Source organism: Peromyscus eremicus, chromosome 5, assembly GCF_949786415.1.
Source record: "Peromyscus eremicus chromosome 5, PerEre_H2_v1, whole genome shotgun sequence".
Lineage (NCBI taxonomy): Eukaryota > Metazoa > Chordata > Mammalia > Rodentia > Cricetidae > Peromyscus > Peromyscus eremicus.
The window spans coordinates 39,035,295-39,088,477 of NC_081420.1; the positions used below are offsets into that span (position 1 = coordinate 39,035,295).

The 53,183-nt window shown below is 43.7% G+C and overlaps 7 protein-coding genes across 8 annotated transcripts; 2 read left to right on the plus strand and 5 right to left on the minus strand.

Annotated features, from left to right (window-relative positions):
* Positions 1-18,595: 18,595 nt before the first annotated feature.
* On the minus strand, positions 18,596-19,384 carry H1-1 (H1.1 linker histone, cluster member). Its single transcript, XM_059262371.1, has one exon. It carries the CDS (start codon positions 19,352-19,354, stop codon positions 18,713-18,715), a length of 642 nt encoding a protein of 213 aa, XP_059118354.1. The 5' UTR covers positions 19,355-19,384; the 3' UTR covers positions 18,596-18,712.
* Positions 19,385-19,515: 131 nt separating this feature from the next.
* On the plus strand, positions 19,516-22,400 carry LOC131911338 (histone H3.1-like). The gene is made up of 3 exons (XM_059263320.1): positions 19,516-21,092; positions 21,407-21,418; positions 21,921-22,400. The coding sequence occupies exons 1-3, from the start codon at positions 20,762-20,764 to the stop codon at positions 22,232-22,234; spliced, it is 657 nt and encodes a 218-aa protein (XP_059119303.1). The 5' UTR covers positions 19,516-20,761; the 3' UTR covers positions 22,235-22,400.
* A 4,288-nt stretch (positions 22,401-26,688) lies between these two features.
* Positions 26,689-33,040, minus strand: LOC131911337 (histone H3-like). The gene is made up of 3 exons (XM_059263319.1): positions 32,685-33,040; positions 31,100-31,108; positions 26,689-27,184 (listed from the first exon to the last, which is right to left on the minus strand). Exons 1-3 carry the CDS (start codon positions 33,011-33,013, stop codon positions 26,866-26,868), a joined length of 657 nt encoding a protein of 218 aa, XP_059119302.1. The 5' UTR covers positions 33,014-33,040; the 3' UTR covers positions 26,689-26,865.
* Positions 33,041-33,682: 642 nt separating this feature from the next.
* Positions 33,683-34,310, minus strand: LOC131911315 (histone H2A type 1-B). The gene has a single exon (XM_059263298.1). It carries the CDS (start codon positions 34,274-34,276, stop codon positions 33,884-33,886), a length of 393 nt encoding a protein of 130 aa, XP_059119281.1. The 5' UTR covers positions 34,277-34,310; the 3' UTR covers positions 33,683-33,883.
* A 4,044-nt stretch (positions 34,311-38,354) lies between these two features.
* LOC131911324 (histone H2B type 1-B) lies at positions 38,355-38,819 on the minus strand. Its single transcript, XM_059263305.1, has one exon. It carries the CDS (start codon positions 38,795-38,797, stop codon positions 38,417-38,419), a length of 381 nt encoding a protein of 126 aa, XP_059119288.1. The 5' UTR covers positions 38,798-38,819; the 3' UTR covers positions 38,355-38,416.
* Positions 38,820-39,559: 740 nt separating this feature from the next.
* On the plus strand, positions 39,560-40,160 carry LOC131911004 (histone H3-like). Its single transcript, XM_059262993.1, has 2 exons — positions 39,560-39,689; positions 39,748-40,160. The coding sequence occupies exons 1-2, from the start codon at positions 39,560-39,562 to the stop codon at positions 40,158-40,160; spliced, it is 543 nt and encodes a 180-aa protein (XP_059118976.1).
* A 7,150-nt stretch (positions 40,161-47,310) lies between these two features.
* H1-2 (H1.2 linker histone, cluster member) lies at positions 47,311-48,915 on the minus strand. 2 transcript variants are annotated; one of them, XR_009379325.1, is made up of 2 exons: positions 47,616-48,915; positions 47,311-47,519 (listed from the first exon to the last, which is right to left on the minus strand). XR_009379325.1 is itself a non-coding variant. In XM_059263283.1 (2 exons), exons 1-2 carry the CDS (start codon positions 48,888-48,890, stop codon positions 47,458-47,460), a joined length of 684 nt encoding a protein of 227 aa, XP_059119266.1. In that variant the 5' UTR covers positions 48,891-48,915; the 3' UTR covers positions 47,311-47,457. The 2 variants fall into 2 exon arrangements, 1 of the variants encoding a protein (XP_059119266.1); XM_059263283.1 differs by having other exon boundaries at positions 47,311-47,506; positions 48,256-48,915.
* Positions 48,916-53,183: the final 4,268 nt, after the last annotated feature.

Sequence of the window (53,183 nt, forward strand, 5' to 3'; positions counted from 1 at the left end):
TACTCCAGGAGATGCACCCCCATATGAAGATCCGGTTGCTCACTTAGCTTTGTGGAGCTGTCATCTCTTGTTTTTTTAATATTTAGCATGCTTTGCATACTAAGCGCATAGCTCTCTGCACAGTCCCTTCTAGGTCCTGCTTTTCCATTATTAGCCATCTCTCTGTAGGCAACACCAGTCTCTCAGTGTCTCCATATGAAAAACAAAAAGGTAAGTATATGCAAGGTCCCCCCTCCATTGAATTGTCATGGAAATTAACTATATGAACAGTGTGGACCCATAGCATAGTAGCTCATACATGCTCAGGGAACAGTGTGGTCTTAGAGATGATTACAGAATATGATAGTTAATTTTGTCAACTTGATTAGATTAATAAATTCCTGTGGTGTTAATGAAGCACACCTTTGCTCATGTTGTAAAGATGTTTTTAGAAAGGTTTAGCTGAAGAAGGAGGGTCCACTCTGAATGTGGGCAGCATCATGCCATGGGCTGGAGTCTTGGGAACAAGGAAAAGACAAAGAGGAGAAGCTAAGCCTAGCACAGGCCTTCCTTTATCTGTATCTGTTTCCTGGTCCATGCAGGTGCCAGACCACCCCTGCAGACACGCCTTCCCTCCGTGATGAACTGCATTCTTCGGAAATGTGGACGAGGACATAAACCCCCACCCCAAGCTGCTTTTTGTCACAGTAAGAAAATAGTAACTGACACCCAGTGTTTCTTGTGAATTGTTCTGACTCTTGGAGCAATGTTAGCAAGGCAGATGTCTTAGCTACTTTATCTATTGCCTTAATAAGACACCATGGCCAGGGCAAACAAATAAAAGAAGGCAATTAATTTGGGGCTTAGGCTTCCACAGGGTTAGAGCCAGCGATGGCAGAGTACAGGTATGGTGGCAGGCGAAGCTGAGACTCAAGAAGCTGTACTTCTTGAGCTGCAAGCAGGCGGTAGAGAGGGATACTGGGCATTGCTAGTCTTTTGAAACTTCAAAACTGTCACCAGTGTCAGAGCTCCACCAATAAGGCCACCCAGCCTAATCTTCCCAAAGATTTCCACCAACTGAGGACCAAACATTCCAATATATGAGTCTATGGGGACCATTCTCATTAAAAACACTACTGTAGTTGAGCAGTATGTAGTATGATGGAAATCATTTTAGGGTCTCTTCTCAGACAATGAATGAACATGTTAGATACAAAAATGAAATGCTACTGATCCCAATGAATAAGCTTCCTGCTCTGTTCTGTTACACAGTGCTTGCTACATCCTATAGCTTCTTGTCCATGATTACAAAATTCAAAAGCTTCCAGTCAATAAAAGTTTGGGGAAGTTCTTTGTTTCTCTTTTTGGTTGGTGATTTGTGTATTTGTGTGTGTGTGTGAAATTTCTGTTTATTTATGTTTTGGTGTTGTCTTTGTTTTTTGAGATAGTGTTTGCATAAGATATGAACAGAGTTGGGAAGGGCTCCTTTTGCTCCATGATCAATGTCACCAATCCTAAAAGTTCTGAATTCAGGAGGGTTTGGGGCAGAGCAGAACCAGAGTAACTCCAAAGAGTTCTGATCCTTGGCATCTCTGATTGACTCAAGATGCTGGTGATACAGATGAGGGGGTTGACTCATTGTTGCCACTGCTGATTAGGCATGTGCCATGTCCCAGGCACACATGAACTCACTTAACTCTCCTCACTGGTGTCTGCACTAGGCTCGATGATTTCCCCTTCCAAGGCACTTCATACATAGTTCGCATAGCTAGGGTTTCAATGTCAAATCATGACCAGATTTGAACACAGAGGGTTTGTATTGTTGTTTGTTTGTTTGTTTTGAAATTATCATGTTTCCAGCTCCCCAAAGACTGGTTGTGGTTGTTTTACAGTCAGTGTGACTCTGGACCCAAGCACAGCCCATCCTGACCTAATTCTGTCTAAAGATCGAAGACAAGTGACTTACAAACGATGCCACGAGAATCTTGAGGCTTCTACCGAGAGATTTTATGTTTTGCCCTGTGTCCTGGGCTGTAAGGACTTTACTTCAGGAAGATACTACTTCGAAGTGTCTGTTGAGAATGCAACCACTTGGGATGTGGGAGTCTGTATAAAGGATGTGCCGAGGGGCTTTGACATGAAGAAGGAGCCTGAGTTTGGATTCTGGACCATCAGGATGTGTAAAAAGGATGGCCTTGGAGCTCTCACTTCTACCCCTACTTCCCTTCATCTGAGTGAGAAGCCCCAGCTGGTGGGAATTTTTCTAGACTGTGAAGCTGGAGTTGTATCCTTCTACGATGTGACCTCTGGCTCCCACATCTTCACCTTCCCCAAGGCTTCCTTCCGGGATACTCTGATGTTGTGGGATATTTGTACACTGTGTAAAAATGTATTGCTGTGATTGATGTAAGAGCTGAGTGGCCAATAGCTAGGCAGGAAGAGGTTAGGTGGGACTTCCTGGGACAGAGAGGGCTCTGGGAAAAAGAAAGATTGGAGTCATCAGCCAGGCAGAGAGGAAACAAGAGGTACTATATTAAAGAGAGGTAAAATGCCACATAACAGAATGTAGATTAATGTAAATGGGATAATTTAAGTTATAAGAGCTAGTTGAGACAAACGTAAGCTATAGTTCCAGCTTTCATAGTTAATAAGAAGTCTCTGTGTGGTTATTTGGGAGCTGACTGGCAGGACAAGAAAGACTCGTAACACTTGAGGCCCTTTTTCCAGGTTTATAAAGATTCTCCTTTGTTCCTACCTGCCAGAAATGATCAAGGGAAGAGATAAAAGTCCCCAAGGTAGCATGGAAAAACGCATAAGTCTCATAAGGCAGAAACTTGAATGTTTTCCTTCACTGTTGTTCCAATGCTTTTAATGAACCTTCAATAAATGTGCACTGATTTGATTGATAGAAAGGCTAAAAATATCATACATGGTCAGCTTCAGGGAAAGGAAAACAAAATAATAGCGACAATTATATCTTTTTTCTCCTTCCCTTTGTGGGTTTAGGATTTTGATTTTCAGTCCTCTTTAGGGTGATGATAAAGTGACCCCAAGGTCAAAGTTTTTGTTTCTCAATTGTATTTGTTGCCCATCAACCTCCTGTGTGAAGGATGAATAAATGACAGTGTCTGTTAACTGAATAAAAGAATAAGTACTCAAAACAGCATTAACTCAACCATTGTTCTTGCTGTTGCCCTGGCTTATTTTTTTCCTTCCAGACAACATAGTCAAAGTTATGTGTAAGACCATTTGGTATACTCCAACTACACTAACGTTTCAAAGAAGTAGATTTCAACATATTAAAATAAGGTCTTTCAAGGTGCATTGAAATACTGAATAATTCTGTACATACTACACAGCCTCTGTGTTCAGAGGAAGAATCTTAAGGTAACTGTTATTTTCTGTTCACACTGACAGGATTAGAAATATACTATGGTTCATATTTTGTCTACCTCAAGGAGCAGGGGCATGAACTTGACTAACACAACTTTGTATGAATTCTGAGTAGAATTCAGGAAATACTTACTAGAAGGCTGTGGCAGGAGCTCTTTCCCACTCCATCCCACCCGAGCTTCTCATCTATCCAGTCTGGGAACCCATCATCGGCATGCAGAATTAGTGGATATTGTTTGGGACACATTTAGCTAAACAGAAAAGGAGAATCTTCCCTTTGAACTTCTGTCCTTTGTTAACTGTTTGGCAGGTCAGGCATGGGTGGGGCAGGGAGAAGACCAGCTGTAGAGGCAGGGCATAGCAGGAGTTTTAGACAGGGGGCCGCTGGAGAAACATAAACAAGATACTACACAGAAGGTCTGTTATCAGGTCAGCCTGCTCTCCCCTGCACAGTTCCGGTCCCACAGACCTCAGTCTTAAATTCTAGTAACATCAACGGTAGGAACTTCCCGTGAATATTTTAAATAATTATGTTCTTTAATCAAGTTATGGTGTTCATCCTTTTTGATATGATTCCCCAGTTGATAGCTGTTAGCCACTTTCCAGGTGCCCCTGTAAGATCCACTCCTGGGTACTTACTTTAGTGTGCTGCACATTCTGGGTCCCTTGTAAGTAGTAAGTGAAAGCTAGACATACCCCTCACACCTTTCCATGGGATCCCTCTGGTCTCTGCTGGAGCTGTGATCCTGGGTTCTAGTTAAGAAGTGCACGAACGCCGGGCAGTGGTGGCGCACGCCTTTAATCCCAGCACTCGGGAGGCAGAGGCAGGCGGATCTCTGTGAGTTCGAGGCCAGCCTGGTCTCCAAAGCGAGTTCCAGGAAAGGCGCAAAGCTACACAGAGAAACCCAGTCTCGAAAAACCAAAAAAAAAAAAATAAAAAAAAAATAAAAAAAAAATAAAAAAAAATAAAGAAGTGCAGGAACAAAGTGCTGGATATTTTAATGAAATTAATGAACTTCACCATCAAATGATTGAATTATTGGAAAACATACATCCTCTTCCCCTCTCTCTTAACCACTCCCCCATGCTAAGTAGCTGAGCATGACCTTAAACATCCGATCCTTCTGCTCCACCTCCCAAGTGCTGCATACCATCATGGCTAGCTAAAATAAAGCCACTCCCAAACAATAAGGAAAAGATTTGAACCGCCAGCCTTCCCATCATAAGTCAGAGTCACTAAGCAGCTCCCTCTCATGGTCTCTCTTCTGATTTTGTTCTGAAGTGGCCAAAGCTCTATGGTCAACCTCTTGTCGGGAGGTTGATGGGCGGCAGTGCCACAGTTGGTAGAGGGAGAGGCCCAGGGCCTGTGGGCACCCTGAATCTGTGTCTCCCCATTGGCTGTATCAGCAGAAAAGGGCCAAGTCTAATTATCCAGAGAACCCTCAACTCAGGACCTGACCAATGAGCTACAAAGAAATTAAAGATATTTTTGCTGTCAATTCACAATTTAAAACAATAAGTTCTGCAAGGACATGATCATGAGTTTATTTCTTGTGAAGATGCTTGGAGCCAGAATGCTAACCCAAAGAAAATGGACACGGAGAAAAATAGTTCATGTTTTCTCATATATGAAAACTAGATTTAAATTTGTATGTGGTGGTGGGGATGGTCATGAAACTAGAAACCAGATTTGGTAATGAAAGGAGAGGCCTTAAGAGTAGAGAGGCAGGAAAGAGAGGGGCAGTGATAGCTGTGACCAGAAGGCAGAAGGGGGATCCTTGGGGGAGAAGAAAAGAACCAGCACAGGGTGACCAGGAAAGATGTGAGAAGGAGATGGATTAGAAAGAAGTATAATGTCTAGAAGTGCCATAAAGAAATCCATCGCTTTGTTAACAAGTGTGTAAATAACTAAAAAAGGAGTTTGCCATGTTTTGTTCTGTTAAAAAAAATGTTCTCATGTGATATTTCGCAGCAGAACTTCGGCTATTTATGAGATGTACTCCTGAGCAGCCAGGCAGGCCCCCTGGGGAACATGCCTTCAGACTCAGCTAGGCCTGAGACCTGGTGTGGCAGGCTTAGCCCTGGGACTCCTTTGGCACAGCGCTGCCAGCAAAGCTTGATTTTTGATGCTTCTGATCAGCACGCTCTCATCAGACCTAGCGTCCTATCAGCCTAGGTCACTGTGAACAAAGCGCCTGAGGCTAGATTGTGGCATCCCTGATTCTCTAGGTTGAGAGGTCCAGATGGGAGCTGCAGGCTGGGGGTGATGATGGCGATAGAGTGAGACAAGACCCAGTGGGCGGTGGGGGATGGGGATGGGCGGAGCCTAAATGTGATCCACCCTTTCTGGCTTGGTAGACTGGATCTGCAGTTAACTGACCTTCCTTGTGAAAGACTGAGTGGGATTCAATTCTATTCCCCCAAATAATGGAACTTTGCGGACTGAACCCTACTTTTAAATACATGTGACTGTATTTGCTTTAAGGTGTTTATAAAGAAATAAAAGGTGAAGTGAAATAAAAGGAAGAACTCGCCCATATCCCCCAAACAGCCACACTTTAAAGACAGGCTGTGTTCTCTTGTGCCTGTTTGTATTAAAAAGATGTTTAAAAGTTGGGCTTGGAGGTGCAGGCCTTCTTGTTGCTAGAGAGGCTGAGGCAGCAGGGTCATAAATTCAAGTCTTGTGTGGTTGATATATTGTGCACCCCAATAAACTTATCTGTGGGTCAGAGAGCAGAACAGCCACTATATTAAACATAGAGGTTAGGCAGTGGTAGCACACACCTTTAATCCTAGCATTCCAGAGGCAGAGATCCATTCGGATCTCGGATCTCTGTGAGTTCAAAGCCACACTGAAAACAGCCAGGCATGGTGACACACGCCTTTAATCCCAGGAAGTGATGACAGGAAGCAGAAAGGTATATAAGGCGTGAGGACCAGGAACTAGAGGCCTGGTTAAGCTTTTAGGCTTTTAGCAGCAGTTCCGCTGAGATCCATTTGAATGAGGACTCAGAGGCTTCCAGTCTGAGGAAACAGGATCCGCTGAGGAATTGGCAAGGTGAGGTGGCTGTGGCTTGTTCTGTTTCTCTGATCTTTCAACATCAACCCTTATACCTGGCTCCGGGTTTATTTTTATTAAGACTTTTTAAGATTCATGCTATAGTCTTGCCTAAGCAGTTTAGGGGATCCTGTCTCAAAATACAGACACAGATACAATTTTTTTGTCACCACTGCTGCTTTTGGAGTGTACTAATACATACAAAAATAATAATAAAAATAAAAACTGGGACTATAGCTCAACAGTGAATGCTGAGCACAGGGCTCTGGGTTCAATGCCCAGTACCGTACAGAAAGTACTGTATATTAAAGTTTTCCAAATGTCAGTTTCCATACCACATTATTTAAGTGGCTTTAAAAAGGGAAAGCAAATTAGTGTGTATTAACTGCTCTCTTCTACCGACCTTCCTGTCTTACCTTTAGTCACTTGCTTTTCCACTGCGTTGATATTGATTGTACTTCAGCTATGTAGATAATATACATTTGAGTCCAAAGACTAGGTCATACTCTGTTATTTTGTTCTTCCATTGGTGGACACGTCTATGTATATCACCACCATGTGGATTTGGGAGTGTCTCAGTCTCTGCTACTGTGATGTTAGGCTGTTTCATATTCCTGTGATTCAGAATGCTCTTTAGATATGGAGGCAGGGTAGCTACTTAGGAGACAGAGTGGTATGAGAAGTCAAGGGTTCCTGTTGTGATTCCCATACTCTCTGGTTGACATCCAAGAATTTCAACTTAACTGACCAGACCACCTGCAGAAAATGGTACTCCCTTGTCTGAGAAACAGCTCAAAAGAGATTGTTAAAGAGTAACCAATGCTTCTTCCTATTCTAGCGGCGCCCCCCCCACCCCATTTTTACCTGCAAGCTGCAAATATACCTAAGGAGTCTCCAGAACAGGATTCTTTGGCTAAATGAAAGCATACCAGCACACACAGCCTTTCTACTGCCTAAACTTAGTCACAGATTAGATAGCTTCAATCCCACCCCCACCTCTCTGCCGCCAGCACATTTATTGCTACTGCTGGGGCACTGGTGGGGCTCGTCACCTAATGTCCACACCTCACTCTTCAAGTGTGTCTTGTCTTTCTGTTTAATCAAGAAACTCAACAACTTTTGTCTCACTTTACTGTGCACTGAAATTCTTTCTTGTGGATGTCAAGGGTCTGGGTGCACCTGAGCACCCTGAGAGGAATTCCTCAGGCTGCATTGCTCAGGGCAAAAACTGACTCACTTCCAATGACTAGGCCCTTCCCTGGTGCATGTGGAGTGTATCCCAGTTCCAGTAACTTCAGGCTGAGCATCTCTACAGTACACAGCCGCTGCCCTCCATCATCACCCCTTCAACGAAGGCCTTCATGCAAACAGGTACTGAGGACTAGCACGCGTTCTTGTATCAGACCCTGAGAGTATTCTGAATTTCAGTCGTCCCCCTTCCGGTCATCCATGACACTTTCTAACATGTTGCGTCATACCGCTCTGGTAGGAGTAAAGTGGTATCTGTGTTAACAGTGTAAATCTTAACAGAGAGCCTTAACTTTACTGTAGTCAAAATTATTGAAACTCACCTCATAACTTCTGCTTAGATTTGAGAAATTCTTCCCTACAGCTTGTTTCCAGAAGGGCCATTTGCTTTCTGTTAACAAAACTTAGAATCCGTTTTGTTCTCTTCAGCACTTAGCACACTGGATTGCCGCTTGGGTAACTGAGTGGTGGAGTTTCCTGGCACCATCCGCAGTCCGGCCTTTCCTGTTACAAGTGCTGCCCCGTGGAGTCTGGCCCTGAGCTCAGTCATTGTCCACATTCTCCTTGTTCTCTCATTTCCATGCTATTGACCTCGGGGAGCTAAATCATCTTTGGCTCCTTTTTAATCTGTATACATTTCAAAAAGTGTTTATTAAACCAACCAACCAAACAAACCAAAAAACCACAAAGTCAACCAGGTGTGGCAGCACATGCTTGTCATCCCAGCACTTGGGAGGTAGAGGCAAGAGGATCAGGAGCTCGGGTCACCCTTGGGCACATAGCAAGTTTAATGCCACCCTGGGCTACATGAAATTTTGTCTTCAACCAAAGCAAGCCACACACTTCCACTGAGACTTTGCTCCAGGTAAGCAACAAATGTATTTTTGTCTCAGTGTTTAAATTTCATCCTCCTCTTCTATTTCTCTTGGTTTCTTATGGGCCGGGGAGGCAGATTCCTTACTATGCAGGCTGGCCTGGAATTTGTGTTCCAGCTGTTTCCAGAGTTCTTAGGGCAAGATCTGGGTTCCCCAAACCTCAATAATCTAGGCTCAGCCACCTGAGCTCATTATACCAATTACTGAAATAGGGGAAAGGAGACTTATTCATTGCTACCACAGTGGGAAGAAGAGTAAAGGGTCCAGTAGCCTTCAAGCCTGTCTTCATGGGCACTGACATAAGGCTTAGGTTTAAATAGAGGGCAAGGGGCTAATTAGTACATATAGTTAAACGATCCAGGTGTAGGTATGGTCCTACCATGGTCTAAGCTCTGCTCTCTCTGTGTGGTCTGATAAGTTCTCAGAACTGTTTGAAGTCTCCTCCTGGAAGGCAGATTCCTCCTCTGGCTGGCATTAGGGCTTTAGTTTTTCCCTTCCCCGAGTTTGGGACTTCTGGGGGTGTTTTTATTCTCTGGGGTCCATCATTTCAGCTGTCTGATAGGCTAAGGAGATGCACATCTCTCTTTAGAACATCTCTCCTGCCTTAACCTCTGCAGTGCTAGGGGTTTGCTACCACATTGGGCTTAATTTTTTGACAAAGATCTATCTTGCTGACTTCAAAAGAAGAGGCTTTTATATTGTTTCAACTCTTGCAGATACATGACTTGTATCGTTACTGATTTGTACTTAAACATGATCCTTCCTTCCTCCTGCTGCTGCTTTCTGAATCATCTTAAACTGAATCATTAGCCTCAGCCCTTCTGTCTCAGTTACGTTGCTGTGAAGAGACCACGACCAAGGTAACTTGTACCAGAAAGAGTTTACTGGGGACTTACAGTTTCAAAGGGTTAGAGTCCATGATCATCAGGACAGGGAGCATGGCAGCAGGCAGGCATGAGAACATTTGGCACAAGTTTGTAAGAGAAACATGTAGGGATGTGGAGATCAGTGCCTCTACCCTCGAAAGGTTCTGTAACCCAGTCTATGAAATAAACGGACATCAGGCATGTTACAGGGGAACGGTTACTTAAAATTTGTTCACGTGCAAAGAATATTACATGAAAGAGAAGAGACTATCCTAAAACTCAGTGAGATCGACACGCTTATACCATCTTCAGAAGGAGGGAAGAGACAGGGAGATACAGGTCACTTCAGGAAGAGAAGCGGAAATGATTACAAGTATGGCCATAGACCTTTTTGTGTCTAGGTGTTAAGAAGTGAACTTGGGCCCTCACCTTTTCAAGTCAAGCATTTTACCAACTGAGCCATCTCCCCAGGTCCCTTATACATTATCATTGGCATGATTATCTCAATATGCCAAGGCTCCAGTCTAGGAATAAATGCTAGACCTCGTATCATGGCAGGAAAGGACAACAGCGCTTGCCAGGCAAAGTGATAGCGACATATTTGTTCTGATGTCATTACATGTTTGGCACTGCACCTTTCTTTTTCCTTCTTGTCTCAGGGTTGCTTTGCTGCAACAAAACACCATGACTAAAAAGCAAGTTGGGAAAAAAGGGTTTATTTGGCTTACCCTTCCACATTGTTGTTCATCATTGAAGGAAGTCAGGACAGGAACTGAAACAGGACAGGAACTGAAACAGGGCAGGAACCTGGAGGCAGGAGCTGATGCAGAGGCCATGGAGGGGTGCCGTTTATTGGCTTGCTACTCCTGGCTTGTTCAGCCTGCTTTCTTATAGAACCCAGGACCACCAGCCCAGGGGTGACACCACTCACAATGAGCTGGGCCCTCCCACATCAATCACCAATTAGAAAAATGCCTTATGGCCGGGTCTTACGGAGGCATTTTCTCGGTTGAGGTTTCCTCCTTTCAGATAACTCTAGTTTGTGTGTCAAACTGACATAAAACGAACCAGCATGCTTCTGAACTCAAAGCTGATTCCTCTTAAGCCCTGCTTGCTTTACATAGCCATCTGGCTGAGTTAGGAGCAGCTAGTGGGAAGAGTTGTAAGGTCATCCAGAGTTCATACAAGCTAGTGACAGCAAAGATTCTCATCGGAGTACTTGTTAATAATCCTGGCTGAGGCTGTGCCTTCAGGAGCCAGGGGCTTCTTTGTATGGTTGTCCCAAGGTATCTGTGGGACATCTGAATTAGCTGGTGTTGGCACAAATGCAGTCTTGGCTCTATGTTTGGCTGACATTCTTTTTCCTCAAGGCAGCCAGTGCAAGAAGAAAGAGTCCAACAGATGCCAATCAGGGAGGCAGATGGCTCCATTCCCAGCACCTTCCATTAGTAATCAACAGTGAACACCCAGAGGAGTGCTGATAGCAAAGACTTCAGAATTCATCATCAGCGCTAGTAGAGATTCCAAATGCTTCCTTTTACACTTGAGGGCTCTGCCTTATGAAGCACTTGCTGTGAGTTAGGCTGAAGTGTAGGCACTGAGAGTGAACAGTGGAGAGCAGAAATCTCTGTCTTCTTTGGGCCTCTGTTCTACACATGCTGGCTAGTGTTGTGTCAACTTGACAGAAGCTGTAGTCATCTTAGACGAGGGAGTCTCCATTGAGAAAATGCCTCCAGAAGATCAGGGTGTAAGCAAGCAGCCCTGTAGGGTTTTTTCTTAGTGAGTGATGGGGGAGGGCCCAGTGCATGGTGGGTGGTGCCATCCCTGGGATGGTGGTTCTAGTTCTGTAAGAAAGCAGGCTGAGCAAGCCATGAGGAGCAAGCCAGTAAGCAGCACTCCTCCATGGCTCTGCCTCAGCTCCTGCCTCCAGGTTCCTGCCCTGTTTGAGTTCCTGCCTTGGCTGACTTCTGATGATGAACCCTGGTGTGGCAATGTAAGTGAAATAAACTCTTTCCTTTCCCCAAGTTGCTTTTGGTCCTTATGTTTCATCACCGCAGTAGTGACCCTAACTAAGACACTGTATGACAACTATTTAATACATGCCCCCCCGAAAGCTTTGAGTTTCTCCCAGCCTCACATAGTCCCCACTTTTATCTGCCACCCCGCTCCCTTTACAGGAACAATAAAAACCATTTTAGTAGGATGCCAACACCACGACTGGTACGGATTTGGTATCCTTTACTCTTTTTGTGCCGGGAAATGAAAGGATACTGTATTAGGATTCCCACACGAAGAATTTAGATCAAAAGACTATATACAACAGATGTAATGAAGGGGCCACTTACCAAGGTGTGACAGCAGCACCAGTGAGAATGAAGCCGTCCAAGATCAGGACGTGATGACCTAAGCCACCGTGTGCTACTCGGGAGGACCTAGCCCCAGCTCCAGATCTGGCTGCCTCACAACCTCCGTCAGGTCCTACATGGGAGTACCGCGGGAAGATGAAGACCGAAAGGATGAGAAGTACCTCATTTACTTCCTGTTTACTTCCCAGTTTGTTGAGATCATCCTAGGAGGAGTTCCTCCTAGTACTGACAGTTGGACCCAATAACAGCAGTCAGCATCTTCTAGGCCCCTAAAAATCAGCCTCTACAGAAAAACCCAACTCTTAGAAAAACGATCTCCCCAAAATACATGCTCAAATAAAAAAGCCCTCCTTGTAATGCTGCCCATTTTTATGGTTGAACTATTCCCACCAGACAGTGAATTAACAATGTGACTGAAGAAATGCACAGTATCAGATCATGTAATATATTCACCACTCAAAGTATGAGAGGCGTGAATGCTTATCATATAGTTGGAAGAGCATGGTACCTGACTTGAAAAATATGGTATTTAATTGTAACTCATGCTTTTAGTAACTGCTGGGCTGAACAATGGACTCACAAAATGCCTGAAAATTTTCCAGCTGGCTCTTTCAAGCCACCAAATGCTGTGATGTGGCCTTTAACACAGATTAATATACTCTTGCTTGAAGTAAGATATGCTGTTATTATAGCCCAGGTACAGTTAAGAACACTAAGTCTCTGGAGGAGTAAACAGATGGTCAGAGCTCAGTGCTTAGGAAGACAGAAAGCAAGTATAACTTTCATCTTCCTACCTTCAAAGCTTGGGGAAGTTCTGAACCCTCACATCCTGGTAGCTGGGCAGTGGGTTCTCTTGGGCATTGGTTCCTATCACTAAGTAGGCATCCTCCGGGTGTTTGATTTCCCAAATTGGCCTTCCTCCTAGAGGAGGTGGTCCAGACCAGCTAGGGTGGAGATGGGTCAGTACGGTGGTTTGATTAAAACATAAAAATAAAGAAGATGGCGTCCTAGTTAGGGTTACTATTGCCATGATGAAACACCATGACTAAAGCACCTTGTGGAAGAAAGAGCTCACACTTCCACATCTCCATTCATCATTGAAGGAAGTCAGGGTAGGAACTTAAACAGGGTGGGAATCTGGGGTTAGGAGCTGATGAAGAAGCCATGGAGGGCTTGCTACCCCTGTCTTGCTCAGCCTGCTTTCTTGTAGAACGCAGGACCACCAGCCCAAGGATGGCACTACTCACAATGAGCTGTGCTCTCCCCCATCAACCAGCAATTAAGAAAGTGCTCTACAAGCTTGCTACAGCATGTAGATATTTTCTCAATTGAGTTTGTCTCCTCTCAGATAACTATAGCGTGTGTCAAGTTGACATAAAACTAGCCAGCACAGGTGGTATAGCAAAATTCATCCCAAACAATTCTAAAGACAGGTGACTATCTTGAAAAAGGAAGTATAGTTTGCATTTTTTTTTGTATTGCAAAGGAAGGACTAATTTCTTACATACACACACTCACCTGTAGATAGATACGAGCCAGAATAAAGTCTTGTTCCATCACACGATGTATGCCACCTATCACTGAGAACAAAAGAACTGTGTCCCTTTACAGACTCAGCCCAGGGACAGACAGTCCAGAATGTGTATTATCCTGTGAAAGGGTGAGGGAGAAAAACACAAAACATTTGTACATACTTTTGTTTGGATTTGCATAAACTATGGCCATGACAGAAGAAGGAAGCTCAATGTGCATCTTTCCACATAGTTTTGACTTTTGAAATAATATATTACTCACTAAAAATAAAACTTACAAAGTTGTGTCAATGGTAGTTGAAGTCTGTCAGCATTTTGTCCTTCATTATTTGTATTTCAAAAAATTATATAATGATTTCATGAAAACCTGTAATTTATTGTGTTACTTTTTACCACTTTGCACAGAAATCCTCCCTCTGGGGATCTGTTCTAAGACCCACTTGACAATGACGGTGTAACTTTTGTTAACACTGAAAAATGTTTGCAATGGTAGCTGGTTAAAGCAATGGCACACACACGGGAAGGAATGCTGGAGTGAATTGCTAGGCTATGTCTTTATTAAACATCTAGTTAGCTGAAAATATTTCTGGCTTAATCTAGCTTTGCTTTTTAAAATTTATAAATTCCATTTATTTATTGTGTGGGGGTGTATGTGTGTGGGTGTGAGCATGCTATGACACACACATTGAGTCAGAGGACTTGTGAGCACTGAATTCTGTAGTGCGGGTCACAAGGATCACACTCAGATCTTCAGGCTTGCAGCAGCAAACATTTTTAGTTTGGATGCATCTCATCATCTCTCTGGCCATCTTTTATTTACATTGCATTGTACATTGTCAACAAGCTGAAAAGATAAAGAAAACAATAAATTCTCCCCCTTTCCCTCAACATTTTCCTTTTGTAATTTGGCTACCTACATAAGACACAATAAAACCTGCGTGAGAGATTCTCCTCTGACTCCCTGGCCCACCTTTCTCCCGTCTGTGTTGTATTGTTGTATGAACTGGAAAAACCCATTATTTGTAGTGTATGTACCACTTTATGGTCCTACAGGTCTTCAGTTATTTCCGGTGATTTTTCTCAGCCTTTCCCTTTCCCTTTTAAAAAGTTCCAAAGGCAGAGACAAAGCAAGTGGTAAAGGATAGAATCTGGATCCGTAAGACTGGCTCAGCCAGAAAAGGTCCTGACCTGCTTCAGTTCCCGGGACTCACGTGGTAGGAGAGGAGCAATTCCCACAAGTTCTTCTCTAACCTTCACAGGAGACTGTGTCATGTGCTCTCACTCTCTCCTCCCTCCTTTCCTTCCTCCCTCTCCCCCACCTCTCTCTCACTTACAAAATAAATAAACGGAATAATTAAAAAAATAGAATATGTACGTGCCTGTTGTCACCTTGTGGTCTCAGGAAGCTCTGTCTTCAAGTCTCTGCTGCTTGAATGTGGAGGTAGATCTGCCAGTTCTACAGTCAGGACATCAGCTTAAACATGGACTCTCCAGAGTGCAAGACCGTGGTCACATCTCAACCACTGGCTTTCAGAATATTTCACAATGACCACCAATATAAAATATTGGTGAAAATGATGCAGAAAATGCATGCACACAGCTAACAACATAAATGCCTAAAATATATACTGTATTCCAGGAAGATACTTCCCGCTCTGTGATGTGACATGCTATAACATGTTCTCTTTTATTCTATTCCTACCAGGCTGTAGTCGGAAAACACTACTTTAGCCAGCCATGGTAGGCCATGTCTTTGTAATCATAGCATTTTGGAGATGGGGCAGGAGCATCAGGCATTGAAGATCATCCTCAGCTGCATACTGAGTCATGAGATCCTGTCACAAACCACTAAAAGCAATTCAGAGCAAATTACTTTAGGCCTTTACTTTGAAGTCAACAAATGGAAGCCCCAAAATATAGACTTAGAGATTCAGAATTATGTGTGATAAATGTTCAAGGCTAGATCTCCCTCACCTTTGACACTGGAAGAACAGGAATCAGATCTCTCTCTCTCTCTCTCTCTCTCTCTCTCTCTCTCTCTCTCTCTCTCTCTCTTTCATATACTATCTCAGTCACTACCTTGGTGGCCTGACCCAAACTCCAAGCTTTAAACACACACATATATTAAAGATTCGAATTTATAACTTCACCCTCCCACAAGCTGTTATCAAGGCCATGAAATGATTCCGCACAGCGGAACTAAAGAACTCTGACTCACGTTGGTCTATCAGCAGCATTTGAGTCAGCTGGTGAGTCCGCATTCTACTTGCTAATTTCCCAGGCTGCAGACTCACAATATCGTGATTTGCCCTCTCTCAACTCCATCACTCCACTCTGCTTCTCTCAGAAACATCCGTCTTAGAAAAACAAGTTTCCTTCTTCTACTCCCGAGTCTTCCAGTCCTACCATATTTGTGGGCCTCACATTTAAGGAAGTACTACACAAATTAAAATCATATCACTATATAAAGAAGATCTATCAGCTATCCAAACAATTTATATCAAAAGAGAATGAACAGGAACTACTTAAAATACATATACTAAAAAATTAGTAAGAAATATGCTAACAAACATCCAATACAAATTCAAACCAGGAGTTAAAATGCCTGCTAAAACCTGGGGTTCTGTAGCAAAAGCAGCACAAAAATGCATGTGATTCATATTGAGGAATTAAAAAAAAGTGGATTTATTTATTTTGCTGTCGACTATGAAAAACTCCACACAGTATTTTTAAAAGAGTAAAATAAAGTAGAATTTCACAAATTGGCAAATTAGCTGGATACAAGAATTCAATATGCTTTTTACCTGTTACCGGTAAGAGGCAACAAAAGTCCATGAGAAATGTTCTAGTCACAGTAGAAATAAGCCTATAAATAGGAATAAAGAATTTAAAAGGTACCTCCAAGAGAATAGTAGATGCAAAAATAGACTCTAGATCCTATTATGTAAGAAGTTTAGAAATAAAAGAGTTTATGTTAGCCCAGTGAAGGAAGTGAATGGATTATTGATGAATGCTTTTGGAACAGCTAACTAAACAACATTAAATATATTATTTATGGATTAGAAACTGATTTTTCTTTTCTTTTGGCAGTACTGGGAACTAAACCCAGGGTCTCACACATGCTAGGCAAATGTTCTACCATTGGGCTACATGCTAAGCCTTTTTTTTTTTTTTTCTAGCCCTCCCTCCTTTCAACTTTCTATTCCGAGGTAGGGTCTTGCTAATTTGCACATGATGGTATCAAAAACCTCACTCTGTAGCCCAAGCAGTACATGAATTTGGTGTCATCTTGCCTCAGTCTCCCAAGTAGACGTGTACACTAGACCGACCCAGCTGAACCTAAAAATGTTTTAAAAAGCAACATTCTTAAAATTTAAGATACTACACAAATAATTCAGTCACTGGGCTGTAATTTCTTAACCAAAACTTGAAACTCAGAAGCCGTTAAAGACATATGCATATTTAACACATTAAAACATTCACATATAATATTTAAAACATTAAATTTAATATGCATCACACATGAAAATAAAAAAAAAGTATGCCACACAAAAAATAAAGAGAAGAAAAGATCAAAGTTAGAATACTGCAATGCTGCTGGAAAAAAAAACCCTAAAGTTTCTTTTTCTGCTGTATTAAAAAATCTTATAGAGGCAAGGGGAGAGATGGTTCAGTGGTTAAGAACACTTGTTGAGTTTGTTCTTGTTGAGAACAAACCCTTGGTGATTTGTTCCCCACACCCACATGGTGGCTCACAGTCATCTGTAACTCCACTTCCAGGGCATGTACAGTGTACATACGTGTGGGGAAAACACTAACACATAAAAATAAACATACAAACCCGTGATAGAACAAGAAGACAGACCACTCTGAAAAAATGAGCAAGAAATACTAGCAAGCAATTCCCAGAAGCAATATTAAGGTAGCCAATAAAAAAAGTAGATGCTAGTGGTCAAGAAAATTTGAGTTGAAAGTGAAATTATTTTGCATCCTTTCGACTCTGCAGAAATGAATGAGCCCCCACGGAGGAGGAGGGAAGCCGAAACAGGCACGCTTCTGGAAGTTGAGCTATTCTTAGAATAAGTCATTTACTAAAACTGTAAAATATACTTTATAATTAACAGTATGGATGGAGTCCTATTTGTTGTATCATGTTCAGTTTAGTGCTTACCAACAGATTAACAAGTGGATAGATCAGAATACTTCATGGGAAATACTTTTTTGGTTAAAAACAAAACAAACAAAACTCAATCAAATCCTCCCTGAATTTAAGACAACCTCTGGCTGTGTAGCCTAAACTGGCCTGAATTCAGGATCCTAGCTTCAGCTTCTCATGTGCTTGAGATAAAAAGGCCTGTGCTTTGACTAATTTGTTTTCTAAAGTTTTGTTGAAAAAGATGTCTAAATGTGCATATATCACGTTTCAGTAAAATAACCCTAAGTGAAAGACAAAGCAATCGTTACTGTTTATGGCCAAATGTATTTTTTTAAAAAAAGAAAAAACAAAAACAAACCAAACTAACTTCAGAGCCAGAAAGATGGCTCAGAGAGTAAAAGGCACTTGCCACCAAGCCTGATAATTAGAGCTAACCCCCTGGACCCAAGCTGTGGAAGAGAACCAATTTCAAGTTGTTCCCCAACCTCCAGACACAAGGGTACACCCACACCAATAATTCTTTAAAAAAAAAAAAAAAAAACTGAATTCAAAGGATTGAGTAGGGGAGCCCAGCAAGACTGGTGGGTAGGGGTTGGGAGTAACCCTGGTACTTGGGAGGCAGGAGAATCAGTTCAAGAGCACAATTGGTTAGCAAAATCAAAGGCTAAAAAACAGCTGCCTGTGACATTATTTCCAGCGTGTGGGAGATGGACCGTGTCCTAAGTAGAAGTACCAGGGACTCTCTCACAAAACCGAACTTCCAAGCATCCAGCATTCTGTTAAGGAACCCAGCCTTTTATGCTTGGAAAAAACCCACTGCTCTTTAAACTTTGTCCTGACCATGCCACATGTCCTCTGTGCCACAGACCCTATCATGTACTTTGAGCATTGCGTAAGGACCTCATTCTCAGCGTCATGTAGGCAGCACAGGACACTTAGCCGATCAACCGCACCTGGGTCGGGCGTGATTCCTCCCTGGGTTACTATCTCATCTTAACTCCACCCAGGTGTTACTTTCGAACGAACTTGGGAATGTTAGCTAGCTTTGCAGTCACGGACCAACCATGATAGGCTGTCACTCAAAGCCTCCAGCTGCAGAGGGCAACCAGGTGTACTGTGTTATCTAGGAACTTTAACTTGTACCAGGTACAAGTGAAAGGCGTGCTAAGCTCTCCCGAGTTATGTAGGTGGCTCTGAAAAGAGCCGTTGGGTTACTGAAGAAGCCTCCAACCGAACTGTTTACTTTTTCTTGGGCGCCGCCTTCTTGGGCTTAGCTGCGGTCTTGGGCTTTGTCACCTTAGCCTTGGCAGCCTTGGGCTTCACTGCCTTTGCCTTGGCGGGGCTCTTGGCCACCTTCTTGGCCTTCACCACCTTCGGTTTCTTAGGGCTCTTGGAAGGCTTCTTAGAGACGGCAGGCTTCTTGGGCTTCTTCGGGGTCTTCACAGTCTTCTTGGCTGCGGCCCCGGCAGTCTTCTTGGGTTTCTTAGACGACCCGGATGCCTTCGCCTTCACGGACACCTTGGCGGTAGTGGCCTTGGCCTCCGCCTTCTTGTTGAGCTTGAAAGAGCCAGCAGCACCGGTGCCCTTGGTCTGCACCAGGGTGCCCTTGCTCACCAGGCTCTTGAGCCCCAGCTTGATGCGGCTGTTGTTCTTCTCCACATCGTAGCCGGCGGCCGCCAGCGCCTTCTTGAGCGCGGCCAGGGACACGCCGCTGCGCTCCTTGGAGGTGGAGACCGCCTGCACGATGAGCTCGGACACCGAGGGCCCTGCGGGCTTCTTTCTCGGGGCCGCAGCCTTCGCGGGCTTCCTAGTCTTCTTTGCAGCCGCGGGCTTCTCAGGCGCAGCAGAAGCAGTTTGAGCGACGGGCGGTGTCTCCGACATCGTAGCTGCAGAGGATAGGACAGCTATTGCCAAGACGAAGAAAAGAAGTAGAAAGACAAGGCCCCCGCGCGGCGTATTTATAGAGCAGGGCCGCGCTGTGATTGGTGCACGCTAACTCCCGCCCCTTGAACCCTAGAAGCCCCGCCCCCTCGGGCCCCGAAGCGCTTGCTAGATCTCTGGGTTTAACTAGTCTAGTGGCGCCCCCCAAACCTTTCTGGCTGGGTGCTTGAGGTGGGAATTTCAAGCACAGCAGGGACCCGACAAAACGGTAGATGTCTATCAGAAAGTAGCTCAAGTGCTAAAGGCTGTCTGTAAATTAGCCAGGCAAAATTCAAGCAGCTTGTTGAGGTGTCAGAGATCACTTCTACAGCTCAGGGAATAATTCCATGGTAGGCTATCAGAAACCCATGCTGTAGACCTTATTTACGAGCTTCTGTACTGAAGAGCTATGTGGCTACTTTTTATATGTTACGTAAGGAATTGTTTTAGGGCTTTAAGAAGCATCAGGTTGCTATAGTGATTTCACATTAGAACCAATAGTGCTACTAAAATGTGGTTGAACTGTTTTCTACAATTCTGAGAAAGCACCTATTTTGCGCGAGAGCAAAAGCCATGGCATGACTTCTCATCCTGGCACATTCAAGTCCAAAATAGCTTTGAAAAACACTTGTTCAGGTTTTTTTTTAAGACAAAATAGAAAGTAATATAACCTTAATCTGCTATGGCCAATTTTATTATCGTTTTATTAAAAAATAGTTTCCAACTGCATTAAGTGATTTCTGGCTAAGAATGCTTGAAAATATTTAGGTTTGAATGCAAGGATTCAAAGGATCTAGACAAATCCAGCTATTTAATGAAGAAATACACAGAATAACCCGAGTCAGAATTCTCTGCTACCTTATTCCCATGTTGATCTCAGATTATATGGTAGCTTTGAAGAAATGGAGAAACCCCACGCAAATGAAGGATTCAAGATCTGCTTTTTTAGTGGCTATTAAGGAAAACGCAGTAAACCAATCAAATGGTAGACTCTGGCTTTCCATCACACAACGCAGAAAATTCTCATTAAACATTTGAGTACTCTGGATATCGAGTTTATTTTTCGGCTCTTCAATCGCGACAAGGCCAAGCTGCCATGTGTTGGCCGACAGAGGTGCTGGAGAAGTTGACAGTCACCGCAATTTTCTTTCATTTTTCTTAAAAAAACATACAAGAAAAGGGCAGCCACAGACTACCTTAGGGAAACTGTGCAATTGCAGTTCTTAAGTATAAACCAATCAGAGTCCTAAACGTCACAGGTGCACAGTATTTCCGTCCAATCACTATGCTTTGAATACTATAAATAGTAGTTGTGAGCGCAGCGTTGCCACGTTCCAGACTTCCAGTCTCCCCTGTGTTGCGGTTGCAATGGCTCGCACCAAGCAGACGGCCCGCAAGTCCACCGGCGGCAAGGCCCCGCGCAAGCAGCTGGCCACCAAGGCCGCCCGCAAGAGCGCCCCGGCCACCGGCGGCGTGAAGAAGCCGCACCGCTACCGGCCCGGCACCGTGGCGCTGCGCGAGATCCGGCGCTACCAGAAGTCCACCGAGCTGCTGATCCGCAAGCTGCCGTTCCAGCGCCTGGTGCGCGAGATCGCGCAGGACTTCAAGACCGACCTGCGCTTCCAGAGCTCGGCCGTGATGGCGCTGCAGGAGGCCTGCGAGGCCTACCTGGTGGGTCTGTTCGAGGACACCAACCTGTGCGCCATCCACGCCAAGCGGGTCACCATCATGCCCAAGGACATCCAGCTGGCCCGCCGCATCCGCGGGGAGAGGGCGTAAATTGTTACGTTTTAGAATAACCAAAGGCTCTTTTCAGAGCCACCCACAATTTCAAGTAAAATGGCTGTGAATAGGACTTGGTCCAATTTCCCAAACGAGCGAGAAGCCCGGATACACATAACCGGTGTTCAGTGTGAAACTGCCAAGTACGGCTTTCCCAGTCAAACCTAGGAGACCATTTTCCTCCATTCTCATAGCCGCAGCATTGGAGATTTGGAGTAATTCTATACTTAGTTATCACAGTATGTGTTCCAATTAGGCTATTTGAGTTCTGATAAATTTGTAAGGCAAAGATTCCCTTGGAACAAATATATAAAATAGGTTTTTCACTGACATTCTGAAACCACTCGAAGCTGAGGCAACGCTCAAGGGCGGCGTCTGTGACGTCACTTTCCCGCCGGCGGGCTTTCGGCTTTGTCGGGCCAGCCTTAAAGGCGGGGTCTGTGACGTCACTTTCCCGCCGGCGGGATTTCGGCTCTGTCGGGCCAGCCTTAAAGGCGGGGTCTGTGACGTCACTTTCCCGCCGTTGGACAAGGCTTAAAGGCGTGGTCGGTGACGTCAATTTCCCGCCGGCGGGCTCTCCGCTCTGTCGGGCAAGCCTTAAAGGCGGGGTCTGTGACGTCACTTTCCCGCCGGCGGGTTTGCACCTCTCGCTTTCTGTTGGGGTGGGGATTAAGGCGAAGCAGCTATATAAGGACCCGTTCTCGGGTCTCACTCATTTTCCTTTTGGGTTTGTTAACTTCTCCAGCCATGTCTGGTCGCGGCAAAGGCGGGAAGGGCCTGGGCAAGGGCGGCGCCAAGCGCCACCGCAAAGTCCTGCGCGACAACATCCAGGGCATCACCAAGCCCGCCATCCGCCGCCTGGCCCGGCGTGGCGGCGTCAAGCGCATCTCCGGCCTCATCTACGAGGAGACCCGCGGGGTGCTGAAGGTGTTCCTGGAGAACGTGATCCGCGACGCCGTCACCTACACGGAGCACGCCAAGCGCAAGACCGTCACCGCCATGGACGTGGTCTACGCGCTCAAGCGCCAGGGGCGCACGCTCTACGGCTTCGGCGGTTAAGGCTTTCATCCTTCGTCTCTTCTCATAACCAAAGGCCCTTCTCAGGGCCGCCCATCTGCTCTGAAAAGGGCGTTGTAATACTGTGCCGTGCAGTTTGCTTTGTACCGCATCTCGGAGAACAAAGGCTGAGAGAAATGAGAAGGAATAAATCACAATTTGAGCGTAATTGCACTTTGCTTTATTCCTCTTTGTGGATTCAGTGAATTGAATAGTTGAGATCTCTGAAGTACTGGGTTCCGCCAGTTTCTTGGACAGCCAAGCAACTTCTAACTTGGTTCGTTGATTTTAATTGAACTGGGAAAACTCGGGTGAGTCCGGGCGTGGGAGAACTGTATTTATTGGTGTATTGTTACCATGGGTCCCATTTCAGGGCCCCCTTTACACCCTAAACTTGTAGATGAATTTGATAACGTCAGGTGTGCTCTTTGAATGGCTTCCTGTACTATGCATTTTTGTGCATTAATGTAGGCAGCTTGGGGGAGCATTTGCTACAATTTTTCAAGCTGTGTTAAGTTTCAGGACCCAGCTGAAGGGGATACGAACTCAGTTGACGACTGCTAATCTGTTTTTCTCTTCCTGGGCTGGCCTAGACATCTTGATCCTTCAGCTCCCGAGTGCTGGGATTACTGTTAATCACCATACCCAGCTTGGCCCCACTTTTTCGTGGTTTTGCTGTTTATAGTTTTCTTTCTTTTGGTTGTTTGTATTTACGCATCCCTTTTATAAGGGACAGATTTGAACCTCAGCCTATCAGTTAGCTATGTCTGAATGTGTCTCCCTGATTTGGTATTGCTGTTACCCAACCGTAGATTTCTTATGGAGAATGATGAAGTATTCAGCATAGCTTAATTTTAAGTTAATGAGAATTCATAGGTACATCCTGGAAGATTTCAGCAATAGACTAGACAGAGGAACAAAAATGTGTCTTGAGGGCGATTGATCATTTTATTCCGTATTTGAATTCCTTTCAGAGCTATTTGATACTGTATTTAAATTCCTTCAGTACTATTTGATTGATATTCTATAATGTGCCAGCAGACAGCACTTCGAGCTCTCCTTATGAGCAGTAAGTTTAGAGTCTGTAGATGCAGATTGGAGAAATCAGTAACCACAATGGCCTTTAAGGCAGGTGTTCAGGTGGAAGCTCTAGGGCAGTCCCCTCCTCTCCCATCTCTCACTCTCTCCAAACCCCGCCCTGGTTCAGAAAAGCCGCCAAACGGCGGCTCCTCCCCCAAAGACCTTTCGGTGGGCCGAAAAATCACCCGGGAGCGTTGTACTCATTAAACCTGGATTAATTCTTAATAATTCTTAATTCGGTTTGATTTGGATTAATGCGTCCGCGGAGAGGTTTAATATCGGGTACACAATTCTTTTAGTAGGCCTGACCTTTTTTTCAAAGCATTACTAATAGGCCTATATTTTCCCTGGTGGTATCCACCTCTACTGTGGATAGAAACCTCTCTTACCCAGTCAGTTCATAATATCCTAGATTGGCAAGTCTGCATTAACTCTCAAGATAGACAGGAAAGTCATGCTTATTGAGGAATCAATTGTGGCAGTACCATGCTGGGGCTTAATGGAGGCCTGGGGACTTGCAAGGGTTCATGATGTGTTGTTCACGTTAAAGATTACATAAAGAATTTAAGATGAGACTGAGCGACAGGTTCCAGGCTAGCCTGATGTTTATATCAAGAGAAAAGAATCCAGTGACATGATTCCTTGGGTAAAGTTGCTGCCTGAAGACCTGAATTCAAACTGGACCTACATGGTAGACCCAATTCTCCTAAGTTATTCTCTGACATCCACAAGTCACACACACACACACACACACACACACACACACACACACACACACATGATTATAAAATAAAATATTTTAAATGTAATTTTTAAAAGACAAAAGAGAACGGGAGAGATGAATCACTGGTTAAGAGCACTGGCTGCTCTTGCAGGGAACCTACATTCAAATCCCAACACCCACATGGTGTCTCCCAATCCCCTGTAACTGCAGTCCCAGGAATTCCAGATCCAATTCCCTCTTCTGGTCTCCGGGCACCCAGCATGAAAGTGGTGCACAGACATAAATGCATGCAAAAAATCCATACAAGAAAATAAGAATGACATTAAAATAAAAGACAAAAGAAAACATAAATAACACTCTATAAACAACCTATGTGATACCAAGGTTGTTCTAGATGCCAGAGACATGGGACACAATGACATTCTCACTTGCAAGGTATTATATCCTGGTGAAGGGGGAAATACATACACATAATAAAAATATTGTTACAGCTGAAACATTTAAGAGTGTCCAAATGGGGATTTTATTTACAGAGTGCCAAGTAGAGGTCTCTTTCATAAGGTAGGTATTTGAATTAAGGACGCCGTGACTGACAACTGGAAAGAAGCTGAGTCTTCAAGGCTAACTAAGCGATTGGACCTTCAGTGACGTGGAGAGAGTGGAATGTTTTGTATTTGCCCCAATTACAGTTCATTTGGGGCAATCATTAGCCCCCAAATAGTTATTGCTTGCCGACCTCTGTGTCAGACCTAGTCCTGTGGCTAACAAGTTAAAAACCTCTGGAAATGTATTAACAAAGTCTTGTTTCTACCAACCAAAAGGGTGAGTTATCAGACGGCACCTGAGACCAATAGCTGAGATTTCTCTCCTTGGTTGTACCTGCCTATTTAATGTTTCCACTAATACATTTGAAAGATGCCTTAATTAATGCTTTTCTTTGTTACTATAAAAATTTTATGAAACTGCTTTCACACTGGAACATAGATTTGTGGGTAACCTGAGCCTATGTTCCTGGGCCATGGTCACTCATATTTGGCTCCCAAGTAAACACTCATGCTCTATTTGAAATGAGAACTGTGTTTTTAATGCAGTGCTATTTATTGTGACTAGTTTGGTAATTCAGCAGAATATTCTGAGCAAAGAGTAGATTTAATATCTTTAAAAATTATAATCCTGCTGGAATGTTGAGAAATGGCTAGAAGCTGCCACTATTATAAATTTTGGCACTGCTACAAGATGAACCTGGCTTTCCCAGCCAGGACGTGGAGTTCTATTGAACATAAAGTATTTTACAGAACACATTAGTTGACAAGATGTAGTTACGGGAATGAAGAAAAGTTCTAAGAACTGAGAGATAGTATACAATACATACAATACAATCTCTCTTGTTTCTGAATCACTCCATGTACCACAGAGCACAGGCTGGCCTCAAATCTGAGATCCTTCTCCATCCATTTCTGGAGTGCTGGGATGACAAGTGTTGGTCAGTGTGTCGTAAAACTTCCCAACGGATAGAGATCATAGGTGGTTTCTTGTGCCGAAACTGCCCTGTCTCCACCTGTTCACTTTACAGGTAATGTTGCACTACATTGTGTTTAATCTCATTATTACGTTATTAATCTCATTTAGTTTTGGGTGTTCAAATAGTATATGAAGATGTTGAAGCCCTGTACATGGTGGCATATACAAACACCTATATACATACATACACCATTATATTTTCTATTATCTCTGCATTACCCATAATAATTAATACAACATAGATTTTATGTCAATATTTGTTTTAATGCACTGCTTGGGAGGGGTGGTCAAGAAAAACACCACATACATACCATACACATACATGTCAGTACTATTCGTACCAGTATTTTCTGTCCATCTTCTGGTGGTTGAATCCACTGATTTTTCTGCAACTCACAAAAAAACAAAAGACTTTTCTCTGCAGCTCAGATCTCTCAACACAAACTTCATTCTTTCTTATTCAATTCTGTTCAACACCTCCAGGATCACATGAACCTGTTTCTCATTTTTTCTTTTTTGGTTTTATTTCGAGACAGGGTTTCTCTGTGTAGCCCTGGCTGTCCTGGAGCTTGCTCTGTTGAACACGGGCCTGTTTCTTTCTTTTCTTTTTTTTTTTTTTTTGGTTTTTCAAGACAGGGTTTCTCTGTGTAGCTTTGCGCCTTTCCTGGAACTCACTTGGTAGCCCAGGCTGGCCTCGAACTCACAGAGATCCGCCTGGCTCTGCCTCCCGAGTGCTGGGATTAAAGGCGTGCGCCACCACCACCCGGCACGGGCCTGTTTCTTTGTTTTTTTTTTTTCCACCAGTTGAATCTCCTTAGTATGAAGGATTCTCATCTGGATTATTTTTCAGTTTGGGAACCTCCATAAGGTTCAAGGTGATTGAAACTAGGCCCTGGTGGTGCCTGAGAGGCAAGGGCTTTAACACCTACCTACCTATCCCCAATATCCCAGGCCTTTTAAGATGGTCCAACCTGACCTTGAACCCACCCTGACCATGAAAGTAGCCTTCCAGAGTATGCCAATCCTGGCTTACTTTGCATAACTGAATTTCAACTCTAGAAGTCTCGCTGTTGCTGTTTAGGCCACTAAGCTAAGTAGCCACTAAGGCCTAACCCCTGGTACGGTTCCCGTCGACCACAACTAGGAATAACACAAGCGCTGAGGACAACGTAAAGTCCAACACCAGATGGCCTAGTTTCGGTTTAGAACGACCGCGAGGCGCAGCGTAGGAAGGTACAGCTTTTTGCGGAACAAGTGGGTGGCCCTGAAAAGGGCCTTTTACGACACTGGAGGAAAATGCAACGATGGCTTAACCGCCGAAGCCGTAGAGCGTGCGCCCCTGGCGCTTGAGCGCGTAGACCACGTCCATGGCGGTGACGGTCTTGCGCTTGGCGTGCTCCGTGTAGGTGACGGCGTCGCGGATCACGTTCTCCAGGAACACCTTCAGCACCCCGCGGGTCTCCTCGTAGATGAGGCCGGAGATGCGCTTGACGCCGCCACGCCGGGCCAGGCGGCGGATGGCGGGCTTGGTGATGCCCTGGATGTTGTCGCGCAGGACTTTGCGGTGGCGCTTGGCGCCGCCCTTGCCCAGGCCCTTCCCACCTTTGCCGCGACCAGACATGCTTAGCCTCGGAATTAGCTGTAAAACAAGCCGAACTGTGAAACGGCCGGTGGCTTATTATAGGATCCTCTCGGACCTGGTTGAGAACCTCAAGTGGGCGGGGACTAGAAGGCTGCCAAGGCATCTTTTGCTCCGCCCGCGGTAGGGCGGAGACCAAGGAGCTGAACACAGAAATACTGCTTTTCTGCAATCCCCCAGGTTTCCCGCAACTTGGACTGTACTACTATTTTAGTCTAAGTTATATTGCTGTGTATTGTCCCAACAAGTAGTTACATCTCTATGGCCCAATACTTGAAGGAGTTAAAACACAAACCTCTCTAAATCATGTACGTTTAAAGCATTTAAAAAAAAGTGGTACCGAGAGGAAATTATTTTTTCCTAGTAGTTCTGATGTGAAAGATACTAAAAGAACAAAATAAAATATTTTTATTACTAGGAGGAACTGAGGCAGAGAGAATCGGTTCAAGAAAAACTTGTTAAAATACAATGTCCACATAGCTCAAGCCCCGTTGCTTTGTCAAATCATGGCACTGGCTATTCTTTGCCCAATTCTGTATGTAATCGATTCACTGCTGCTTTGGGTTACGTTTTTGTTTTTGTTTTTGTAGAGAGTTTCTCTGTGTAGCCCCGATTGTCCTGGAACTCGCTTTTAGACCAGGCTGGCTTCAATCTGCCTTCCTCTGCCTCCCAAGTGCTGGGATTAAAGGCATGCTCCACCACCGCCTGACTACTTTTTTTTTTTTTTTTTTTTTAATTAGAGCAGTAAAGCTGTTAAATGTTTGGTATTTCTCTTAATTTAATTTGCAGTTCTAACTAGTGCTCCAAGAGGATGGAGGTGGGATTTTGCCACACCCATGTAGTGTATGTTCTCATTTAAAGGGATTAATTAATAGATATGTGAACTGGTAGTTTTCCCATTCTCCCTTTTCACCTATAAAACTCATCTGATAATGCTACCAGTAGTTTGTGAGAATTGGATTGAAATTTACATTAAGTAGAGATTGTTGCAAAGAAATACTACATAAATATATTTGCTTGTTAATATTTGTGCTGGCTAGTTTTGTGCCAACTTGACACAAGCTAGAGTCATCATAGAGGAGGAAATGCCTCCATAAAATCGGGCTGTGCCGGGCGGTGGTGGCGCACGCCTTTAATCCCAGCACTAGGGAGGCAGAGGCAGGTGGATCTCTGTGAGTTCGAGCCCCACCTCGGCTAGAGAGTGAGTTCCAGGAAAGGCACAAAGCTACACAGAGAAACCCTGTCTTGAAAAACCAAAAAAAAAAAAAAGAAGAAAAGAAAAAGAAAAAGATCTGGCTGTAGGAAAGCCTGTAGGGCATTTTCTCAGTGATTTAGCGGGAGAGGGCCCAGCTCATTGTGAGTGGTATCACCCCTGGACTGGTGGTCGTGGGTTCTATAAGAAAGAAGGCTGAGTAAGCCATGGGAAACAGGAAGCAGCCCCTGTCTCCAGGTTCCTGCCCTGAGTGAGTTCCTGTCCTGACTTTCAATGATGACCAGTGATGTGAAAGTGTAAACTGAAGTAATAAACCCTTTCCATTTTGTTGCTTTTGGTAATGGTGTTTTATCACAGCAATAGTAATCCTAACTAAAACACTATTTTAATACTCTATTAGAAGTATTTTCATATCAGGCTATCACTGCCAGCACACTATTACTGTCATGTGTACTAGGATTTTTTTTTAATCACTGCATGTGAAGTATAAGATGACAGATCCTGTTTTGTATTTCATGGATGAAGTTTTAAAAATTATTGTTTGGGAAATTATTTTTGTCATTTCCCTCAAGGTATATTGGTAATCATACCCCAGCTTTTCCCAGCCAAGACGCAATGTGATATAAATTTATGAATTTCCATTCACTTTTTTCTACATACTTAATTTTGCTGAGACACTTCTTTAACTCAGGAAGTTGCTTCTGATCGAGACTGGAAGGCCTTCTGTTAGAGTCATCATAGAGGAGGAAGCCTCAGTTCAAGGAAATGCCTCCAGAAGGTCGGGCTGTAGGCAAGCCTGTAGGACATTTTCTTAGTTAGTGATTGAGTGGGGGAGGGCCCAGCTTCTGTATTTCTAGTCTCTCTTTCCATTTTCTATTTCCTCCTCCTCCTCCTCTTCTCCCTTGTTTCCAGAGTCTCACCATGTAACCATGGATGGAATTTACAATCCTCTGGTCTCAGCCTCCCAGAGCTGGGTTACAGGCTTGTGCCACTGTATATGACTTTACTGTTAAACTTTTAAACCTAAAGAGTGGGCCCTGAACTTGAATTCTTCCTGTTCTTTAAGAGCCTTCAACTCTGATCCTTCAAACAACCCAAGAGCACTAGCTGTAAATTTCATCCTGTGTCTGATATCACTGTGCTACCTGGAGGACAGTTGGTTACTGAAGATCATGGAAAAACCAGAGTCTAATGCATCTAACGCATGTTCAACTATATGCAGAGAAAGGCAAGACTTTATTGTCAGGACCTCCATCTGGACCTGGGAATGAATTTGGCAAAAATATTTTTTCTATTCCTTAGAGGACAAGGCAACAAGCCACCATACACAAATGAAGACCAAAAGAAACGATAAAAACTGAAGTGTTTTTATTCCAAGTGGAGTACAGAGAGGCAATCGTGGGAGAATAAGTTATATGTGAATGCTAAAGAAAGCTAAACATTATTTTACCAAAATTGAAATGCCCTTGGCCTTTAGTACCTGATAGTTTGGTACACAATGATCTCAACTGTAGCCTTCTGCCGAAGAATACATCTTTTCTCCTGTTTTAGGGACAGAGTCGGGAGATAAGAGGCAATACTTCCCCTTGCTTTTAACACGGATTGCTAAATGGTCTTATTAATAAAAAACTCGGAGCCAGATATTGGGGTGAAAACTGAAAGATAGAGAAGCAGAACATGCCACAGCTAACCTCACCTCTCCAATTCCTCCGCCTCAGGAACGTGAGTTCCTGTTTCCTCATACTGAAGCCTCTGAGTTCTTACCCCTGAGGGTCTCAGCTGAACTGCTTAAAAGCCTGTAGTTCCTGGTCCTCACACCTTATATACCTTTCTGCTTCCTGTCATCACTTCCTGGGATTAAAGGCCTGTGTCCTTCCCAAGCAAAGACCTGAGATCTCAAGTGTTGGGATTAAAGGCATGTACTACCACCACGCCTGGTTCTGTTCCCAGTGTGGCCTTGAACTCACAGAGATCCACACAGATTTCTGCCTCCCAAGTGATAGGATTAAAGGTGTGTGCTACCACTGTCTGGCCTCTCTGTGAACTCTAGAGGCTGGCTCTATCCTCTGATCCCTAGATAAATTATATTTGTTAGAGCACAAATAAAATATCACGACATTGCTAAAACAAACAAAACAAACCTAAAAGACCTTGAATTTTTCCATTATTGATTTATAAGTATATGGTAATATTTTATTTATAAACTGAGCAGACTCTGCAATTAAGTGATGCCAAGTAAAAAGTATTTTAAGAAGCTAGTGTGGGCTATTTAAAAACTTAAACTAGAAAGAAAAATAATGTACGGTTTAGAAAAATTAAAAGCAGGCATTCAAATATACCCCATTCACAATCCTGGAAGACAGATGGTGTGGATCCCATTTTCGTGTGGAGAAAGTGATTCCTTCCAGAGGACACAGAAGGCACCCAGGGGAGACTGAGCCTCAGCAAGCATCCCACACAGATGACTACTTCATGCTGCTAGGTCCCTGGTGTGGGCTCTTTAAAGGAACTTTTTATTTATTTATTTATTTGACATTGTGAAATTCTATTAGAGCCTCAAGGAAATGAAGACTGAATCCAGAATCCATTTATAACCCTTGGCTTTGGTAGGGACTGTGGAGCTGGCGAGAAGAGCCAAGCTAATTGAAGACTGTCCATCTTATTACAGAAAAATGGGAAGTACTGCCTGACAGCACTGCACTGAAAACACTAGTTTCTTACAGATGCAGAAAATATATATATAAAGCCAAGCAGAGGACATCAAAGCCAGCACAGCTAAAACCCAAATATTGAAATGCTGGGCCTTCAAGAGACCCCATCACCTTGACACCTGTGGATGCCAAGCAGTCGCAAGGAAAAGCGGTCTTCAGCAGTCTCTAGACAACCTGGAAATACACTTTTACTTTCCCTCTTCCTTCTGTTTGTTTACTGGGGCTTGAATCTAGGGCTTCACTGGCTAAGCCGGTGCTGTCTCCTTAGACCTCTACCCCAGCCCCTTCTAATTTTGAGACAGGGTCCTACCAAATTACCAAGGCTATCTTTGAACTCTTCCTGTAACCCGAGCAAACCTCAAACTACGGATCGATCCTGCCACCTCAGCCTATGGAGTATCACGGAGTACATGCCTGAGCCACTCAGCCCCGGCAATGCTGATTTTCATAATTTAAGATAAAATATTATTGTGTAAACCAATGGGGTTGTATTTATTTATTTTTGGCTTTTCGAGACAGGGTTTCTCTGTGTAGCTTTGCGCCTTTCCTGGATCTCGCTCTTTAAACCAGGCTGGCCTTGAACTCACAAAGATCCACCTGGCTCTGCCTCCTGAGTCCTGGGATTAAAGGCGTGCGCCGCCGCCGCTGCCGCCACCACCACCTGAGGGGTTTTATTTCTTTAAAGCCCTGGAAAATGTATCCAAGCAAATCACCCATTCCAGTTAGATCTTGGCAACTTTTCCTTGTCATTCATATACCAGACCTGGGCAGAATATTAGGTATATGAAACTGGTGGAAAAGGAACAGGAACCAAGGTCCGGAGTTAAGAGCAGCTTCTGTAGTTCAACGGCTTCAGAAATATAGTGCAAAACCTAGAGAAAACAAAATTTTCCAACCATTACTTTAAATATTCCAGTATAATATAAATGTATGCCCAATGGCCTACTTTGCAGCACCTGATCTGTAGCCCTTACTTTTTAAAATGGAAAAAAAAATGCCTAAAATTTTAAAATTTCAATTAAGAGCAAACCATTAAACACTGCACAGTATATCCTGGTAATAATGTTCTAGAACATACAAGTGGTATAACCAGCAATACAAAAGCACTTGGTTAGGGCAAGTTTGAAAAAACAAAAGTACCTAACAGAACACCTAAAGACGTTTCAGATAAGTACCATAAGAAAACAGTACCGAAGAATCTACTCAAATGGTTGTTTATACAAATTGACGTCAGCATTTGTTCGGCTATTTACCAAATCTTATAGTCTTGATTTACAACGTACCTAACTTTGGGTAGAACGCAAGGTCTGAAATTAAACTAGAACCACACAAGCATCAGGAAGTATGACGATGGTAAAGTGTTAAAACTGACATGTTGTACGTAAAAACACCCAAACCGTCAGTTTTGAATCACAGCTGTTTTACAGAAAATGTGGGTGGCTCTGAAAAGAGCCTTTGGGTTCAGCGTTGCACTCAGTAGCCTTTACGCCCTCTCCCCGCGGATGCGGCGGGCCAGCTGGATGTCCTTGGGCATGATGGTGACCCGCTTGGCGTGGATGGCGCACAGGTTGGTGTCCTCGAACAGACCCACCAGGTAGGCCTCGCTCGCCTCCTGCAGAGCCATCACGGCCGAGCTCTGGAAGCGCAGGTCGGTCTTGAAGTCCTGCGCGATCTCGCGCACCAGGCGCTGGAACGGCAGCTTGCGGATCAGCAGCTCGGTGGACTTCTGGTAGCGCCGGATCTCGCGCAGCGCCACGGTGCCGGGCCGGTAGCGGTGCGGCTTCTTCACGCCGCCGGTGGCCGGGGCGCTCTTGCGGGCAGCCTTGGTGGCCAGCTGCTTGCGCGGGGCCTTGCCGCCGGTGGACTTGCGGGCTGTCTGCTTGGTGCGAGCCATGAGTGCAACAAAGGCAAAACAGAGAACACTACAATGCTTTGGAAGGCGCCTGCCATCTTATATACAATCACACTATCCGTTATTGGACCCGAGAACATTCAAATAGACCCGCGCTTTTCTCGGATTGGTCAGTCTCTGCTCCTGAATCCTGATTAAAATATGCCTTCAGGTTGTTGAATGAACGTGCCCCTCCGTGCCTCCGCCCCTCGTGCCTCCGCCCCTCGGTGACTCCGCCCCTCCACCATCTACTTTTACACTTGCATCGCGATAACTGCTGAGGACAGAAATTTTGCACAGGAATCTGTACATCCAATAGGGTTAGGCTAAAAATGTTCAACTCAGGTAATCATACAATTGGGCAAGAAACTTAAATTTCGTGGGATTGACAAGAGGTAATGTTACAAGGGGCAAATACTGCTTATCACTTCCAAGTACAATCTTGGATGCACGATAGGGGTCTCAGAGGCCACTCCTGTGAAAACCAAGCGGAACACTGAAGCGTGCTTTAGCGCTGGGTAACCATTAGTACTGTTGTGCTTTTACACCCTAGACCTAGTTTTAATACTCAGGTACTGATTGTTTTAGTTCACATACAGCAAGGGTTCTCAACTTGGGGGAAATGACTCATTTGGAAAAACTTAATTCCAAAAATTTTCGTTTAGAGACATGACGAACTGCATCCAAGGGCAACAGACTAGTAAGGCTGAGATACCTTCACCCTACAGGTCATAGTCGACCTACTACAGTAGCAAGACAATTCACAATGAGGTGGCAGCTCGTTTTACGGGAAAAGGTGGGTGGCTCTGAAAAGAGCCTTTGTTTTGTGTAGGTTTAGCCAGGGCAATCCAAAGACAATGACCGGGAACACATTTACTTTCCCTTGGCCTTGTGGTGGCTCTCGGTCTTCTTGGGCAGCAGCACCGCCTGGATGTTGGGCAGGACGCCGCCCTGCGCGATGGTGACGCGGCCCAGCAGCTTGTTGAGCTCCTCGTCGTTGCGGATGGCCAGCTGCAGGTGGCGCGGGATGATGCGCGTCTTCTTGTTGTCGCGGGCCGCGTTGCCGGCCAGCTCCAGGATCTCGGCCGTCAGGTACTCCAGCACGGCCGCCAGGTAGACCGGGGCGCCGGCGCCCACCCGCTCCGAGTAGTTGCCCTTGCGGAGGAGCCGGTGCACGCGGCCCACGGGGAACTGCAGGCCGGCGCGGGACGAGCGGGTCTTGGCCTTGGCGCGAGCCTTGCCGCCCTGTTTGCCGCGTCCAGACATGTTTGAATTTGAGAAGTAACAAGGAGAGACAAGAAAAAAATGTCAGAGTAACGCTTAAGTGGAGAATGAGAAATATTTATACGAACTGGAGGGATTCAACTCGTGCTTCTCTCATTGGTTAATATGTGATAGCCAATAGAAAATAAGAATTCCACCCCTCATTTGCATACGGCGTTTTCACTTCTGTCTACTCCAGTTTTGTTTTGTTTTTTCTTTAAACTACTTTTTTTTAAAAAAAAAATTGAGTTCTGGAAGTTGAACTCTGGTCCTTAGGATTAAGAGCCAAACGCTTTTCTGACTTTCTTAACCTTTGATTATATGCAAAATTTAAGTGGCATTTTTTTTCTTCAAGATTTTGGTATTTTTGAAACCTCTGGAATACAGAGCAGGGGTGTTTCTGCGTTGTTCTCAGCCGTTGGCTCTTTTTCGGGGTTTAGAATTATGTCTTCTGTGACAAGGCAACACAGTGCAGAGCGTCCTCCATTTGGTATTTGTGTTAAGGCCATTCCAGGTTTAACTAGAACTTGGTCTCCTGTAGAATCCCATTCAAACTCCCCAACTCTTCTAGGAAACAGAGGTCCAGACGCCCCAGCTATCTTGGCCTCTGTTAAACTGCTCGCTGATTAGAAACCTCCCTCTAGAGTTGCATAGGGAGACACCAGGATGTGGGGTTTGCCTTTAAAAGCCCTTCATTCTAAACGCTCGGGACTATACTTAGGTCCTGAATACCTGAGGATTAAAGACTTTCAATTGGCTGTAAACTGTCTGAGTGGTCATCCCGGCATGGCTCCACATAACAGGCTGAGTACATGTTTTGAGATTCTATGCCAGGCTTTGTTTTATCTCCACAAATCTCGAAAAGAAAAAGAAACTCTCTCTCTTTCAAATTATAATATATGCAAATTACTCTTTATAATGGGCCACTTATCCCTACGTTGCCTGAAATGTGGAGACTGAGGACATGGAGAACATGCAAGGATATTAGGCCAACGAGATCCTGTAGTATGTGCAGAGAAAAGCATTCTTGTCTTGGAGATTGGAGAAAGTCTACATAGACTTAGGTCCATCATTACTTGGCCCAAGGTAAGAGTGAGTGAATGAGACCAAGGACTCACCTGCTGCCTGGAAAAGCTTTGCCCATCTTTCTGCCAAGCTGTTTCCATCACTCTCTTGTTCTTTTTTTTTTTTTTTTTTTTTTTCCACCTGACCATCATACAAAGTATTTTAATCATTTCCAAAATTCCATTTTCCTCCATTCTACTGCTTGTGCATATCCAGCTGCTAAATGTAAGGGATGGGAAACTTCCCATGACTCAGGGTATGATCATTTAAGCCTGTGAAATACACTTATAGAGGAATGAACAGAGAAAAACACATAAATTAGCAGTCTGGGAGCATCGCAACAAAGAAAAATGCCTACTCCAAAATCCAGTGTAACCTAGGTGGTTCTGGGATGTTTTCACTGCAGACCATGGGAATATGAAATCAGAAAGAGCAAGTAGTTTTTTTCACAGGGTTAATACATATGTGCTCTAGTGTATTAAGTGGACTATACATAACCATGTCTGGTGTTAACATGTAGTCCTTGTGATAAACTTTCCCTTCTTCAGGTTAGAAGAGATTTATCAAAACTGAACTTCTCTTGATGAAAAAGTGTCTTTAGATGACTAAGGGGGTGGGTGGGGTTCAAGAAATCCCCTACGTGTTGGACAGGTATTTTCAGAATTATTTCATAACACTGAAAGATTTTGAGAAGCATGCATTATTTTAGTCAAAGGAGAAGAAAAATTACGAAGATATGAATAATGAAATCACAATAAGAGAAATCTTATACGAATGTATTGTTTTAAAATAAAAGTGATTAGATTATGTTGCCATTAACAATTGTCAACTGGAAAAAATTTAGAAAATTGGTCATACACACCTTTTGGAGAGAAAAATGGTACTTTTGGACAATGTAACTAGCCACTCTGGAAGGTATCTAGAGGATAGGTGGAAAAAACCCTGTGTTTGTCATTGAACCAACAAATCCCCATTTTAATATTCCCCATAATGTGTTTCATAAGTGCATAGAGAAGTATCAAAATATATTTTCATGCTGTAAAAATCTGTCTCAATTTGCCTACTGTGTCTAGATTTGAAATTACTGACAGTGGTGAATATTTCAAGTAATGGGCAGGTGACATATTTTCAGGAAGTTAAATTAAAAAACTTGATTCACACACACATAATTTAAGACCAAAAACTAGCAAGCAAGCAAAAAAAAATAAACAAACAAACAAAACACCATCATGGTTCCCGATGTAACTGGGTAAAAAGAATGCTTGCCTGATCTGCATGAAGTCCTGGGTTTCATCCCCAGAACCATATGAACCCGGAATTATGGTGCCATTTCTAGAATCCCAGCAACCCCAGCACTTGGCAGGTAGGAGCAAGAAGATCAAAAGTTTCATGTCAACCTCAGCTACATAGTGATTTCAATTTCTTAATTAATTTAAAATTTTGCTGAAAGATGCTGAAGACAAAATTGAGAAGCCTGCATCTTCCTGCCTACAGTTAAGCAGGAATGGGGCATCCCTTGCCTCTTGTTTATGCATTTTCCCCCTCAGATGATGAACAGCCCCTGGACTTTCTGCCTCCTGGTTTTTTTTTTGTTTTTGTTTTTTTTTGTTTTTTTTTTTTTTTGAGGCCTTCCTTATTTAACAAAATTTGTCATCGTCCCTTCCAATATGGGATAATACCAAGTAAAACATCAAGTAGTCATGTCTTTCTGCATAAAAGAAAACAGAAAATCCAGAGTAAAGGGAGCTAGTAAAAGGCAAGAAGACAGTAGAGAAAATAATCCCTACTTTAGGAGACGGTCTGAAAATGGTAAGAAATAATACAACCAGGTCTCAGTCCAAAGGGGCCTCCTCAAGGTAAGTGTCTTCAACTGCATGTTGTGTTCAGGTTTTTCTTCAGTGTTGGGGTTGCAGGTGTGTACCAACATAAAAATATGTAAAAACAAAGATTTAAGGATTTTAACAGTGATTTCCGTGTGTGTGTGTGTGTGTGTGTGTGTGTGTGTGTGTGTGTGTGTGTGTGTATGCGTGCATGTGTGTGTGGTTTTTCGAGACACGGTTTCTCTGTGTAGCCTGGGCTATCCTGGAACTTGCTCTGTAGACCAGGCTGGCTTCAAACTCAGAGATCTGCCTGCCTCTGCCTCCAGGGTTTAATGAATCATCCTGCCACTGGGTTCAAAGGATTGAGCCACCACTTCCAGGGATTCTAAAAGTTCTTGAAGTATTTGCCTAACATACTCAAGAGCCTGGCTTTCATTTCCAAGCAATAAATAAACAAATAAGAAAAGCAGGAGTCAGGTACAATATCATGGATTCAAGATACATTTTGCAATATTTTCAATGAGTTTCTCACTTTGAGAAGTTATTTCCTCATCTGTTATTACATATTCTCAAAGCCAGTGGAAAAAACCTTTCCTTTTCAGTAAGTCTTTTGCCCCATCTGGCTCTGCTTCTTCCTGCCCTAGTCCAAAGGCTCGGGGCACTGCTGCATCCTTTCCCAGACAAAGCCTTTACCAGTTTCTAGAGATTACTTCGGAAGTTTTAGGAGTCGAGTGTCAACATGTTCCGTGTCAGCACAGCGAAGTGGTTTCAGGTATTTTTAACTCCTGTGAGTTCCAGCCACCATCAATGCCCAACCCTGTATGTAAAAGGCCCAAAGTTTCTGGACACAATAAAAATTTCTAGTTTAAAAAGCTGTGGTTACATTTAACGGCTCAATTTACTGTAATGTTTAAGTGCTAATTTTACACTAGGATCCTAAATTCTTTAACCCCTGTAAACGCCAACTCCCAGAACGCTAGCAACTGTCCACACACTGTACAATACAGGTACAAACTCAAAAGGTTCCTGGCTGCTGTTTACAGTAAATTCACAACACAACAGAAACAGAAATATGAAGTGAATGTCTAAACACCCACGGGGAACTCTAAATGACCTCAGCCTTTAACTTGGGCAAAGGCGTCGCTTCATTTGCTTAAGGCCAAATGAAGTGCCACACACAAAGACACCAATTACAACCCTGTTTTGATAGAGTGGGTGGCTCTGAAAAGAGCCTTTGGGTTTCGGTGAGGTCCGCCGCTCACTTGGAGCTGGTGTACTTGGTGACGGCCTTGGTGCCCTCGGACACGGCGTGCTTGGCCAGCTCCCCGGGCAGCAGCAGGCGCACGGCCGTCTGGATCTCCCGGGACGTGATGGTCGAGCGCTTGTTGTAATGCGCCAGGCGCGACGCCTCGCTCGCGATGCGCTCGAAGATGTCGTTGACGAACGAGTTCATGATGCCCATGGCCTTGGACGAGATGCCCGTGTCGGGGTGCACCTGCTTCAGCACCTTGTACACGTACACCGAGTAGCTCTCCTTGCGGCTGCGCTTGCGCTTCTTGCCGTCTTTTTTCTGAGCTTTAGTGATGGCTTTCTTAGAGCCCTTCTTAGGAGCTGGAGCAGACTTGGAAGGCTCAGGCATCCTTTCAGGCCAAAGACACACTACTAGTCTTAGAAAGGGAAAAGGAGAAATGAATAGGACTAGATTGTTGTATATATAGTCTTGAAATTCAAATGAAGCCGTAAAAGCACTGACTTCTCATTGGATAATAATAAGGCCTCGCAAAACGACAAGGCTCATGCAAATGAAGGACCAAATATCTTCATTTTCTATTGGACAGAAGAACATAATTATTTTGACCAATAGGACGGCGTTCTTTTGTGACCCAGAGTAATTTATCAAAACGTTTACTTAAGCTTCATCCTTGCTTTTCACTGTTTACATAACTTAAGTAATGTCTGACCCTAGCAAACGGCGACACGGCTCGCTCCAAGGCCAAGACCCGCTTGTCCCGGGCCGGCCTGCAGTTCCCCGTGGGCCGCGTGCTCCGGCTCCTGCACAGGTAAACTCACGATCATAGTTTATCTCTCCAGTTTATTCCAAAACAACATTCTTACATTATCTAAGAACTTGGAAATTATTAAGCCTGCACACTACTCTTCATCCTAAACTCGTGAAATACTTGTCCCTTTTAAGAGCAACAATCTAAATTAGGATTGCTGGATTATGAGTTTACTATAACTAATTCCTAAGTAGTTACAAGACCTTACACATTGTACCGTGACGAAACAATAACACCACGAAGACAAAGGAAATTGGAGCATTGTGCTGGGGCTGATATTTGACGAGACTCCAAGGGTAGACAAAACTACATAACACCAAAATTTAAAAAAAAAAAGTAACATGGGCGTGTCAGAATATTTGGCCAATCAGATACGCTTAACGCTTGAGCATCGCTCAGAATATTACTCAGCCAATGAGGTTTTGGCGCGGGACTTTCGAAAAGTCACAAGGCCAATCAGAATGTTTTTAGGTATATTTAAAGGCAAGATTTCCCCTTCTCAGTAACATTTGTGACGTTTTCATCACAGCAATGGCTCGTACCAAGCAGACAGCCCGCAAGTCCACCGGCGGCAAGGCACCGCGCAAGCAGCTGGCCACCAAGGCCGCCCGCAAGAGCGCCCCGGCCACCGGCGGCGTGAAGAAGCCGCACCGCTACCGGCCCGGCACCGTGGCGCTGCGGGAGATCCGGCGCTACCAGAAGTCCACCGAGCTGCTGATCCGCAAGCTGCCGTTCCAGCGCCTGGTGCGCGAGATCGCGCAGGACTTCAAGACCGACCTGCGCTTCCAGAGCTCGGCCGTGATGGCGCTGCAGGAGGCCAGCGAGGCCTACCTGGTGGGTCTGTTCGAGGACACCAACCTGTGCGCCATCCACGCCAAGCGGGTCACCATCATGCCCAAGGACATCCAGCTGGCCCGCCGCATCCGCGGGGAGAGGGCATAACGTGATCAGCCTCACTTTTCAAAAGAAAAAAAAAGGCTCTTTTAAGAGCCACCCAAAGTTTCATGTAATGGTGCTGTAACCTTGTCCCCGTGGTTGGATGAATAGGTTCTATTTACATATTACTCTAAGGTCACTATTCGTACTCTGTGTCTCCAGTTCTAATTTGTTGGGGATCTCAGGTGTCCTGGAATCCTAAGGCCTAGTGAAGCCTGCCCTGATAATATGATCAAGGACACGTTTACTTTCTGTGCTCCTACGATGAGATTGAATATATGTCAAAGGCTTTTTGTTTTGTGCTGCAAACCTGTCCCTAACAATGTGCTGAGTCACAAGCCACAAATCTTGCCACCCTCAGAAGAAACCAAATCTAACCAGATTAAGACATAAGATGGATAGATACTAATTACACATCTAAATTTAGGTAGCCTATGAATGTGTTGGAAAATTTATAAAATTTTAAGTTTAGAAAACCCACAAAATTAACATTCTCAATCATTCTGTGCTGTTTTCTTTTAACCGCACTGATTCCCGATAAAATATATTTTATAATGTTTACTACACACAGTGGATGTTTGCTTTTTTCCTTTAGTAAAGTTAATAGTTTATTTTCTTGACAACTTGGAATAGTTTCCACTTAAAAACTCACTTTTGTAATCATTTTTACAGGAGTGTTCATATTTGGGGAATCAACAGTCAAGTATGTCTTCCGTATAAATTATCTGGTTGAAGTCTTCTCGGTCTAGCTTCTGGTTGTTTCAGAGTTTTTCTTCACTGTATTCATACCTAATCAGCTGATATCTAACACTGCGTGATCTTGCCAGGAGTCCAGGTGAGGCTGTGACCTTGAGTATAAGGAGTGTTTCCTGAAGCCTCACATCAGAAATGCCGGGAAGAGCTGTAGTAACATTGCTAATATGTAAGATAAGCATGCTTGTAGATCACTTTATCTCACTAAACCAAAAGTGAATGTAACTAAATAGTTTTCAACCAAAATTCCAAATAGTCTCATCACCATTCCAACAAACATGTAAAGGCTGATTGGTTTGTTGTTTCCCTTCTTTTCTCTTTTTCTTTTTGTTTTTTTGAGACAGGGTTTCTCCATGTAGCCAGGGCTGTCCTGGAACTTGCTCTGTAGACCTGACTGGCCTGCTGGGTGTTGGGACTGACTAAAAGCATGAGCCACCACATCTGGCATAAAGGTGAATTGTAATTGAGGTTATGATCAGTTGAACATAAAATGAAGGCCTTCACTATACATGATGCAAATATTGGAAATATAAACCAAAGAAATGAAATAACTTAAGCCAAAATGACTGATACATAATAAAATAAAGTTAGGTTTGTAACTTAAAACAAAACGACAGGATGACTGCAGGCCTAGGACCCCATCCAGGGCCTTGGAAGATCAGACACTCGGTTTTCATTAACATCCAGGTCAACCTGCCTCTAAACTTTGGCTTTTTCAAATTATACATGACCTCCCCACTAGCATCCTATATTCTGTTTACATTCACTTTTGCAGACGCTCATCTGCATTGAGACTCTCTGGCCCTGGGGCATAGCTGCTTTCTAGAATGCTTTGGATGGTGATGACATTATTAGAGAAATGGGGGAATGGGGAGCATGAGGTGATCAATAATACCAATACAATCAATTATAAGCAATTTGAACACTTTTGACCTCAATTGAAAGTCCAGGTACACCTTTAGAACACTTTATCAATTCGTTCAGTATTGAATAGCATCTTCCTAAAAAGAAAGAGGTCCTTGTGGAAAAAAGTAAAATTAGAAAAGTGGATCATTAGGGAGACCCCAGCAGACAACACAGGTGTGAATCACATGGATCAAATACTAGGACTCCTTAGCCTCATCAGGAGGTTGAAGCAAGATGATGAGGAATTTGAGGCCTTGCTGTCCTATATAGTGAGTTATACGTCAGCCTGGGCAGCAAACTGACATCTTGTCTCAAAACAAACAAATGTAAAAGTAGTTAGACTGGATTATTAGTTATAATTAACACTAGCTTTAAAAATCATTTTCACCCACGTCAGACTAAGGGATTTTCATAAGGTAACTATCAGCAAATATTACCAGCCAGTCGCACAGCAAACAAATACAGTTAATATCTTCTGCTAAATAGGTTTGTACCCAAATGGATGATCAAATATAATTTCTTCTTCATCTTCTTCAAAGGTGATTCTGTTTCAGACATAAGGCTGCCCCCAGGTAGACAGGAGAAACTGTGATAGACGGGCCTTGATTAGATTCTGAACTTGGTCAGAGCTGGTGTGAAGAGGCGTAGGAGAGCCAGTAAGACACAAGACATTAATGATTCTCTCTAAACTTCTGGCCCATACCAGAATTATTGTTTCCGTGGAAATAGCTACGTGCTACCCAGAGCATATGTTTTTGTTTCCCCTACACTATTTATTATGAGAACTGTATGGCAGACAAGCATTTGAAATTTAGCTAGTCTAGTCCAAATCGTGCTTTAAATGTAGAGTGGATTCCAGATTACAAAGACTTCATATGCAAAAATATTGACAAAATATTTTCATATTATTTATTGAAATATTTGTTTAGTCTAGATTGACAGCATCAAAATAGGTTTTAGCTCTTTTTAGATTTTAATATAAGATGAGAAATTTTTAATTAAATGTATGTCTCATATAGTTTTGTGGAAAATTATTACTATATAGAAGATAATGTTACTGACTCAGAGATCAGAAGCTAGCTAATGAATCCTTAATGTTGCCAAGCCTCCATCTTAATCTCTAAAATGGGAGTAGTAATAACACCCACCTTAACGTGCTATGCCAAGACTGTGTTGTGAAATAAGTGTGTAATAAACAGCTACTGTGTTTAGCTTACTACAATTAAGTGCACGGGAAATGCTAGCTCTCCCTAAGTGTTGTTAGCAGCAGCCCCTAATCCCTGATCCCTTCCAAACTCCTCTGATGGACTAATTAATCCTGCATGCATGGCTTCTGTTCATCCCTAGCTGGGATTTCAAACACAAAGCTATTGTCTACATTTTCCTCCCAGTATGCATAGCTCAACTACCTGTTAGCTTTAGGCCTAGGGAAGTAATAGTATATCTAATTGTTGAAAATTATAAAATTAGTAAGGATGGATATAAGCTTGGAAAGAAAAGAGAATGGTACTCAGTGTTTGCCATGTCGGCATGAGGATTATTATGAACTGGAAATCAGCAGATGCATCGTTGCCTTGTGAAGGAATCTCCATTCCTGTACTTGGAAAAGGAGAGCACTTTCTACCATGCTGGGTGTGGAGAGGGCAGTGACATGAGGCCTTCCTCAGAGGACAGGACTGTCAACAGGGTGTGAATGCCTGCCTCCTACCATGTCATCTTTTGAAACTTGAACCCCCCTCCTAAGCTACCATAATTCACTCTGAATTCCTCAGTCTAACTTCCTCTTTGAGGGTCATTCGTTTTCCGTGAACCCTGTGCTTACAAAATACGGATGAACTTGGGGATAAAGCTCCTCCTCATCTGAGCTTTATCAGTTCACAGTTCACAGATACTCAAAAGCAGAGGGAGAGGCCTTGCTGACAATTTCATAAGCATAAGCTGAGAAAGGATTTTTCTTAAGCAGACCAATTTTTAGGCTCAGGATGAATAGCTGGTCAGACCTTCGACAGTCGCCTCTTGAAGCATTTGTGTTCTGAGGGGAAGAAAAGAGTAAAGAAGATGGGGGTGGGGGGGTGCTGTGGGGGTGGGGGGGTGGGGGGGTGCTGGGGTGTGTGTGGAATGTTGCATCTAAAGGCTCTGGGTGAGTTATACCTCTTAGATCTCAAATAATTGAAGGAAAATGTCCCGTATAAAGGTACAAATGGGGACTGAGTATGTAGCTCAAGGGGAGAGCACTTGTCTGGCATACTCAAGGCCCTTGGCTTCACCTCTAGTACCAAAATGGAGGGGGAAAGTATAAAAGGAAAAAAAAATCTACAAAAATATGTTTATACAACATTTCCTATATTCAGATCAACTTTAAACATCTAAATCCAATAAATTAAAATGCAAAGAAGGACTGGATGAAAATCATAAAATCAATTATCTTTTCTTGGGATGATTTGTCATATCTAACTCCTGGAGTGTAGAAATCAAGTAAATATGTAGATTTAAAAGTACTTGAAGGTGCCCTGTAGTGGATATTTTGAACAGTGCCATTTACTTTGGGCTTTGTTATTATATTATTATTATTATTATTATTATTATTATTATTATTATATTTATTGGTGATGGAACTCAAGGCCTCATGACAGACAAGCAACCTTCCACTGAGCTACATGCACACAGCCTCAGTCTTACTTTAAACATTATCTGTGGTTTTATCTGAAATAACATTTTTGTGGGTTGGGTGTTTGGTTATTTTGATTTTTGCTGTGGTTGTGTTTGTATATGTGTTTGTTGTTTTGTTTTGGTTTGCTTTGACAGTCTCTCTACATAGCCCTGGCTGTCCTAGAACTCACTCTGTAGACCAGGCTAGACTCGAACTCACAGAGATCCTCCTGCCTCTGCCTCCCAAGTGCTGGGATTAAAGGTGTAATCACCACTCCCAGCAGGGTTTTTGTTTGTTTTTCGGATAAGATTTGGCTAAGCAGTTGCGTTTGGTGTACAACAAAGATCCTCCTGTTCTAGCTTTCTAAGGATTGGCTTCACAAACGTGCCGCCCCACCCTGTGCTATAGTTAGCATCCATGATTAGATCTCCGGGTTGCTACAACATGATTCAGTTCAGGTCGGTGAGGTATTTCCAGTGACAGGAGTTCACAGGGCTCAGGGAGGAAGTGGGAAAGCGGACTGGAGGGACAAGAATGCAGACCTGCCGCCATCTCTTGTCTGGGCCCTAACCTGTAAGTTAGCTCTGTTCTACTCTTTTGCTCAACAGATTTGGTTTCTCCTTTCTGGGGGCTCAGAAGACAAGCCCCAGTGCCCTGACATCAGTTTACCTCTGCTCCTGTAACTCAGTTCCATCTTTTAATTATTTTTTAATTGATTTATTTTTCATTGAGGGGCTCACTATGTAACCCTGCCTGGCCTCGAACTCACGGAGATCCTGCTGCCTCCATCTCCAGATGGCTGGGAATAGTCTTCACACCCAGCTTAATCCCATTTTGAACAGAAAATTTCTGATTGTCTCAACTAGGCCCAATGACATGAGGAACACTCCAGACATTTTGTCTTCATAATTTCAGTATATAATATATGAACAGTACATATTTTTAAGCACCCTCATCATAAATGAAGATGAGCGCAGAGGTCTGAGGTCATTCTGAAGTTGTATTTATTTTTATTAGCTCCACTGCCACAGGTGGCTAGCCGAACATAGGAAATAGTACATATTCTGGAATGAAATACTCTGTAAGTAGAAAATACATATGATATCACAAAGATGCAGTAAAGAAACAAAAATGTAGAATATTACTTATTTTATATTCATTTTACATTGAATGATAATATTTTGGATATAGTGGATTTAAAATGGATTCTACCTGTTTGGCTTTTTTCCTTATGAATAGTGCTTTTAGGTTTTAAAGTTATAAATGTGTTGTATCTGTGCTTACCTTATGTATCAATGAACAGACCTGTCCTAAAATTGTTAATTCATTTGCTTCAATAACTAAGTAGTTTTAATGTCCCTAAAAGAACCAAATCTCATAAAGTGCTGTTGTCAACAGCACTAAAGATAAGTTTATAGGATTAAAAGTAAGAAGAATTATTAAGACATATTTGGAGAAAATTTAAAGATTTCTGGGGAGCTAACACAAATACCTCAACAGAAAGAAAAGAAAAAAACACATGTTGTTGTTTCATAACTGGTAGCTCCATATTTTTTTTAAAAACGCAATCTCAATAAAAATGCCAAGATGCTTTCTTCTGAGTGATGGGATACTAAGGAACATCTTAAAATACATATTAAACACAGAAGAAGAAGAAGAAGAAGAAGAAGAAGAAGAAGAAGAAGAGGAGGAGGAGGAGGAGGAGGAGGAGGAGGAGGAGGAGGAGGAGGAGGAGGAGGAAGGGGAGGAGGAAGGGGAGGAGGAGGAGGAAGAGGAGGAGGAGGAGAAAGTGGGGGAGGAGGAGGAGGAAGGGGGGAGGAGGAGGAGGAGGAGGAAAAGAGAGAGGGAGGGAGGAAGGAAGGAACATAACTGGACATGGTGGCAATGACCTGTTATCCCAGCTACAGGAGGCTGAGGCAGGAAGGTCACAAGGTTCAGGCCAGTCTGGGCTACAGACAGGATGAGACCTAGTTCACAAAATACAAAACAAGGGGACACATTTCAGTGGTAGCACACCTGACAGCATGTTCAGTCCCCTGGACAACTAATTAACTATTAATTAAAATATAGAAGGAACGCCTTAGAAGATTATGAGAAGCCCGGCGGTGGTGGAACATGCCTTTAATCCCAGCACTAGGGAGGCAGAGGCAGGCAGATCTGAGTTTGAGGCCAGCCTGATGGACAGAGTTCCAGGACAGCCTGGGCTACACAGAGAAACCCTGGGGGGTGGGGTGAAGGGAGAGATTTGGGGAAGGAATTAATTCTTATCCCCATTTGAAGTATTAAGGTATCAGGTTTACCAAACAATATTTGAATCCTTGCTATGTGTTAAGTACCCTCCACTTTGAATAGTTAAAAGACTAATTCTGCCTTAGAAACTACCAGAAAGACCCAAACAGGAACTTTAGATTTAGTCTCTCCAAGGAATTTAGCCTACGGCAAACGTGAAACAAAAGCTGGGAAGAATTGAGAGAGTTCTCAGACAGTCCTGAGGGCGTTGGGTGGGGAGGACCGGTCAGTTTACTATGCTTTGTACTAAAAAAAAAAAAAAAAAAAAAAAAAAAAAAAAAAAAAAAAAAAAAAAAAAAAAAAAAGCTGTTTCTTCATTTAAACTGAGGACTCAAAAACACTGGGAGAAAATTTTCCTTTCTTGATCTGGCTTTCCCAGTTGGTAAACTCTAGGGATACTGAAATAAATACTGGATCCATTGTGGAAATGCTTGCTGTAGGTCTTTAAAAGGCACGATTCTCATCTCTATAGGAAACACCAGCAATACGATCCAGGATCCCACAAAACCTGGATCTCAACCACCTTGCTGCGGGTATGAAAGAATCACCAACAGTGAGTGAAAATTAAAGGCTTTTTATTAGAAGAATACACCTTCAACAGATAGCCAGTAATTTACTCTTTTCTTAAATATTTCGGACTGCACAAAGCATAGCAAGAAGCCTCAGTTTGTGTGCGAGGTCGGTCTTTGCAGTCGACACGCTTCTCTAACTTAAGCACTTCGGGAAGCTGAGGCAATGCGGATTCGAGGACAATCTAAAATGAGACCCTGTGTCAAAATAGGGCAAAACAAGTCAAAGAATCGATAAATCATGCACTTTAGCGGGGGGGCGGGGGGGGGGGGAGAAAAAAAAAGATGGCTGACCAAGGTTGTGACGCAGTTCGAGCCACCATTCCCTTGCTGTAGCCAGCAAACCGAAAGTAGGAGAAAACCAGTCCCAGGTCCGGCATTTAAGTGGGCGGGCGGACCCCTTGCGCAGCTATCGCTGAAAGGTCTTTAAAGGAAGTCAGATCCGCGGCGCCGGCACCCGACCTCCTCCACCCTTGGAGGCACAAACACCCCCCAGAAGACTCAGCACTTAAGCCACCCCAGCAAAGAGCGCGGGATGCGGCTTCGGGAGAACGCAAGAGCGACTGGCGCCCAATCAAACCGAGGACTAAGGCCCGGGGCGGGAGTGAGCCAACCCGCAAGCAGGGCGGAACTTTCAAATCACCTAGCAGCCCAACACTGACTGGCGCCCGGGGCTGCTCCTTGCTGCTGACAGCCGTGGAAGGGTGCAGCCGGCACCTAGCCCTTCCTCGGCCGCCCGCAAAAGCACCGTTCTAGAGGAGCTAGGGAACCCCATCCTACGGAGCGCCGGCTGGATTGCACCCCACGCAACCCACTTCTGCAGAAAGCAAGGTGGAAGGAGGGAGCTTTTACACCAACAATGTCACAGCTCTTCCAAGTGGGAGTGGTGGCTCTGAAAAGAGCCTTTTGGGTTGAAGGAGGAAGACAAGCCTACTTCTTCTTGGCCGCAACCTTCTTGGGCTTAGCAACCTTGGGCTTGGCAGCCTTCGGTTTCACGGCCTTAGACGCGCTCTTGACCTTCTTGGGCTTGGCGACCTTAGCCTTCTTTGGACTCTTGGCCACTTTCTTGGTCACGGCAGCCGCCGCGGGCTTCTTCGCCTTCTTGGGGGTCTTCTTGGCGGCTTTCTTGGGTGTGGCAGCACCAGTCGCCTTCTTGGGCTTCTTGGCTGCGCCCGCGGGCTTCTTGGCCTTGGCCGCGCCTGCCTTCTTGGCTTTGGGCTTGGCCTCGCCGGAAGCCGCCTTCTTGTTGAGCTTGAAGGAGCCGGAGGCGCCGGTGCCCTTGGTCTGCACCAGGGTGCCCTTGCTCACCAGGCTCTTGAGCCCCAGCTTGATGCGGCTGTTGTTCTTCTCCACATCGTAGCCGGCGGCCGCCAGCGCCTTTTTGAGCGCGGCCAGGGACACGCCGCTGCGCTCCTTGGAGGCGGCTACAGCCTTGGTGATGAGCTCGGACACCGGGGGCCCGGACGCCTTGCGGCGAGCCCCGGCCGGCTTCTTGGCAGCCTTCTTCTTCGCCGGCGCCTTCTCCGCAGGGGGAGCGGCAGCGGGGGCGGCAGGAGCAGTCTCCGACATGATGAGGATCCGAAACTCAGGAACTAGTGGCAAAACGCCGATGGAGTAGCGCGGGCCCGGCCGCCGTATATATAGAGCGCAGGCGCGCGCTGATTGGTGCTCCGGCGGCCTGCCTGGCTGGCAAGCTCAGAGCAGCCGCGCTGCGCCCAACTTGTGTTTGTTACACTTCACAAAAAGGAGAAAATATTAAAATGTCTTGCACCAAATCTCTCGACTTTGGTCGGTAAAGGATCCGAGAAGCCTCGGGCGTCGGATTATCTGTTTATTTTTTCCTTATCCCCAAAGACAACGCTCCTAGGAGTCCCTAACTCCCCCAACTCCAAAGGAAGTCCGGGGCAAATAGAGACCACTTTCTGTTTTTCTTCTAAATTACCTGGTCGCTCCTTTGCCCCTGAAAGTTCTTTTTCTCAGGGATTATAGGGCACATGCTTCCCTTAATTTAGGGACAAAAACGAAACGATTTCCGCCTAAATTTTCACGATTATTCTGTTTCTTCGCAAGGGAAGTAACACAAGTCCTTGGTGACTTCTGAGTACAGACCCACCATAACCGTGGACTAGGACTGGGATTTCCAGTCTAAAGCAGTTTGGGCAGGTTGAGAGGGGGTTCATAGGCCTTGGGGGTATACCATGTGATGGGGGGCTTAGGACTGAAATATCTGATTTAAAGACACTATCAAATTCTTTTCAGTGGTGGGGGCGGGGCACCATTTTCTCCTCTCCGAAAGGGAAACGTCGGGCTGTATTTTTAAAGCTCTTGGTTCCCCTCTGAGTTTTGCAAGGCAGGGGGTCTAGCCCGGAAGAATAGAGATAATAAGAAAGGAAAGGAACCCCATAAACCTGCATGAGCGCCCCCTCCCACCAAGTGTCAATTAGAGACTTTGAAAGATACGTCTTTTAAAGCAAGGAGCAAATACTTGCTTATTTTGCTGAAACACAGAATTTCAGAGCATGAAAATTCTAATTTAGAAATAGTTTGTCTTGGTACAGGAGGGCCTTCTGTATAAGGTAGAGATGAAAATAAAGTTACTGACTTTCCTAAAGGATAAGTTTGACTTAGATTTGACCAATCTGAAAATTTGAGATGGAAAATGTAGTGAATGTTTAATAGGAAAATAATAAATAAGTACAAATGGTCATGCCATCTGTAGTGGACAGCTCTATGTCACCTCTTCTCAGCTCCTCTGAATAGGGCAATCTGTATTCTATTCAAATTTGCTTTGTTAGTTTAAGATCTTCAGCTTCATGTTTCATCCTTAGGCAACCAATTAATTACAATGTTTTTTGTTAGAGAAAATGCAAGGCAAACTGCTTGTATAATTAGTACAATTCTACATTTAGGAACAAAGGAAGTTCCCCAGTTCTATCAGAAATCTGTATTCAAGTAAATGTCTACAAGAAAATATGTGGTAAGGTTGTTAGCATTGAAGTGTGGTAAAGTCACAAGGTTGTACAAATTGAGTTCAGGGATGTTTGCAAAACAAAGCGTATTTTCTAAGACTGAAAATGATCCTGTGGTTTCACTTAAGAACATTTGTTTAGCATTTGGAAACAACATCTACTAGGCTTGTGTCCTCTGGGAATTAACAGCCTAATGAGATTAGGGATGGATGAGTTGCCCGCCTAGAACCACGTTAGAGCTGCCATCCTGTATGGACTGTGGAATGGGCATTGTAACACATTATCATACAAACTACTGAATGTATAATAATGTACTAATATGGTTTAGTAACAGAAGTAAGAACATGTCACTTGCTCTGATTGTGTGGGTAATGAATGAATGAGGGCCTTCTTCATCTGATAAGTGTTCACCTCCCCTGGGAAAGTAGCAATCCAGCTCCCCAGCTTGTCTCCCCTTCACTGTAAATTAGCAACTCATTTTGAAATCTTAGACTTGTAAATCTGAGTCTGGGATGCGTTTACTTATGACCCTTCAAGCTGAGTCAACCAAGCCATAGCTCTTTAAATGCAATTAATTAATAAATTTTGCCCGGAGTAGATGCAAATTAATTATTTGCATTAGAAAAGATAAGCCTGAAAGTTCTGTTTGTATTGTACAAGGCTGAATCGTATCTCTAACTTCTCAGTCTCTGCAGTACTCTTCCTTCCCTGAGTAAATACACATTTTATCTTCCTATATCCTTTGAACTGACTTTGTCATGCAGCTTGCTTACTCACTAATGTGTTCAATCATTCTTTGACAGATATATGAGCTTACCACATGTAGTATTTATATGTGAGTCACATTTTTAACTTTTTGAAAATTATATGCTGGTGCTTTCATTAGTCAGCCTGTCCTGAGGTCATCCAATCAGAATCTTCAGAAGTCACCCTCTAAAATGGAAAACAGAGAATTTGGGACATCAACTTTAAAGCAACCTGAGACTTAACAAGTAAGTGTCCCATGGAGTCTTAGAATTTGAAGTAACTTTTGAATAAGCTTGTGGGCAAGAAAACTTTTATTAATATGAGCTCCAAGCAAAAGTTCAGATTAAGGATATGACCTTCCTATGAAATGAGGACACTGATGAAACATTGTGGTGATTGTCATGTGATCTTGGATGTTTGTGTGTATGATGAAGATTACAGGTAGCTAAGCTTTTGTCATGTCATACTGTTCAGGCTGTTTCCATGCAGGGCAGAATTAAATATATAGATAATGAACTGTCTAGTTTGTAAGGAACTAGAAACAAACAAACAAACAAAAGCTTAAGAGCAATATACACTCGTAAGAGGGTGAGAAGTTAGGACAAGTATAAAGAATGAGGGCTTGCACCTTTTCTTTTCCATTTCCTCCCTCCAACATGACAGAGTGGATCTGGAGCAGCTTTTAGAGGTAGCTAGTTAACCACTATTAGTTAACCACTGTATATCCCCCAAAAGATACTAACTAGTATAGATCCCAACTTTGAGCGATTGGAACCTGCTTTTTCCTAACTCATCAAGCCAGTCATCTTATTAGCAATCCCTACCTCAAAATGCTAACTGGCGCACTGTGAGACCATTTTGGCACCATAAGAAAAAAATATATAAGTGATATCAGGAGATTTAGAGCCTTCCAGTGTGTTTTCTCACCTCAGTCTCATAATTTCTACAATTAACATTAAGTAGTGTTTCTATTATTTTCTCAATCTCTCCAGGCAGATGTCTAACAGTTACAAGATCAAGTCTTTGCTACAATGTTTTCCCCAGATACATGAGCACCTGAAGGACCAAGACCTAAGTTACTGAACTTTTATTCCCTGTACACCGGCAAACGCAGCGGCAAAACCCACACACACCATAGTAGGAAAGCATACAGGAGGAACTTAATACAAAGAGAGAATCACAAAAAGAGAGACACACTGCAAAACTTTCCTCTGACACTTTGGAATTGCCAGCAGACTCCTGGGATATACCACCACCACCACCTTCCTCCTCCTCCTCTTCCTCCTCCTCCTCCTCCTCCTCCTCCTCCTTCACCTCTTCCACCTCCTCTTCTCCTTCTTCCAACTTTTTTCAAAAGACTTTAAAACAGTTTCAAAACATCAAGCCCACCTTTCAAATATACAGATTTGTCAATCATGTTAATACACACATTTTTATATCATTTATATGTCCAGTCTAAGCTTACAATGAAGGCATAAGAAGCAGACATAAGTTAGATAATCACCTTGATCAGAGCCAATGCATTATCTCACACAATGGTTGTTTTGTAGGAAATATGATGTGCAGATTGTGCTAAATATAGTCAAACATTATTTTGTCACCCTGGACCACCAGCATGCTGTGGACACTCTCTGAGTGTTCATTTAAGCACAGAACACCTGCTGTGAAGAGAAACAAGGATCAAGCAAGAAGAGCATCTCCTCTCATGCCAGGCACCTGCTAGGAAAGCAGAGAAAGCATTTCAGAGCAAGAACTCTTGATAGGAGAGCAAAGGTCTGAAGGAAAAAGAAAGCTAAGAAAGGAGGCTAATGTGTGGGCTAAACCTTTTCCTTAAGTAATTAGCAATCCAGCTGTGAAACTCTAAGATAAGAGAACTGCTTAAGCCCAGTGAGGGAGATAATTCTGTCAGCCCAGCACTCGCCATGGGGAGGCAGGAGGGTCAGAAACTCAAGACAGAGTTAAAGGCCAGCCTGTACTATCCCGGAAACCTGTCTCAAAAAAACAAAGAAGGAGCATAGCTCAGCCTAGTGGTCCTCAGCTCTTAAATTTCAAGCCCTTCTCCACTCCAATAATTTAGCAAGTCCTCTGAAAATCTCCTAACATACCAAATCTGTGGTATGTACTATTTTAGGAATGGAAGCCACAT

What these genes read in the sequence shown, in the direction of transcription:
- H1-1 (XM_059262371.1), bottom strand. Translation starts at nt 19,354, where the DNA reads ATGTCGGAGACACCGCCCGTCGCTCAAACTGCTTCTGCTGCGCCTGAG.
- LOC131911338 (XM_059263320.1), top strand. Translation starts at nt 20,762, where the DNA reads ATGGCTCGCACCAAGCAGACGGCCCGCAAGTCCACCGGCGGCAAGGCC.
- LOC131911337 (XM_059263319.1), bottom strand. Translation starts at nt 33,013, where the DNA reads ATGGCTCGCACCAAGCAGACAGCCCGCAAGTCCACCGGCGGCAAGGCC.
- LOC131911315 (XM_059263298.1), bottom strand. Translation starts at nt 34,276, where the DNA reads ATGTCTGGACGCGGCAAACAGGGCGGCAAGGCTCGCGCCAAGGCCAAG.
- LOC131911324 (XM_059263305.1), bottom strand. Translation starts at nt 38,797, where the DNA reads ATGCCTGAGCCTTCCAAGTCTGCTCCAGCTCCTAAGAAGGGCTCTAAG.
- LOC131911004 (XM_059262993.1), top strand. Translation starts at nt 39,560, where the DNA reads ATGGGCGTGTCAGAATATTTGGCCAATCAGATACGCTTAACGCTTGAG. An exon ending in GCCAATCAGAATGTTTTTAG is followed by an intron (nt 39,690 to 39,747) that starts GTATATTTAAAG and finishes TTTTCATCACAG; the next exon opens with CAATGGCTCGTACCAAGCAG.
- H1-2 (XM_059263283.1), bottom strand. Translation starts at nt 48,890, where the DNA reads ATGTCGGAGACTGCTCCTGCCGCCCCCGCTGCCGCTCCCCCTGCGGAG. An exon ending in AAGGTTGCGGCCAAGAAGAA is followed by an intron (nt 47,507 to 48,255) that starts GTAGGCTTGTCT and finishes GTCTCATTTTAG; the next exon opens with ATTGTCCTCGAATCCGCATT.